The 72089-nt window shown below is 36.2% G+C and overlaps 4 protein-coding genes and 1 pseudogene across 4 annotated transcripts in view; 4 read left to right on the top strand and 1 right to left on the bottom strand.

The window, feature by feature from the left end:
* LOC131908243 (olfactory receptor 5T3-like) overlaps positions 1-110 on the bottom strand; it is a 955-nt gene extending 845 nt beyond the window's left edge. The window contains 1 exon segment of the mRNA XM_059259294.1: positions 1-110. This exon segment is cut by the window's left edge and continues 681 nt beyond it. Coding sequence (XP_059115277.1) covers positions 1-110 — 110 coding nt within the window.
* A 12421-nt stretch (positions 111-12531) lies between these two features.
* On the top strand, positions 12532-14289 carry LOC131907767 (olfactory receptor 5T7-like; annotated as a pseudogene).
* Positions 14290-26089: 11800 nt separating this feature from the next.
* Positions 26090-27031, top strand: LOC131908242 (olfactory receptor 8K3-like). Its single transcript, XM_059259292.1, has one exon. It carries the CDS (start codon positions 26090-26092, stop codon positions 27029-27031), a length of 942 nt encoding a protein of 313 aa, XP_059115275.1.
* A 6622-nt stretch (positions 27032-33653) lies between these two features.
* Positions 33654-34595, top strand: LOC131908241 (olfactory receptor 8K3-like). Its single transcript, XM_059259291.1, has one exon. The coding sequence runs from the start codon at positions 33654-33656 to the stop codon at positions 34593-34595; it is 942 nt and encodes a 313-aa protein (XP_059115274.1).
* Positions 34596-58598: 24003 nt separating this feature from the next.
* LOC131908240 (olfactory receptor 5T7) lies at positions 58599-59531 on the top strand. Its single transcript, XM_059259290.1, has one exon. The coding sequence runs from the start codon at positions 58599-58601 to the stop codon at positions 59529-59531; it is 933 nt and encodes a 310-aa protein (XP_059115273.1).
* Positions 59532-72089: the final 12558 nt, after the last annotated feature.

Raw genomic sequence — 72089 nt, 5'->3', positions numbered from 1 at the left:
AAGACCTGCAGTTCAAAGTCATCTGTGAAGCCCAAGAGTATAAAAACTGTAGCTTCTGTCACATTCTGTATGGAAATCTTGTGGATGTCCATAGCTGATGCTCTTTCCATTTTGGTTTTGATGTATATATTGCACATGAAAAGTCCCATATAAAAGCTGTCTCATTTTGTCTATGTTTGGCTCTTAGGGCATAGTGACCTCCTTGGTAATAATGAGGTTGGCAATGAAAAGTAATTTTTATGAAAGCAGACAAATTTCACTATATGAGTTAAAAGAAAAAGATAATTACACTTACTTGTTTAATTTGTAAAATTAAAAATCCAGCATTTAAAGTAGATTTTTATACAAATAGTTTTCCATCATTCCTTTCAAATTATATTGTTTTTAAATTTTCATTTTTATTATACATTTTTTCTTTTAAAATAGTATATGTATGTATGTATTTCGATATCTTGGAGTGAACTAGAATTGCATCACACACACATACCCTTTCTTTCTTTGCCCCTTTTAGGTATCCTACCTCTAAAATTCTCCCATGTCCTCCTACCAACACTCTCAACTTAATAGCCTACTTTTGTTTTATTGTTGTTCTTACAAATGTAAATATGTAAACACAACCTCTGGTGCCATTTTTGTTGTTTGTGTGTATATGCTTTCAGGCATGGCCATTCCACATTGGACAACCGATGAGAGGCTGGTACCTGGAAGAGGCTAATTCTCCTCCCATCATTAACTAGTTACTTGTAGAGCTGTCTAGGTATGGGATCCCATGAAAATTTCTCCTCTTCCACTTAACATGTCCACTGATGTTATCACTGACCGGGTTCTGTTTGTGCAGGTCTTTTGATTTTCAAAGATTTGTGAATAAAGGAGAAAATTCAAACTATTATAATGGGAAGTACACACCTGTGTAGTAGTCTTCTATGTGCTGTAAATACATCAAACATTATTTGTTCATATTTTGGGTTTTTAAACACGAGAAGCCAAACTCCTATCACAGGTAAATTTTAAAGTGAAATTCATACCAAAATTTTAAAGAAAAATAATTTTAAAAAATTCCTTGTATCTCTACTGAAAATATCAAGAAAACACAACTGATTGAACCTACTAAACATTCATGGGGTGATTTCTGCACAGTGATTTTTTTTTCTTCCTGCCTGTCATAGGCTAAGAGTTTATAAAATATTAAAAGCATGTACACATAGGTACAGTCATGTAAATATATACATTAACGATATAGAGTGTGCTAAAGCTTGCCAAATTAAACTGAACATTCATATCTGTATGAGAAAGAAATAGAATTTTTGTAATTTTAGAATCAGAAGGAAATCATGTAGGTACATTGTCCCAGATGGATCTTCAAAGTCTATGTGAATGTTTTGTTCTAGTATATAGATTACCTCTGTAAATGTCTGACTAAACAACAAAAAATGTTTTTTCACTTTTTAGAAGATTGTGGAATAAAATATAAAAATTTAACCAAATTTAGTTTGTGTAAACACAAAAAACTTAAATATTAAAGCCAGAATGTGTGGAGGTATTTTAATATAAAACATTGGTTTTGGTTGGTTATTTTAATAAATTAGTCTATAAAGTCACCTGATCAATTAATTACACAAATATGCAAGGTATGTATTCATGGACTTAGAAAAATACACTTAAACTATTCCTATAATCTCTCTTTTCTCCCTTTTCTTTATCTCTCAAGATTGGTAAAGGAATTTACTAAAAAATGTTTAGTAAATAGGGAAGGTGCAACTAAGTAATCAAATTAAAAGAAACATAATGGAAATAATCAATATGCAAATGAGCTTTCAAAAATTATTAATACTTTCTTAAACAAACATAACAAAATACATGCTAATTGCTATACACTAGAAGACTGTCACCTATATTGTAATTCTATGACTTTGTTGTCTCATCAAAGGTCTAAGATAAAGCACTTATAGAGGATTAAGAATTGCATTCAGAGTCTAAATCCTGATGGGAGAGTCTCACAGACAGGTTACAATGATAGACAACGTATACTCAGAAAATGCTAATTAACAGTCACACTTGACTCCTTTTGCCACATGAACATGGAAAATTTGCAGAGAAAGATTTTATGGCTCCATTATATTTTCTAGAATAAAAGATTTAATAATTTGCACTATGCGTATATATGATCTATAAATCCTACATCTTATTCATATAACAAAATGCTAAGGGCATATGAAGTGACTGTTGAAATAAAGCATTGAACAATTAGTAAAACACAAACATTAAAAACACATATATCATAATATCTTATTTTGAAATTAAATATAATGTTTATTTAAATTACCATATACGAAGATTAGTCTATCACTGTCACATTTTTGGGGGCTGGGAATATGTCAGCACAACACTATGTATTTCCTTAAATTATTACAATATTTTGACCAAAAAATTTTAGTAAATATTGTTTTGATATTGATTGGAAAACAACAGTATGGTTTCTGAATTGATGTAAATTTTATTGTCAATCGCTTTTATTAGAGCATTGAGTGGAAAACTGTAAGAACTTTAGACATGGCAGGGAAAGTACCAAAGCATGCTACTTTTTACAAGATCAAAGTTGAAAAATGTATTTCTCTTAAGCTACACTTAAAGATGGTAGAAATTTTTGTGTCATACCGTTTTAAATAGTCTTTTAATTTTATTTAATACAGATGCAACATTGAAAATTTTTGAATAAGGCACTTTAACTACAATATTCTCAATCAATAAATAAAAGTTAAAAATCAATTTCTCAATTTTCATGATCAAATCTATGGCAATAATATTGGAAATACTAAAATCAAGAGGAAAATTATACCAAAAAGTATCTACATGATGTGGAGCTACTGTAACAGGTTATAAATCATGTGTTCATTTCTCTTATTTGATTTATATAATAATTTATAAAAAATATATAGTGTGATAAAATCTTATATAAAAAAGAAACTGAGGATCATCTAGACATACAATGTACTCTTGTCAGATTATTATCTAATAGATGAAGCAGCATTCAGTGTTTCAATTCCTTGTCTGCACACTGCATCCCTTCTCCATGACCATACTATGTCTTCATTGCCTACTGTTATAACTGGAAATATCACTCCATAAAAATAAAAGAGGATAACACTTCCCTTTGACTTATTAAATGAAAGATACTACAATTTAAATAAACTGCACAGTTCAGAAATAAAGAGCTAGAATTATATCTAAATGCATTGCCAGCAAAAAAATATTTAAGATTCAAATAACTATGCCAGAAATCAAAATTAAAGAAAATAAGTGATTCAGAAAATATTCTGTACAAAAAAACATTGGAAGTTAATTTTATATTCTAATTGTTTTCTTTCATGAAAAACATTAAAACAAACTTCTACGGTATAGTAAAATATGTAAGTTATTCTTCATCTTTTCCCTTTCTCTTCTCAGAAGACATTGATTCAGTTGCAACAGAACTCTCTTTGAAAGGGTCTTCCATATCAAATTTAAGTTTTCAGACTTGTCCTAGAACTTGAAATCCATTAGAACGTTTAAAACATTTATGCATGAAAATAAAATTTGCTTACCTACAAAAAATGAGCTGCTTTGTTAGTTAGGACATGCTCTTGTTGCAGTGAATATAAATGTTTAAGCCATCTTGTCCACACTTAAAGGCTGTTGTGATGCCCCTGGGATGATCCATGTTCTTCACTGGGACAGAAACTTACCAGGTTTTGTCTTTTCAACTGCAAACAAGTGAATGATTCTAGAAAAACAGAGCAAATCCTGAAAATGATTACATGGAGGCAATTTTGTCTGTTTAAACTAAATGTCCTCTCAAATAGGAAAATGAAGTCACTCATAAAAGCTAAATTTTCAACTCTAGTTCTTATGACCTATAAACCATCAAGTTCGCAGCCATCTGGAAAATGATATAGTGACACTGCTGGAATTTAGCATGTTCTAATATAGTTGATTTGCTTCACTTTAAAGTTTCATGCTTCTAAATGGTACGTAAATTAGATGAAAAGAATAAGACAAGAGAAAAGACACGATGAGAGTGATAGGAAATGATGGCAGAAGAGATAAAACAGACGCAGTATACAGATAACACGTCCAGTACAATACATGAGTATTCGTTCTGCTGGAAAATTGAATTTCAAATTTTCTGTTCATAGAGTTAGTCATTTTAGTGTTTCAAATAGTTAAAATAGTTATAGCTCACATTTGGGTCCTATACTAGTATTAGCTTCTTTCTTTCTTTGTTTCTTTTTAGATTCACATTTTATCCCCAAGTATCTATCTGTTAACAAAGTATCTGGCGTAAAGCATAGAAATCCATGTCTTTTCCAATTGATCTCAAGATTTCCCACCTATCATTGCCAGGTATTAGTCACTAACATAGTGTATTTAATATAGTTCCCCCAAGTAATACCAGTTTCATCACTCAGATGCAAGTAAAACTTAATGAACTCAAAAAACTAAAATTAATATCTGGTTTTTGCTTCATCAGACTCACAATCAAATCATGCAAAGTAGAATAATTTGAAAGTAAAACTCATCTTACGACTTAAACATAACTTTTCCCAGTTGATACAGATTTTGATTGCATAGAAAAACATATATGAATATAAATTTTCAAAAATGTTGTATCTGCCGGTCTCCGAAATTTAATGGGCTTATTCCTTAAAATATTGTGTACACACATGCATACACACTCAAAAATGCATACACACATGTGCACACACAAAGGTTTTCTAATATTTCTATTTCTTTGGCGAGCCGTGGCTAATTCAATTTCTTCATGGCTCTGGCTTTCTTTATTCTACAATTTGATTATTTGCTTAGATTGTTAATATTTTTCCTTTCCTTTCTCTAACCACATCCACTTACATTCAAATATATAGATTCTTTTTTCTCGTGTATGCTAATGTTGAGCCTTGAAAGCAATTCTTTATCATGAACACAATAAGTGTAAGCACATATTTTTTTGCTGGTACTTTGTTAGACATTTCCTTTTAACTTTACTTCTGAAAAAAAAAAACCTCACATATCCATGTACATTGTTCATCTTGTCTATTAGAAATTTTAATCCTTTAATTGTCCATTTGTTGAGATTTGGAGAATAGTCTTACCCAGAGACAAACATAGCTGTTAGTTATCTAATACTAGGTTGTCGGCGCTGAAAACATATATATGAGTAACTTTACAGACTGATCATGTTATATTTAGAAACTATATATATATATATATATATATATATATATATATATGCATATAACAACAACTAATGAAAAAGGAATGAATTTGAAAGAAAGCAATGATGAGTATATGGTAGTGTTGGGAGGGAGAAAAGTAAAGGGACAAATGATCTAATTATATTATAATCTCAAACTAAAAGAAAAATATTTTTAAAAACCAGGAAAAATGCATAATGACACTTGTATATGAACAACTAATTTTGTTATTCATTCCTTTTTATTGAAATTATTTTTTAATGTAAAATCTTTTATCTGTTTTTAAGTATTTTATTTATTTTACATCCAGACAGCAGTTTTTCCTGCCTCCTGTCCTTCTGGTCACTCCCCTCTTCTGCCTCCCAATCCACTCCTCATCTATTTCTGTTCAGGAAAGGGCAGACCTCCCATGGATATAAACAAAACATAACATATCAAGATGCAGTAAGTCTAACCACCTCCACATATTTAAGGTTTGGCAAGGCAACCCAATGTGAGGAATAGGGTCCTGAAAGGGAGCAAAAGAGAGAAACAGCTCCTGTTCCCACAAAAGGACCAAGCTACGGAACTGTAACATACATGCAGAGTGCCTATGTCAGTACCCTGCAGGCTCCCGGGTTATTGGCTCAGTCTCTGTGAGCCCCTATGAACCCAGGTTAGTTGAGTCTGTGGATATTCTTCTGGTGTCCTTGACCCTCTTGGCTTCTACAACCCTCTCTCCCTCTCTCCCACAGGACTCCCTGAGCTCAGCCTAATGTTTGGCTGTGGGTCTCTGCATCTGTTTCCATCAGTTGCTGGATGAAGCCTCTCTGATGGCAATAAGACCAGGCAACAATCTATGAGTGTAGCAGAGCATCTTTAGGCATCATTAACTTGACATTTTTTTCTCCAGTTATGTTTGGTTCTTCCTAGGTCTCGGGGTCATCCAGCCTCTGGGTTTTGGTACTCCAAATAGTGTCAGGGATGAGCTTACTCTCCTGGCAGGGGTTTCAGGCTACACCAGTCATTGGTTGCCCACTCCCTCAATCTCTAGCCCACCCTAACTCCAGAACAACCCATAAGCAGGGCAGACTGTAGTTCAAAGATTCTTCAGCTGGGTTGGTTTCCCAATCCCTCCACTTGAAGTCTTGCCTGGTCACAGGAGATGGCAAATTGAGGCTACATATCTGCTTTGCTAGGAGTTCTAGCTGGGGTCATCCTCCAAGATTCCTGGAAGATTTCCTTGCACCAGGTTTGAACCTGACCTCCAAATTTCCAGTAGTCTATTTCTGGACTCTCCCCCTCTGTGCCCTCACAGCCCTATTGCTCTTTTTCCCAACTGTACTGCCCAAAGTCCACTCATGAAATCTCTTCCTTTTCCCCTTCTCAGAGAGATCTGAGCATCACCTCTTGAACACTCCTTGTTACCTATTCTATCTGGTTCTGTGGATTGTAGCATAGTTATCCTTTATTTTACAGATAATACCCACTTATGAGTGACTATATGCCATGTTTGTCTTTTAGAGTCTGGGTTAACTCACTCAGGATGGTTTTTTTCTAGTTCCATCCATTTGCCAGCAAATTGCATGATGTCACTGTTTTTAATAGCTGAGTAATACTCCCTTGTGTAAATGTATCACAATTTCTTTATCCATTCTTTGGTTTAGGGGCATAAAGGCTATTTCTAGGTACTGGCTATTATGAATAATTCTGCTATGAACATAGTGTCCTTGAGCATATTGAGCACCTGTCCTTGTGGTGTGATTGGGCATCCTTTGAGTATATGCCCAAGAGTAGTATATCTGGGTCTTAAGGTACAGATTGATTCCCAATTTTCTGAGAAACCACCATATTGATTTCCAAAGTGGGGGTACAAGTTTTACAAGTTGCACTCCCAGCAGCTCTGGTGGAATATTCCCCTTGCTCCTCATCCTCTCCAGCATGAGCTATCACTGTTTCTTCTTATTTTATTATTAAAAAACTTTCTATTTATTTTACATACCACCCACAGATTCCCCTCTCCTTCCTCTTCCTGCCCCCAGGTTTCCCCTCAAACCCATCCCCGTTCCCACTTCCTCAAAGGCAAGGCCTCCCATGGGGAGCCAGTAGAGCCTGGTACATTCAGTTGAGGCAAGTCCAAGCCATTTCCCCTCTACCAATATTGTTTAAGGTGTTCCACCACAGGCACTGGGCTTCAAAAAGCCAACTCATGCACCAGGGACAAATCCTGGTCCTACTGCCAAGCCCCACCACCTTAAATAGTTCAAGCTAAACAACTGCCTCGCCTATACAGAGGGCCTAGATCAAGTCCATGGGGGCTCCACAGCTATTGGTCCACAGTTCATGAGTTCCCACTAGTTTGGTTTGGTTGTCTCTGTAAATTTCCCCATAATGATCTTGATGCCCCTTGCTCATAGAATCTCTCTTCTCTCTCATCAACTGGACTCCTGGAGCTTGGCCTGGTGCTTTTTGCTTCACTCTGCAAAAGGGGAAACCCCAGGAGAAATGTAACAGTCTCCTCCTGCTCTGTAGAAAAGTGTTACTTTTTTAGCTCCCGCTTACTCAGTCCACTATGGAATATCTCAGCAAGGTTGTTCTGTTAAGCTCCCCCTTTCTCAGTCCACTGTGGGACATCTCAGCAAGGTTCTTCTCTGTGCCAGTGAATGAATATCTTCACACCTAAAACTTTTTTTAGAAAGAAATTTATTTGGGAAGGAGGAGTCCACTTAAGGGGGTTTAACAAAGCTCAACTGTAGTAGCTCTCTAAGATAGGAGCAGGATTGCTGTATCTTGCAGGGAGACCATCCCCCACCACACCAGGTATAGCCTGACTTCCCTGCTGAGCTGTCCTAGCAGCTCCAGGCTTGACTCTCCCTAGCAGTCAGAATACCTTCCCCTCCAGGGCTGAACAGTCAGAACTGTCCTAGCAGCTCAAGATGTCCCCTGCCTCCCCAAGTAGTCAGGTACCTTTTCCCAGAGTTGCAAAACTCACATTTTGGTGCCAAAACCCAGGAACAAACACACAGAGTCGCAACAGTTACTTACAAATAGTATTAGCTCTTCTTTGAAAATCTGGTAGAATTTTGTGCTGAATCCATCTAGTCCTGAGCTTTTTCGGTTGGGAGACTTTTAATGACTGTTTCTATTTCCTTAGGGATTATTGGTCTATTTAAATTGTTTATCTGGTTTTGATTTAACTTTGGTATGTGGTACCTATCCAGAAAATTATCCATTTCTTTTATATTTTCTAATTTTGTTGAGTACACGTTTTTGAAGTATGACCTGATGATTCTCTGGATTTCCTCATTGTCTGTGTTTATGTCTCCCTTTTAATTTCTGATTTTGTAAATTTGAGTGTTCTCTCTCTGCCTTTTGGTTAGTTTGGATAAGGGCTTGTGTATCTTGTTGATTTTCTCAGAACCAATTCTTTGTTTCATTGATTCTTTGTTTTGTTCTCCTTGTTTCTGTTTTATTGATTTCAGCTCTCAATTTCATTATTTCCTAATACCTATTCTTCCTGGGTGATTTTGCTTCTTTTAGTTCTAGAGCTTTCAGTTGTGCTGTTAAGTTGCTAGTGTGAGATTTCCCCATCTTCATTATATGGGTATTTAGTGCTATGAATTTTCCCTTAGCACTGCTTTCATAGTATCCCATACGTTTGGGTATATTGTACATTCATTTTCATTGAATTCTAGGAAATCTTTAATTTCTTTATTTCTTCCTTGACCCATTGGTGATTCAGTTGAGCATTACTCAGTTTCCATGAGATTGTAAGCTTTCTGTAATTTTTGTTGTTGTTGTTGAAATCTAACTTTAAACCATGGTGGTCCAATAAAATATAGGAAGTTATTCTAATTTTTTGTATTTGTTGGGATTTACATTATGATTAAGTATGTGGTCGATTTTAGAGAAGGTTCCATGGGGTGCTGAGAAGTATATTCTTTTGTGTTAGGGTGGAATGTTTTGTAGATATCTATTAAGTCCATTTGAGTCATAATATCTATTAGTTCCCTTATTTTTTCTTTAAGTTTCTGTCTGGCAGACCTGTCCATTGGTGAAAGTGAGGTGTTGAAGTCTCCCACTACTAGTGTATGGGGTTTGATGTGCGATTTGAGCTTTAGTAATGTTTCTTTTACAAATTTTGATGCTCTTGTATTGGGGGCATAAATTTTCAGGATTGAGACTTCTTCTCGGTGGATTTTTCCTGTGATAAATATGTAATGTCCTTCCTGATCTCTTTCAACTAATTTTTGTTTGAAGTCTATTCTGTTAGATATTAGGATAGCTCCACCAGCTTGATTCTTAGGTTTATTTGATTGGAAAGTTTTTTCTTAGCCTTTTACTCTGAAGTAGTGTCTGTCTTTGAAGTTGAGGTGTGTTTCTTGTATGCAGCAGAAGGATGGATACTGTTTTCATATCCATTCAGTGAGCCTGTGTCTTTTTATAGGCAAATTGTGTCCATTTATGTTAAGGGATATTAGTGTCCATTGATGTTAAGGGATATTAATGATCAGTGATTGTTAATTCCTGTTATTTTTTTGGTGGTAGCATTGTGTGTTTCCCTTCTTTCGTATTTGTTGATGTGGGATTATCTACTACCTGTGTTTTCATGGGTGTATCTAACTTTCCTAGGTTGGACTTTTTCCTTCTAGTGCTTTCTGTAGGGCTCGATTTGTGGATAGATAATTTTTAATTCTGGTTTTATTATGGAATATTTTGTTTACTCTACCTATGGCAATTGTGAGTTTTGCTGGGTATAATAGTGTGGGATGGCATCCATGTTCTCTTAGTGTCTGCATAATGTCTGTCCAGGACCTTCTGGCTCTCAGAGTCTCCACTGAAAAGTCAGGTGTTATTCGGATGGTTCTGCCTTTATATATTACTTGACTTTGTTCCTTTACAGCTCTTGATATTTTTCTTTATTCTGTATGTTTAGTGGTTTGGTTATTATATAATGATGGGACTTCTTTTTTGCATTCAGTCTACTTGGTGTTATGTAAGTTTTTGTATCTCCATCAACATTTCTTTCTTTATGTTGGGAAAGTTTTTTTCTATGATTTTGTTGAGTATATTTTCTATGACTTTGAGCTGGTATTCTTCTCCTTCTATCCCTATTATTCTTTGGCTTGGTCTTTGCATGGTGTCCCAGATTTCCTTGATGTTTTATGTTATGACTTTGTTGGCTTTAATGTTTTCTTTGACTGACAAATCTATTTCCACTATTGTATCTTCAACTCCAGAGATTCTCTCTTCTATCTCTTGCATTCTGTTGGTTATGCTTGCATCTGTAGTTCCTGTTCATTTACTCAGCTTTTCCATTTCCAATATACCCTCAATTTGTGTCTTCTTTATTGTCTCTATTTCAGTTTTCAAGTCTTGAACTGTTTCCTTCTCCTGTTTAATTGCTTTTTCTTGGTTATCTTGCCTTTCTTTAAGGGATTTATTGATTTCTTCCAATTTTTGTTTGTCTTTTCCTCTATTTCTTTAAGGGAACTTTTAATTTCCTCTTTAAAGACTTCTATCATCTTTTTTAAAGTCATTTACTTCTGCTTCTTCTGCATTGGGGTGTTCAGGTCTTGCTGATGTTAATCCACTAGATTCTGGTGGTGCTATATTGATCTTTATGTTGTTAACTATATTTTTGTCCTAGGATCTACCCATCTCTTCCTCCACTCAGTGCAAGTACTATCTATGTCTGAGGGAGTCACTCTTTGTCTGATCAATACTCTTGGTCCAATCAGAGCTTTGGGTCCAATTTGAGCTCTTGGTCCAATTGGAAAAAATGGTCTGATTGGAGCTGCTGGAGTCTGTGTCTCAGGGAGCAGCTCTTGATCCTATAGGAGCTCTTGGTCCAATAAGAGCTGGTTAAGTCTGTGTCTCAGGGAGCATCTGCAGGCTTGGAGGATAAGTGGATTTGGGAGGGTGGGGTAGGGTGTGTAGGTTACAGGGTCTAGTGGGGGATGGTGGTAGTCCAGCCTCCCTGTAAGAGCCCTGCCACTTGGCCTGCAACTAGGGCTGCAATGGGTGGGGGTATGGGGGTGTTTGTTGTGTCCCTGGTCCTAAAGCCTAGAGGCTAGGGTGATAGGCTAAGAGAATAAGACTCACCTCTTGATCCAATCAGAGCTGGCTGTATCTGTCCAGATTTTTAATTAAAAAAATTAAATGGATATTTTTCAAAGTTCTTGAAATTTCAAGTAAAACTACTTATTAACTAGCTATTTTGGTTACTGCCCACTTGAATTCTTGCTAGTTCTATGAATATGTTAAAATCAGGTATATTCAGAATTCTGCCTATACATTATTCCAAGAGATCTTGGGAAGCAGTAAAAATAAAAAAATATGTATTTATTTGTTTGGAAATATTAAATCTCAAACACAGGGCTTGATTCTATGTATGAAAGGCAATGACAGTATGACAGGCAATGATTCTAATAACCAAGTAATATCTTCAATCTCTGAGTACTCAATTCTTCTTATAAATAAACAAAAAGGTTCCTGTGTGTGTGTGTCTTTATTCTACTAATATTCATAGTGAGTTCAAAAGAAGTATAATAATGCATGTATCAATAGAGAGTAAGGAAGTATTTGTCATAGTCACCGATCCATGTTCTTAAATTTTGATGTAATAACCACAGAACATCAACTATGCCCGAGTTAACATAGCAATTATTTCAACTTAATTCCTATTTTATTATATTTGTACATTTCAATGGGCTATAAATATTCAGATGCATCTGAGACTCGTGCTTTTATTTATTTTCTGAAGTATGGGCAAATGAAAAATTCAATGAACTCTGGGGCAAATTGACAGCTATCAAGACTTTATCTTTGACAATTGTGAACTATGGAAGTTGCTATAAGATAAATTACTAAAACTTGCACAAAATTTTATCCCTAAAGTATTTGTTCTATAATGGCTTCTAGAATTCTTCTTATACCTGAAAGCTTATTTCACGTCAATGAATGCCAATGTACTTGGAGTTTTATTTCTTCTGTTCAAATTGGGTTTATGAAACTATATTTGTGCTAATTTTAGGACTAAACCCTGTTATTCAATTTTTCAAGATTCATGATTTTCTACAGACAATTTTAAATCCTTTAAAATTTTAGTACTATCTTCCCAACTACACTCAGTATAGCTCTTAAATTAGCAAATGAGAGAAATGTATTTCTCATGAAAATCTTAAGTCTTATGATTCATAACCCACCATATCACACTGTAGTCTTTAAAGACAGGTGTCATATTTAAAAGAGAACTGAGCTTGTGTGTGTGTGTGTGTGTGTATTTTGTGTGCACATGCATACCTATGCACATGCTTGGATGCATGAGTGTGGAGATGTTGGTGTGGGTATGCGTGTGGGTTTGTGTATTAAGGGCACCAACATAAGGGCTCATAACCATCTCTAATGTAAGTTTCAGGGTATCTGATGCCCCATTGTGGCCTCTACATGCACCCAAAATGTATATAGTATATACACACACACACACAAAGACATTTTTTCATATAAGATAAAAATAGCTTTAATTCAGGGATATAAAATACTTAAGAAACAATCATAATTTAAATATATTTCACTGAATTTAGTATATATAGATTGAGTAGAATCAATTGGTTCATCAATCCTATAATTAGCATCATTTTAAAGATTCATTTAAACATAATTTGACTTTAACATTTGTTTCAAGCTCATAAAGAAAATATTTTTTTTCTTTTCCATAGATGAACTGATGTACTGATGCTGATATTTTCCTGATCAGAAGCCACTAATACTTTTATTTTTGTGATTGATTTGGAAAGCTAACATATTTATTATGTGTATTTAAAGGTATCCTGATATTTTGAGAAATGGCATGAATTCACACTATGTAGATATCTATATATTGTGCTTGTTTCTGTATTGAGTGCTATAAACATTCAAGGTGCAATTATATTACTTTCTTGTAATTAGCCCAGAGAAATTTAGCCACCATCAAACAATATAAACACAAGTGTAGATATAGATCATGTCCTTCAGACTCACTACTTTCCTCTTCCTTTATTTACATTATTGTAGAGCTATAGTTTAGAGATACATTCAACTACTGCTAGAGTTAATTTTGCAGAATATCACCAAGATCACTGAGCTGGTGTTGAAAGGTTTCATGTGCAATGCTCAAGTGCAGGTTATCTTCTTCTTCCTGTTTCTAACAATTTACATTTTTCACTCTCATGGGGAATTAGGACTGATTGCTCTGGTCATTGGGGATTCTCTGCTGCACAAGCCCATGTATTATTTTCTCAGGGCATTGTCTTCAGGAGATGCCTGCTATTCCTCTGTTACCATTCCATAATTTTCATAAATGTCAGAGAAGAAAGTAATTTCATTCATTTGCTATGCTGCACAAATCTTTCTGGCTGTTACTTTTGGAACCACAGAATGCTTCCTGTTGGCCACCATGGTGTATGACTGCTATGTGTCCATCTACATCCCACTGTTGTATGTACTAAGCATGCCTTCAAGAGTTTATGTGCCACTTATCATCACTTGCTATGCTGATGGAGTTCTGCATGCTCTTATTCATACTGTGGCCACTTTCAGTGTGTCCATCTGTGTATCCAATAAAATTAGTCATATTTTCTATGACATCCCTCCTTTACTGGAAATTTCTTGTTCTGACGTTCAATTCAATCAGCTTCTCCTCTTCTGTGCTTTGTTTATTGAGACAGTCACCATTCTGATTGTCCTAATTTCATATAGCTTCATTCTGTTCACTCTTCTGTGTACATTCTCTGCTGAAGATAAAAGAAAAAGCTTCTCTATGTGTGGTTCTCATCTAACTGAAGTGTCCATTTGTCTCAGCACTCATGTGTTCATGTTTATGAGACCAAATTCCAACTACGTCTTTGAGCATGACATGGTAGTGTAGATATTTTATAGCATTTTGATTCCCATGCTGAATCCTCTCATTTACAGTTTGAGGAACAAAGTTGTAAAGGAGGCAATGAAAAACTGTTTGAAAAATGACTTATTTATAATTTATGTTTCCACTTTAAACCTAACAGTGGAAATTTTTGTCAATAATGAAAATATTTGCTGAAGTTCATTAATCTAACAATATTGTAGAACATTTTCAGTAAATATAATAAGTAATTATCATTTCTGCTGTTTTAATTGAAGTAGAGTCCATTTCAGCCATTAGATTTCTATAATGTCCATACAAATATGTTTATATACAAATTCTGCACATATATATGCTGATAGGAAACAACACAAAATTGCATGTGGATTTGTTCAAGCATTCTTTACTTCAAAATCCTGGAAATGATTTTCTGTAATCTTTAATATTATTGGTTTCTTTGACTGAAATTATGAATAAGTTTAATGTTCTAACTAACTGAATCTGATCATATGTGCAACCCTAAGTAAACTCAGTGCTCCAGTATCCCAGGCCATTTTCCAGCAAGTTATATTTACCTGCTTCTGTCCTATGCAATCTGTCATGTGCATAGTGTGTATTCACTGAGTTGACTAATGAGCATTATTTCATTCCCTATAGTGACAAAAGTAAACCATGTTCATAGATACCTACTATTTGTGTATATCTAAAAAATGAAAGTTATAATTGACTGTGTATATTCTTTTATACATATATATATGTGTTTACATTATTTAAAATTTTTACTTTGAGACTATAATTTGATTACATTTTATCTCCCTACTGTTCTCTTCTTTCCAAAACTTCCATATATGCCTTCTTCTTTCAAAGACATGGCCTCTTTTTCCATTAAATGTCATTATTAGAATTTATGTCTGTATATATACATATTATATACATACATATTCCTAAATATAAGTTGTTTAGTCCATATAATGATATAATGTTCCTTATATGTATGTTTTCAGGGATGCCAATTTGGCACTGGATAACAAATTAGTATGCTCTTTTCTGAGAAAGATTATTTCTCCTAACCCCAGGTTTCCTCAATTGCCTATAGTTTTTTTTTTTTTTTTTTTTTTTTTTTTTTTTTTTGGTTTTTCGAGACAGGGTTTCTCTGTGTAGCTTTGCGCCTTTCCGGGAACTCACTTGGTATCCCAGGCTGGCCTCGAACTCACAGAGATTCCCCTGCCTCTGCCTCCCGAGTGTTGGGATTAAAGGCGTGTGCCACCACCGCCCAGCGCCTATAGTTCTTAGTAAATGGTTAATGCCTCCTGAGCTTTTCTCTGTTCAGTTTGGCATGTTCACTGGTTTCATTCTTGTTCAGATCACATTTGGGCATCATGTTGCTTATTTATTAATCCTGCATAATCACTAACAACAATCTATAAACATTTGTCCTTATACCAATAGATAAGTGTAGTGTTAACCCCTTATAAAGGAAGTTTCTCTTTGAAACAGAAGGGACCATTACAGAAAACCACAGTTAATCAAAATGTAGAGTTGTGGAGCCCAGTTCCAATGCACATATCTACAATACAACTCACTCACCTCAGACTCAGGGAACATTGGTGAAGAAGGCGTGAAATGATTGTATGAGTGAGAAGATCAAAGAGTTTGGTCTGAGATTGTCTCCCAGAATTATCAGCAGAGGAAAAGATTTTCCAAGTTGCAAGTTTGAACATTATTTAGCCAGGAATTATCACACCCAGAAGAAATGGAAATCACAGTACAAGTCATAGGACACTCCTTATGAATAATTGATCAGGGAGGTCTCAGTACTCTAAAACAACAAAGGCTATTGTCCTTGGTTGCCCGCTGTGATTACATGGCAATCCTATTACCAAAAGTATCAAATGTATAAGCCCTATGCTATACGTAAATCAATCTCAAATGGACGGAAAAACTCCCTTCAAAATGGCTAATTCTACACTATCAGAAGATATTATATAGGGTGATAGGAAGAAAATGAAATCAGTGATCAAACAGAGCTGGACACTGCATGTAACAACAATGATCTGCCAGGCAAGATTTGCCCAGTGCTGCAATAGAAAAATGACTATCAGAACAAAAAAAAAACCTGTTTTCTGATTGGATATGACTCCTGATCCATGGAAGAAATTTTATGCCTGGTCCTATACTCATGTCCAAAATCCATGGCTGATGGATTCATAGACCTTAGGGTAGAACCTGTTGTCATACACTCACTAAGTCGTTATGCTTCCAGTTTGTCTTATAAAATTTTATATTTTTACCTGTACACCTTGGATGCTGTAAACCTTAGTCAGAGAAGATATTTTTGTGGTAAATAGTAGCAAATGCAGAGATACTTAACTGGTCAAAATGTTGAGACTATGATACTGAGTACTCAACAACAATGGAAAATATATATTAAGCACCCACCACCCAGACTCAGGAAACACTGAGGAAAAAGAGGCAGTAAGGAATATAAGAACAGAAGGATGAAGCAGAATGCTGACAAATGCCGTCTTCTGAAATGACACTCTTGAAGCCACAGTAGTTATAATTACCTATGTAAGATCAAACCAGACAAAGTGCTGGCAAGATGGTGTGAATGATCTGAAGCCACGCTTTCATGAGAATTTTTAGAAGTTAATAGATAATAGAAGAAAGAGAATCATTTTTTTTTTTTGAAGTGACCTCTGCTAGGTTTCCCATGCTCTAGTTGGTGACCCCACATCCATACATATATGGACAACAGTAACTGAATTTAGTAGTTTAAAGAAAAAAGAATAAAGTCACGGCATTGGAAGAGAGCATGTTGGGGTGATATGACAGTAGTTGGGGAAGAGAAATGAGATGTGGGTGTGATCATATTTCATTTCATGAACGTCTGAAGTTCATGCAAATAAAAACTTTGAAAATGTAAGATATCCACTGACAATTCAAAATTATAAAGACTAATGAAGTTTTTACATATATGATTTAAGAACCTGCATCATTAAAATGAATTAGAAATATGATGAATGACAATTAATGATTTGAGAGAATACTTATTGGTTTATACACATTGAATCAATAAATGAGAAGTTGCTAATCTATGGAACATGGAATCGCAAATACATACAACATATACAGACTTTCAGTATGATTTACCAACCACAAATATAACATGATATAAGCATTCTTATTTAGACACGAATTGATACAGATTTAAGACTGAAAGACTCTCTTGTGAGGAGCCTGTAGGAAAGTTCTTAGTTATGCCTCACTTTCTTGCTTTCTCCTAATCCCTGTGCTTAAAATAGCTATTGATGTCTTTCAATAAATCCCAACTTTGTTCAACAATATAAAGACAGACAGACAGAAAGAAAATAAAAAAGAAGCAAAGAATTAAAAGTTGATGACTACTTACTGATAAGGAGAAAATGGCAAAAAGAAAATAGTTCAACTTTTCTAGTAGGAACAGAACTGCAACAAATATTTTCAAAAAAAAGTAAGAAAATTTTATTAAATGTATGTATTTAGCAGAACTAGAAAATTGTGTCTAGAAAAAAGAATTATAACAGAGTCAAAACAAACAAAAACAAAGCAAACAAACAAATGAAAGACAGGAAATGGTATCCAGGGAAGAAAAAGACATGTATAGAGAAAGACATTAGGGAGTACATTACAAACATTATCTAAATTTCTGCTAATTATAGTATTTTTTGCTTAGTAAGTAATTAGTGTAGGACAACAGTAGCGAGTTCTTACATGTGCAGAAGAAATAATTAGAACGACAATCAGAATTCAGACAAAGAAGAAAGTGTTTATGAACAGTTCTATATTTAAAAATATGATTTTAATGTTTATGACTATTATTGTGATTTAAATAGTCATTTAAAAATAAAAACCAAGAGGACTGAGAGATAGACTAGGAGTTAAGAGCTCTTGCTTTTCTGAAGAGGATTTGTGTCTGGTTCCCAGAATCTCTGTAAGGCAGATAAACACTACCTTTTACCTTAGCTCCAAGAGGACGTGATGCCTCTGGCCTCTGAAAGTTCCTGTACTCACATCCACATATCCACATACCTATACAGAAAAAAAAAAATAAGAATTTAAAAAACATGGACTGACTAATACAAATAGAGAGCAAATTATTCTTATTCATTGTGGAAAACAAGTATATTCTACTCTAGGAGACAATACAAATGTGTTCTTAAAATTAACTTGAGAAGGTGACTCGGGGTAGATTGTTTCTTAGACAACATATTATATCATTCCTCTGACAGTGATATGGGAAGGAGAGAGAGGAGAAGACACAGGCACTTAGGGACAAACTAGTTTGGCATGCACAATGGGGAACAAATATGAAGAATGTTTCAATCAAGGAGAAATATGAGTAGCTCCATATGTGTGCCCTGACACGTGTAAACCTGTAGTCTCACACATACATAAATAAACATATGAACACATACACAAGTATACACATATGCACACATTATTATATTTCAAAAATTTATCAGAACTTTCAGTATTCATAATTTCATAAGTTTAATATATTTTTGAAAAACTTGGTTAACTTGTAAATATAAATTCTCATTACATATAAATTTGTATAAATACAAAGTTATGATAACCTATTAAATATTTTTAATTCATTTCATGTTACTTTTATTATAAACAGTAGAGATTTGCTTCACTATATAATGTATTTTAAATCAAAATTTCATTGTCATGTTATAAACTTCAACTTCAGATTATGCAAGTTTGGGCCTTTTTTTGTATTTATATATTTATTCATATATGATATATATATTCATATATTTGATTATCATAATAATCAAAGAGAGACCATGAGTCTGAGACAAAGGGAACATGGGAGGAAATGAAGGGCAGAGACAGATGATGAAAATGATTTAAATACAATAAATATATATATGAAATTAAAATTAAATGTAATAAAAATTTTGAGTATATTTATACTTCACTGCCTTGTGCCTTTGTCTACTCAAATGTCTAGAAGCTATAATACACAATAAGCTGAATGACTTTTAGATTTTGTTTGCTAACCACCCAAGGAAATAAATCAAAAATGCTTAGTCTTAAATCTTCAACCCAGGACATTTAACACAAACCAATATTATCTCACTAATCCTAAAGTGAAACACTGATTGGCCGGTGGCCAGACAGGAAGTATAGGTGGGACTAACAGAGAGAAGAATTGAGTGAACAAGTGGGCCTTTTTTTTTTTTTTTTTTTTAGCCCTCTGTTGCATAGGGTCACCCAGTACCTGACCTTTTGCACTGGTTTATTTCGCTCTGCATCATAGTGTCCAGGTTCATCCTTGTTATCACATATTGCACTTTTTAAAAGATAAGTGATATTTCTTTGTCTGTATTTACATTTAATTTATCCACTCATATGTCGATAGATAATACACTTTCCATAGTTCAGACTTTCAAAAATGTTCTACAATGAATATAACACATTAACATCTTATGACATCAATATCATTTCTTTTGGACAAAAAAATTGGATTGCTGGCATACACAGTTAGTAAATGCACAAAGTCACAGATGAAGATACCTTGTTTCTGGTAATTAGTGGCTAACTTCCTGGCATTTCATTAGGATTTCAAATGCTTTAGGGATAATCTGCAAATTGTGTGGCATCTCCTTAGGGGGAGTCACAAAAGGTGAAAAAAAAATCTTTAAATTGCGCTCAACAGTGCCCTGTTAAAGAACACACGGATGACTCAAGAGAAGTTGCATTACAAGTCACAATGACAGACAGTTTACATGTCCAGAATCTAAAGCAATCCTGAGTTCACACTGGCTTTGCCATCATATGTAAGTCACTGTTTCTGATGAAGGTTTTGTGGATTCTGTTTCCCCACGATATCTGTGGAACAACTGGACTCCTCTTCTTTTCATGTTATGCCTCCTTTTTCAGATTTTATTTGAACATATTGTAATAGGATGAGACAGTGAGAAACACGTTAACATGTAATTTGTGTTGTCTTAGAAAATATTTAAGCTCACATACATGTACATATGTGTGCTTATAAATGTAAATTATTTTATTTATCATGAAATAAAAAAAGGATTGGAAGAGATGATGCAAAAATGTCATATGTTTTTATACATATATGTATGTGTGTACACATACATATACATATGAAACCACTGTGCGTTTTTATTTTTACACACACACACACACACACACACACACACACACACACACACGTACGTGTATATGTGGCAAAATTTAAAGCTGTAAATTTCAGTCTTCCATTTTTATATTTCTCCAAATATTAAGCTACTGAATTTTCTTCCTTAGTGATCTTTTCAAAATAATTTTAAAAGTTTAGTGTTTTTATGGGATTCCTGAATATGCTACTGAATGAGTCTTTGTTTCTTATGGCTTATCTTGTGCTCCTTTTCTTTCTATTTGCTTGTTTTGTCCAGTTATGATCTATATTTTTATCCTATGATATTATATTATATTTTATTATTATCCCTTATGAACCTGTTTGTTTTCTAATGAGAGGCAGAAATGGAGTAGATCTAGATGATAGGCAAGGTAGGGAGGAACTGGAAGAAGTAGAAGGGAAATAGTAATCCGGACATATGTGTGAGTAGAAATCTATTTACAAAAAAAGGAAAAGATAAAAATAGAAATAATATTCAGGTGGGTTTTTTTTTGTCTTTGAAATGTTGCACCAATTTTTCCAAGGGGAATTTCAACGTTCTCCATTGATAATGATCTGTATTTCCCCCAGCTTCCTCTGATTCCTCTATACTCCTCAAGGTTCATATCTATAACATGCATCTGTTATCTACAGAGAAGGATAGCTCATATATAGTTAAAAATGCCTTCAGAGGAAAATTTAATATTTTAAAGTAATTTTATATTAATGTAACTTGCATTATATAATATCCAAATATTTGAGGAAAGGTAAGTGTTTTTTTTTTTTTTTTTAAAGAAACCACCCAATTCTGGTCATCCAGTATGGGAGCAAGGGTTGGTGTTTGCTGTGGGCTTAAGCTGCATGCATGTAATGGTCTGGCTTTACCTGTTTCTCACATTTGCTTTTTTGCAGCCCTGACAAGGATGTAACATCCCTCTGCAGAAGCATGTATGCATACATTTGTTAAAGAAAGTTTCCTCAGGTTTCTATCAATTAGAAAAGATATGAAACCAAGAACCATTATATGCTTGATGGTTGAGAAATATGCTTAAGGGTCACAGGTATCTGAATCATTTCATCATCTTCCTTATTTCTCTACAACTCAACAAGGAAATGTTGTCATTTTAGAATTGAATAAGGGTTCTGTCAATCCTTTGGACAAAGAAAGGTCAGTGTGTACACCTAGTTAAGGTACAGCATAGACTCTTAAGTGTACACCCTCATTTGTCACTTTACATAATAAAGACAGTTTCCATCATAATGCATTATAGATTTTTATTGATACACATTTTTTTCTTTTATTGAAAGATATTTTTTTCATACAACATATTCTGATTATGGTTTCCCCTCCTTCTGTTACTCCTAGTTCTAGATGGTGATATCTTCTCTTGTCTTTGTTAGGCAGGTGTTCCATTCCTTGGTTTCTGTTCTTAGAAATTCCAATTCCCTCTCTGATTCTTAAAAGAGTGCTGTGGCTGTGGGTTGTCTGGTAGAGAATTCTTCCGAGATCCTGCCAGGTGTGGCCACTGGGGATTCCTGTTGGAATGTGTTTCTTGGTATTGGAGCTGACAGTTAGGGATGGAGATGGGAAAGAAGTGGGAAGGGCTGAGGTGGTCTACGGGAGAAAGGAAAGCAGGATGTGCCACCAGGATCTGCTTAGTCCCCTTGGGACAGAGAGGGAGGAGAGGCCACAGCAGGTGGTAAACACAGAGTGGGAAAACTGGGAGGTTACATTTGGAGGAGAGTAGGGAGAGTGGACATCATCTACCTGTTTCCATGTTTCAGGTTCACAGAGAACACCTGTGGGAACTGGCAGCTGAGATAAAAGGATAGGTTGATAGGAAGGCTCCAAGGGAAGCTATGCATGCCCCAGTGGCAAGCAGAATGGGCACAGGAAAGGGGAAGGCCACAGTACGTGGTCTGGCACAAAGCTAGGGATGAAACTTGGAGATCTGATTCTATTATGAGTACTAAAATGTTCAGATCTACACCTATGAGTGTAAGGAATTTTGAGGACCATATTAGGAAGTAGGACGCCTGGGCCATCATGACTGTGTAGTTACCTTCACAAGCACTCCAGCAAGAACCCACCACATGCCTAAGGCAGTGGCTTACTCATATTGTCATATTCTACCCCTATCACAAAAACATCCCTTAAGATGCATTGCCTCTGGGCCACCTGGGCTTCACTAACCTCCACTTCAGCTATCCGACCACAAAAGTGGCTCCAGAACAAGGTGCCACCTGCACACTTCCAGGTACACAGTGAGAAATAGTCATGGTGTTCATGGTAGATGATTACATCCTGTGGTCAGCCAGTGTTCCATGCACCTTCTAATGCTTAGGACTTCTTCCTATACTTTTTCTCCTTCTCTAAAGGCCTCTTCTTGTCCTCCTCTAGACCTTCTCCACTTCTCCCTCTGATTCTTCATTTTTGTACCTTACCCTATAGCAGTTCCTGGGCTAGTAAGAAAAGGAGTTGACCTACCAATCTCCCCTCCTCAGACACTTTGACACATTATCTCCCTCTGAACTTTCTCTCAGTTCTCTCTCTCTCTCTCTCTCTCTCTCTCTCTCTCTCTCTCTCTCTCTCTCTCTCTTTCTCTCTCTCATACAATCACAGCAACATATGGATATTTTGTGCATACATCCATCAATTGTAGTGTTCAAGCTTCTATCCCTGCCTCCAAACCCAAGCCCTGTGTATGAGGTTGGGTTCATCCTTTGAATATAATCTCTTTATGCTTCAGCTGCCTACTCTGTAAACTGTGGATGAAAGTAATAGATACCTTATGGGATGCTGTGATTAAGTGATTTATATTCTAAACTACTACATATAGAAATTGTACTTAATGCTGTAGCCAATACTTTAACAGGGTTCCTGGAGATAAGCCATCACAGTCCCTTTAGAGTTGGCAGGGCTCCTTCTCTGCTCATAACCAGTAAACATCAGAGCTCATTTCTTTCTGTTTATTTTGAGTGGAAGAGGCCAGAGATATTCTTTAGCTATGAATGCCTCACTTATAGGAGACATCCTTAGTCTTCCCCAGAGATACTAATTAATAGAAACATGGTGGCAGTCATGTGTCCTGGTGCTATGAAGGCTTTTCTTTTGCTAGGAGTCCCAGATGGCTAAACTCTTACATCTCCTAGAGATTGTTCTGCTTAGAGCATAAGGGTTTTGGCAAGAGCCTAGACCTGGGCTGAGTCTCTCTGGGCCTCTCTGAGTCATCTTGGTCCTGTCAGTCTCCATCTTCTCTTCTTTCTGATGACTCTTCTGCATTGCAAGCTGGGCTTTCTCCAGAACAACAGGGCTGGACTTAAAGCTGCAGTTCTTGAAGAAGGCCAAATGGAGGGCAGAGTGGGCTTGATCCCAGCCTTGTGAAAATGGAACCATACCCATGACTCCCAGAATGAGCAGAAGTTGGAGCTTCTCTCAGAAGCTATTTTTGAATCTTTGTAGACTCAGCCTTTACCACTTGTTACAGTATCAGATTCCCATCATCACTTGCCCTCTCCCTGCTCTTTGATTATGTGCATAAAGTGTTTCTCCAAAGGAAGCTAAGCAGGCCTGCAGTTTATCTTGAGGTAACTTGTCATCTGTAAAAATCTGGAATGACCCAAAAGAGTACACAGGCACTTTTGTCTAAGTCAGACACTTGTCTTTAATACACACCTGGACACTGTTCAATACATACATGGACACTGATGAATTTCTAATGAATTTGTTTAAGAAAAAACAAACAGATTTCTGTCACATATCTTCTCAGATAACCTTTAAGCCCCCTTTCTACCTGCTCTTGTCTTTTAAAAATATGTAATGGCTGAAAGTATCTAAGTGGTCTAGTGCACTGCTTCTCGATCTATGGGTTGAAACCCCTTTAGGGGATCAAATGACCCCTTCACAGGGGTCTGCATATTGGACATTTATATAATGATTCATAACAGTAGCAAAATTATAGTCATGAAGTTATGACAAAATAATTCCATAGTTGGGCATCATGAGGAACTGTATTAAAGGGCCTTAGCATTAAGAAGGTTACAAGCCACTGGCCTAGTGTGACTTATTTTTCTTCATGAAGTGGCTATGGTGTTCTAGGAAATGTTATAGAAAGCGGCTGAGCCGGGCGGTGGTGGCGCACGCCTTTAATCCCAGCACTCGGGAGGCAGAGCCAGGTGGATGTCTGTGAGTTCGAGGCCAGCCTGGACTACCAAGTGAGTCCCAGGAAAGGTGCAAAGCTACACAGAGAAACCCTGTCTCAAAAAACCAAAAAAAAAAAAAGCGGCTGAAACATAGTAAGTTCTACCTAGGAGCCATTTGAAGCAGTAGGCACTCCTGAGCAGTTATAACATTCATATAATGTTATGGAGGTTGAACATAAAGTAAGTTGACTTGTAGGTGTCATTGTGGATGATGGTAATAAATATAAAGTAGAACAAGAAATAAAGTCCTAGAGATTGATGCCATTATGCATTACAGATATTCAGAATATATGCTGTACCATGTAGGAAGCTGGGGAGCTGTGTCAGGATGACAAGCCATGATGGTTGCTGGTTGCTTCTAATAAGAGAAGAATGTGAATGTCCTTGAGACTTTGGAGCTTTCAGTTTCTTGGCAATATTCTGCTCCACAGTCTGTGTCCTAGATATACCAGCATGCTTTTTTTTATATTATTCTACCCATGTTTTTGTAACTGTAGACTGCTTTTTTTTTAATAAAAAGGAAATAATTTCTCATGTACATTACTGATCCACCAGAAATTAATTTTAGAACTTTTGGAACCTTATGAATATACTTGTGTACCTATTTTATAGGTAAAATTAGCCACAGAATGGAGCTAATTGAGGCCAAGTGTTGGCTTGATAGAAATGACAGGATGGGAAGAGGCAAAGGTTTCAAAAGGAATAAGTAACTGAGCTGTAGCATTTCACAGTCCTGGTGTATTCTTTCAGTCATGAATTTTAAGGTGCTGGGAACATGACTCAGCTGATAAAGAGTCTGCTGTGCAAACACGAGGACAAGATTTCAATCCCCAGGGCCCATTAAAGCTAAGTGCAGTGTCCCATAATCCCAGCTTTGACAAGACAAAGGTAGGTAGGCCCACGGGGCTCAAGGGCAGCCAGTTTATCCAATCGAGGAGTTCAGATTCAGTGAGAGACATTGTCTCAGAAAATAAGGTGTAAGTGACTAAGAAAGGTTGACACCAACCCTTCCCTTCCAAGCACTCATCTACCCACACACCTGCAATGCATCCACAAACATATGTTCACAGACAAACACATGCACATGCACATGCAGGGAATTCCATGCACAGTAATTTATTTTTAGTTACTGTAGTAAGTGTTTAGGATGCTAAACTGGAAAATAGCAGTTATCTCTTCATTTGTGTATGAATAGATTTCATAACTGATCCCATTATCCACATTAGGGCACTCATTCACCTAACAAGGTTGTCACAACTTGTTGACTTTTTATCAATATTCTTTTGTATACAGGTGAGTGTGTATTTTTTCTTCACCTATTATCTATCCATTAGGAAACAGTAGGATTAGATTCTCACCAATTATAATCAAAACATGTACTGATATTGAAAGATTTGCTTCTGAGAGTAAAGTCACATTAGTTGCATAAAAAATCTGATGTATTTTACACTATTTCTAGATATTTTCATTTATAAAGGTATGTTTAATTTCAAATATTTTAAATTTGAAAGTTTGGTTCTGTTTTGAAAACATTACCTTGCATAACTTGTCAGGTGATACTGCTGGAATGTACTGATTTTGTTGTTGTGTCTTTGTCCAGGATCGATTTTCTAATAAAACTTGATGGAAAAACAAAATCTCACAGTGGTTACTGAATTCATCTTGATAGGTATCAGTGAGCGCCCTGAACTACAGGCCCCATTGTTTGGACTGTTCCTGGTCATCTACATGACCTCAATGGTGGGAAACTTGGGCATGATCATCCTCACTACAGTGGACTCCAGGCTACAAACACCCATGTACTTTTTTATCAGACACCTGGCTATCACAGATCTTGGTTATTCTACTGCTGTGGGACCCAAGATGTTGATAAATTTTCTTGTAGATATAAACATAATCTCCTATAATCTTTGTGCTACACAGCTAGCTTTCTTTCTTGTTTTTATAATTAGTGAACTTTTTATTCTGTCTGCAATGTCCTATGACCGTTATGTGGCCATATGTAAGCCTCTGCTCTACACTGTCATCATGTCACAAAGGGTGTGTAATGTACTGGTGGCAATCCCCTACTGCTATTGCACATTTGTTTCCCTTCTAGTCACCATAAAGATTTTCACTTTGTCTTTTTGTGGCTACAATGTCATCAGTCATTTCTACTGTGACAGTCTCCCCTTGATATCTTTGATCTGCTCAAACACTCATGAAATTGAAATGATTATTCTGGTCTTGGCAGCTTTCAATTTGATTTCCTCTCTCCTAGTTGTTCTTGTGTCCTACCTGTTCATCCTCATAGCCATTCTCAGGATGAACTCTGCTGAGGGCAGACGCAAAGCTTTCTCCACCTGTGGTTCTCACCTGACAGTGGTCACTGTCTTCTATGGGACTTTGATATTCATGTATGTGCAGCCCCAATCCAGTCACTCCTTTGACACTGACAAAGTGGCTTCGATCTTTTACACCCTGATCATCCCCATGTTGAATCCCTTGATCTACAGCTTGAGGAACAAAGATGTAAAATACGCCCTACAGAGGACATTGAGAAAGATATATGACATATTTTCTTAAATACTACATACTTGAGGAGTTCTACCAACCGCAATTGGACAAACATCTGTTGTCTTTTGTCAGAATGTTTACCATGCACAAATGAACATATTCTATATTTAAAAATTGCCTTCCTTTGTACCAACACATATCATAATGTTATAAATACATCAGTGAAATGTATTTGCCTTTTTAAAAATTATATATATATATACATATCTCAGCATGAGTAGAGAAAAAGAGGACAACTTGGAAGATTCATTTCTCTACTTCTACCATGTGGACCCACAGGGTAGGAACTCCACAACAAGGCTCTCAAACTGCTGAGCTGTCTCCTAGGCTCCCCTTCACAAGAGGGATGAACTGTAGCATAATAATAGAGAAATGTATCTCGTATAATAGCTCTATCATTATAACATGAAGAACATTGTGTGTGTATGCTATATGCATGTGAAAAGCAGTTGTGGGTGCATATGAGAAATTGATTTGCTCTTTGTGACATTTCTTTAGCAAGGGATTTCTATCATCTATGTGTATTTATGTATATATTTCTTCTTTCCAGTCAGTATAATACTTCTGTTTTTACTTCTTATGTTCCTGTGTAGATTGTTTTAAAATCACATTCTGGTATGTTGTCAGCAGACTCATGGTCACACAATGACTAGAAATACTATAGTATATACATATGTCCCTACGCTATCTGGAAATCTTCTGGAAATCTTAAAGTTGTTTTTTTTTTGTTTTTTGTTTTTTTTTTTTTTTTAGTTTGGGTTTGATTCTTTTGTTTTGTTTTGTTTTTAAAAGCATAATTGCTTTCATATACAGCTCAAGAGATTCTACTAACATAACACAAATGACTTTTGGTAACATATTGCTTCAATTTAGTATCTAACTTTGTCTAATGCAGTGTACTTGTGCATATTAGTGAATAAACTCATTATAGTACACTTCTTGAGTTCTGCCATAGAAACTTCCAGAATTATGCTTTTTTTCTTATGTACTGACTTATTTTTATGTCCTTAGTGCCTATTTTTTTTTCTAGTGGGTAATCACTACCTTTGCTATCAAAGGGAAAATAGCACCTCATTTTTGTTACACTCACTAGCAGAATATAGCTACTCTGTGTTGAATGTGTAGAGTGGGAACACATTTTGTCTACTTTCCTAATGTTTTCTCTGTATACCAATGTACAGAGGACTTTTTCTGAGTATATCATTTAGTAACAATACATGAGAAAACATAGGCTTGCTCCATGCTTCTCTTCTAGTGAGCTTGCAGTGTCAGATGCATTGATGGTCATGCTTTCTGTGTCTTTGGAACATTTGATATTCAGCAACCTATCTAAGCTCTGTCCTGTCTTCCAATGTTCATCATTATTTAACATCTTTGCTCTTTAATTTACACTACAAAGAGAATAGTGTTTATTATTAATATCATGCAATAAAATCATCAGAATATCAAATCAAATACTAATACATATACTTTATATTACTAAAGTAATACATATATTGCCTTGTACAAAACATTACTAAATCATCATGTAATTATTCTATTTAGTATCTATTTTTATTTAGAATTGCATAACACATTTTCATGTAAAAAAAGGAAATATTTTAATTTCATAGAAAATATATATATGGTGTGTGTGTGTGTGTGTGTGTGTGTGTGTTCACAAGTGCATTTCTGTGTGATATATATGTTTGGTGTATGTATTTCACAGTATGGGTATGCTCATAGGTACACCCATGCAGAGGCCAGAGCAGACTCTGGTTTTCTTCCTCTCCAAATTCACACCTACTGTCTGGGGGCAGGGTCACTCAGTGACAGAAAGCTTCTCACTTCATCATAGCTGACTGGCTGATGTTCTTTTTGGGTTTGCTTAAAAAAAACTAGAAATTCAAGGATTATAAACATGATTTACCATGCCTAGATTCTTATGTGTATCTGGAGCTGTGAACTAAGGTCCTCATGATTGTAGAGCATAGAGTACCCACTGAACCATCTCCCCAGACCACAAAAAATATATGGTTGGAAAAATGTAGAAATATTAAATTTTACTCTTAATGGATACGATATATTAAAGTCTATCTACATTCCTTCCTTCCTTCCATCCTTCCTTTCTCTCTGTATGTCTTTTTTTCTTTCTTTTTGAAAAATGCCAAAGCTCACCTTTATCTGTAATCTTCTAGCCTTAGTCAATGAAATGATGTCTCCACACACAGCCTGGAACTGTTTAAACAAATAGCATTTAAAAATGTTTTATATTTCCATAGGTCATATTTAGCCAATAACTTGCATAACTATGGAAAAAAATTGAATATCTCTATTTGAAAAATACACTGTTAATATGCATACTTAAATGTGGAACCTCTAAAATGAATGTTGATTTTACTTTTGTTTTTTCAAAGATGATTAACATGAAAAGGGCAAGAAGTTTAAATTTTTTTACTAATGATATTTTACTAATCAATTTACTAAATGATGATGTTGCATTTTATTGTGCTAACATCAAATTGGTATTCTTACTATTTCAAATACACACTAGAGTACTATGGACAAATGCTTCCTGTAAGTTTGTGGCAATACATTTTTTTGTATAACTGAGATTCCATGTTTATGTTAATGAATACTAGTTTCTTACACCTCCCTTCCTTTAAACCCAATATTTGATTCTATAAGGTTGCATTACTCTAGACTCCTCATGTACATGGCAGCCAGGAATATTTGTCCTGTAACTGATATATTTCGTTCAGGGTCCTGTTCATAAGATTATCTTTGTTGTTACAAGTGGCAGGACATCATGCTTTAAGTTGAGTAACAGTCTATTGGAAACTGCCAATATTTCTGGATAAAACTCAGAAACAAGTTTTAAGAAAGAGGGAAAGAGAGAAATAAGTTGGTTAATAATTGTCTTTGACAATTATTAGACCACAGGAAATACTCTAGGGTAATCCACAAAGTACTCAGCAATTCCTTAGGGAGAGTCTCTAAAGATTAAATAAAAAGTATAAATTATTCTAGAAATTCCATGTTAAGGAACAAATTGAAGAATTAGGAGTGGAGCCTTATTCCAGGTAACAAAGACAGAAAATTTCCTAAGGGTCTGTGTGTAGACAGTGCCAGTGGCAATGGCCATCTGCTGCTGTGGCCTCCTCGGTAGTAGGAGTGCCCATCTCTGATCCAGTCTGTGATTCTTGCTTTTCCATGATATGGAGCCACGCCCAGACCCAACTGCTCTATTCTTTATTTTTATTTGTTTATTTTTTGTATCTTCTAGTAAGTTAATAGCATGGGAAAATGACACTTGTTATTTCAGTTTGGAAAATATTTGTGTCTGAATGTAATTTTACATACAAAAATGGTAGAAATGAGGAAGAGGAACCATTGATTAAAAAGAGTAGACTGGATAGTGTGATGTTTGCTCATTTTGTTCGTGTTTTGAGAGACAAATTAGGGAAAAAGAAATCATTCACTCTCCTTCCAGACAGTTAGGTTTTTAGAGGCTGTAGATATTTTTGTCTCTCAATCATCTATAAATAAAACTTTGTGTGAGACTCACTGCTACTCTCTTTGAAATACTAACATGCTATTAGCATCAAAGGATTTTTAAATATCCAGTTCTGTGGTAATGGCACCATGCCATTTGTTTCATGGTGGGAACTGAAAAAAATTTTCTTGATCATGGTGGTATAACATAAACATAAGTACTCAATATGAACAAACAACAAAATATGAAAGAGCTATGTATTTCTTTTTATTGAACTTCATTACAGCTAAGATGATAGACCATCATCCCCTTTTACTTAGAAGACCGTACATGCTTATTAGTTGCAGCTAAGAGTGTTATACTTCACGATTATAAACCAAACAGCACAAAGAACCAGAAGCAAGACTTAAACGCTATTTAATTCTGCATTTATTTAACGTGCTTCCCCAGTGTAATGATCTGATATGATTTCATGTATAAAGAAGAGGCATAAAGGGAGAGCAGGATATAAGGTAGTAACATTCATGCAGACGGTATTCTATGAAACGTGAGATTATATTCAATCCGTTCCGTATATAATGGTGTAAAATTGTATGGTTGTATTTGCAGGGATGGCTGTCTTTCTAATTTCTGCTGTGAAGTGTGTAGTTAAAATAAAACCCTTAAGAATATTGATGGCTATAATTTTTGACATGAAATAATAGCTATTTTACTTTGGTTCGTTTTCCTGACATGATATACTTAGTAACTTCTATACTATAGCTTTATTCAGATTTTCAGAATAACATGCTACAAACATATAAATAATTTATCATGCTATAATACACATAGGATTCCAAAAATTCACTTAAACATTCATATATATATATATATATATATATATATATATGTGTGTGTGTGTGTGTGTGTGTGTGTGTTATATTAATATGAATATACGGTATATGTCACATTTTATATATACATATATAAACACATTAAGTATGTGCAATGTAGAATTATAAGATCAATTACTAAAGGTCAAATTTTTTCTGTTTTTAAAATACCATTCTTGAGAGGCTAATTTTATTAGCCTTAATTGCGTAAACACCAAAACGGGTGGTCTTTCTTTTTACTAAGATTGTACATTACACTCCCAGGATTCTGTATAAGAAAATTCATATGCTTTGCTGCAAACAAATACACACATTTCAATGAAAATAAGAATGTACGTGGACATGAATATTATTTAGGATAATTCATATAAAGATAACTCATGCTAACATGGTGATGACAGAATTCATCCTGATGGTCACCACTAACCACCTGTTCTCCATTCACTCACCATTAAAAACCTGACAAAGAATGGAAACACACACATACACACATGTGCACACATAAAACTTTTTCAATTAAATTACTCTTACCATTTAAAAATAAAAATACATACATAAATAATTGTTGATAATGACTTCTATGTACTATGGAAAATTTGAGTAATTTCATGGTACATTTTCCTTCCCAACAACACAGACAGATTTCTTTCATATGAGATTATATATTTTTAGACAAATTGCATACCCAAAGTAAACTCTGTGTAACCAAAATGAATATGGATTCAAGATCATATCTATATGATACATAGCTGGGTTATTTTTTCACAAATAACAATGTAATACGTCATATGATCTGGAATTTTAAAAGTATCATTCTAATATCTGTCTTTTTTAAAAAGACTTTTGGGATGACTAACTGTACTTATAAGGACTATATAGAATTATTATTTTCTTTATTAATATAACATTTTTAATGACCATCTTTCTTATAGCCCCAGGCTGGCCTCAAATTTACTATGGAAGCAAGTATGATTTTTAACTCCTCGTCTTCATTCTTCTAGCTCCCAAGTGCTGTGACTGTAACACACAAATCATCATCCTTGACCGTTAGATACTTAAAAATACATTACTATGTATTAATTGTAGGAAAACTAGGTCTGATGATGGCATTTTAAATGCACATATATTAAATCCTGATCACACTCTACTCCACATTACCCTATTTTGTCTCTCTCCACTACTTGCTATTCCTCTGTCTCTTCTAAAATAATGACAATGTTTTAATTTATGGAATACTATGTACTTTATAAATTCATCCATAGAAATTCTAATTCAAGTAAGTGTTTAATATTCCACATTATTAAATATGTTATTAATATCACTAAACAATTGTATTTATATAAAAGCAATAGCTAGAAAATGTGAAATTTAAAATAACAGTTTACAAATCTAACATTATTTTTAGTTTTTATATTTTTAATCAAATTATAATAATATTTTCCCCACTTTTATTTTCTAGCCACTCCCATGACCTCATCCTATAACACCTCCCATGATCCCTTGCTCTCAAATAGATAACCTGGTTTTCTGTTATTAATATTGTTATACAGACACACATATACACACACTCCCAAATACATAAATAAAACCAGTTGAGTCTTTTTTGCTGTTGTTTGTGTGTGTGTAGCTTCATAGATAACTACATTAGTTTGGACAACCAATGCAGGGACTCATTTCCCTCAGTGGTCATTAGTTGCCTGTAATTTGGTGTAGAGATAGGACACTGTAATATTTGCCCTTTTGAATTGGCATGAAGCCCATTTTTATACACAAAATTTTTAATGTTCAAATATTATTTTATTTGAAAAAAACTTATTTACATTGTCATAAATTTTTGTCTATTTTATTTATCTATCCCATCTAGTCATCATAGATCATATATCTATTATATGTATCTATGTCAATTTTTCAAACACATTATTGATAATTCAGATTGAATTTTTTGAATGCCATATGATATTCACTGTCTTATATACCCTTTAGGTACTACATGCAGTGGAAGCCTTCTTCCTAATGAGTCATATAAATATCAATATAAATATAATACTATTATCTGTTAAAATGGCCTATGTTGTTGAGAAGCACTCATCTATATGTTCATACATATGTAGTTGTGCTGTCTTCTTAACAAAATTGTAAAGTGTATATCTTCAAAAATGCACACACACACACACAATTATCATATTTCAACGGCGTTGCATAATGAATGTTTTGCATGCTAAGTATTTTTTAATTATTTACTATAATATTTTCTTTAACAAATATGTTTTTTTGATACAGGAGAATGAAGGAACAAAATCTCACAGTAATGACTGAATTCATCTTAATGGGCATCACTGACAGCTCTGAGTTGCAGGCCCCATTATTTGGGCTGTTCCTTGTCATATACATGACCACGATGGTTGGCAATTTGGGAATCATTATTCTTACCACAGTGGACTACCATCTGCAAACACCTATGTACTTCTTTCTCAGACACCTGGCTATTACAGATCTTGGATATTCTACTGCTGTGGGACCCAAAATGTTGGAAAATTTTGTTGTAGATCAAAATACAATATCATTTAAACTTTGTGCCACACAGCTAGCTTTCTTTCTTGTATTCATTGGTAGTGAGCTATTTATTCTATCAGCAATGTCCTATGACCGCTATGTGGCCATCTGTAAGCCTCTGCTTTATACTGTCCTCATGTCACAAAGGGTATGTTGGGTTCTTATGGCAATGCCCTATCTCTATTGCACATTTGTGTCTCTTCTCATCACAGTTAATATTTTCACTTCATCCTTCTGTGGCTACAATGTCATTAATCATTTCTACTGTGACTGCATCCCCTTGCTGTCTCTACTCTGTTCACATGCAGAGGAAATAGCATTTATTGTTATGATCTTTGCAGCTTTTGATTTAATCATCTCTCTCCTTGTCATCCTAGTGTCCTACATGCTTATCCTCACAGCAGTTCTCAGGATGAACTCAGCAGAGGGCAGGCGCAAGGCTTTCTCCACCTGTGGGTCCCACCTAACAGTGGTGACAGTGTTCTATGCTACTTTGATATTTATGTATGTGAAGCCTCAGTCCAGTCATTCCACTGACATTGATAAGGTGTCTTCAATCTTTTACACCCTGGTTATCCCCATGTTGAATCCCTTGATCTATAGTTTGAGGAATAAGGATGTAAACTCTGCCCTTCATAGGACTTGGAGGAATATTTGCAATGTCTTTTCTTAGAGGTTTCATGCAACATTAATCCTATGTATCTGGACAAATGTGAACCATTTATAAGAGGGTACAGAAAATACATAATGCTCAATCTATACTTAAATATTGGGACTGTCGGTTAAGATTTAAATTTATATGTGCCATAGATATTTCACTAAATATTCATGAAAAGACTTTGTATTCCTTGAGAAGAAGTGTTGTTTTATGGTATAATAATTAAGTATCTACAGTGCAAAATAGGTTTAGGGTCTCAATAACATAGAAGTAGAAAAAAGTTGTATAATGTGTTTCATTGAGGAACAACTATAGATATAATAGAGGGATAACATATTATATGTTATTTGTAAATGCTATTTCCCATCTTTACAGTTTTGGCTTTATCTACATTTGTGTTTTGAATAACTGTTTTATATAATGGTCACTCTTTTTGAACTCTCAAAATACACAAGTTATTACTTAACATACAGTCTATTGGTCAATATATGTTTCTTCACATTTGCCAATATCACACTTTTAAAACTAACATTAGGTTTTTGTGATCCACTGAAGGAAGAATTTAAGTCATTTTTTTCATTTTTTATACAATAGTGATTCAGAAAAATTAAGAAATCTTGAATGAAAACATAAATTATTTAAGGATTATGAGAATGTTTGTTGAAACACATTGTGTGATCTTAGCTTTATAACATAACTAATGAGGGCACTTTTGTTTTTCATTTAAACAGTCATTCAGATCATCGAAAAATTCTTTTTTATTATTTTATTTTATTTTACAATATAATTTAATTCTACATATCAGCCACGATTCCCTTGTTTTGTCCCCTCCCGCCCCCTTCCCCTTCTCCCCAGCCCACCCCCTATTCCCATCTCCTCCAGGGCAAAGACTCCCCTTGAGGATTGAGATCAACCTGGTAGACTCAGTCCAGGCAGGTCCAGTCCCCTCCACCCAGGCTGAGCCAAGCGTCCCTGCATAAGTCCCAGATTTCAAACAGCCAACTCATATAATGAGCACAGGACCCAGTCTCACTGCCTGGATGCCTCCCAGACAGATCAAGCCAATCAACTGTCTCACCTATTCAGAGGGCCTGATCCAGTTGGGGGCCCCTCAGCCATTGGTTCGTAGTGCATGTGTTTCCATTCGTTTGGCTATTTGTCCCTGTGGTTTATCCAAGCTTGGTCTCAACAATTCTTGCTCATATAAACCCTCCTATTTCTCACCAACTGGACTCCCGGAGCTCCACCTGGGGCCTAGCCATGGATCTCTGCATCCAGTTCCTTCAGTCATTGGATGGGGTTTCTAGCATGACAATTAGGGTGTTTGGCCATCCTATTACCAGACTAGGTCAGTTCCGGCCATATCTCGACCATTGCCAACAGTCTATTGTGGGGGCATCTTTGTGGATTTCTGTGGGCCTCTCTAGTACTTTGCTTCTTCCTATTCTCATGTGGTCTTCATTTACCATGGTCTTCTGTTCCTTGTTCTCCCTCTCTGTTGTTGATCCAGCTGGGATCTCCCACTCACCCAAGCTCTCTTTCCCTCGACACTCGCCCTTCACTACCCCCACTCATGTCCAGGCTGTTCATGTAGATCTCATTCCATTTCTCTGTCATTGGGCGATCCCTGTGTCTTTCTTGGGGTCCTGTTTTCCAGGTAGCCTCCCTGGTGTTGTGAGTAGCAGTTCAGTCATCCTTGTTCCACATCTAGTATCCTCCTATGAGTGAGTACATACCATGTTTGTCTTTCTGAGTCTGGATTACCACACTCAGGATGATTTTTTCTAGATCCATCCATTTGCCTGCAAACCTCAGGATGTCATTGTTTTTCTCTGCTGAGTAGTATTCCATTGTCTACATGTACCACATTTTATTTATCCATTCTTCAGTTGAAGGGCATCTAGGTTGTTTCCAGGTTCTGGCTATTACAAACAATGCTGATATGAACATAGCTGAACAAGTGCATTTGTGGTATGATTGAGTATTCCTTGGGTATATGCCCAAGAGTGGTATAGCTGGATCTTTGGGAAGAATAATTCCCAATTTCCTAAGAAAGCACCATATTGATTTCCAAAGTGGTTGTACAAGCTTGCGTTCCCACCAGCAGTGAAGGACAGTTCCCCTAGCTCCACAGTCTCACCAGCATAAGGTATCTTCAGTGTTTTGATCTTAGCCATTCTGACAGGCTTAAGGTGGTATCTCAAAGTTTTGTTTTGATTTGCATTTCCCTGATAACTAGAGATGTTGAGCAATTCCTTAAATGTCTTTCAGCCATTTGAGTTTCCTCTGTTGAAAATTATCTGTATAGTTCTATAGCCCATTTCTTAATTGGAATATTGGGCATTTTGATGTCTAATTTCTTGAGTTCCTTATATATTCTGGATATCAGTCCTCTGTCAGATGTGGGGTTGGTGAAGACCTTTTCCCATTCTGTAGGCTGTTGCTTTGCCTTGTTGACCATATCCTTTGCTCTACAAAAGCTTCTCAGTTTCAAGAGGTCCCATTGATTGATTGTTTCTCTCACTGTCTGAGCTACTGGTGTTATATTTAAGAAGTGATCTCCTATGCCAATGCGTTAAAGACTACTTCCTATGTTCTCTTCTGGCAGGTTCAGAGTAGCTGGATTTATGTTGAGGTCTTTGATTCACTTGGAATTAAGTTTTGTGCACAGTAATAGATATGGATCTATTTGCAGCCTTCTACATGTTGATATCCAATTAGGCCAGCACCATTTGTTGAAGATGCTTTCTTTTTTCCATTGTACACTTTTGGCTTCTTTGTCAAAAATTATATGTTGATAGGTGTGTGGATTAATGTCAGGGTCTTCAATTCGATTCCATTGGTCCACATGTCAGTTTTTATGCCAGTACCAAGCTGTTTTTATTAATGTAGCTCTATAGTAGAGCTTGAAGTCAGGGATCATGATGCCTCCAGAGGTTGTTTTATTGTACAGGATTCTTTTGGCTATCCTGGGTTTTTTGTTTTTCCATATGAAGTTGAATATTATTCTTTCCAGGTCTGTGAAGAATGGGGTCGGTATTTTGATGGGAATTGCATTGAATTTGTAGATTGCCTTTGGTAAAATTGCCATTTTTACTATGTTAGTCCTGCCTATCCATGAGCATGGGAGATCTTTCCATTTTCTGACATCTTCTTCAATTTCTTTTTTCAGGGACTTAAAGTTCTTGTTATATAGGTCCTTCACTTGCTTTTTTAGTGTTACCCCAAGGTATTTTATGTCATTTGTGGCTATTGTAAAGGGTGATGTATCTCTGATTTCCATCTCAGCCTCTTTGTCAATTGTATATAGGAGGGCTACTGATTTTTTTTTTTGAGTTGATCTTGTATCCTGCTATGTTGCTGAAGGTGTTTATAAGCTGTATCAATTCCTTGGATGAATCTTTGGGGTCACTCATGTATACTATCATGTCATCTGCAAATAGGGAAAGCTTGACTTCTTCCTTTCCAATTTGTATCCCCTTAATCTCCTTATGTTGTCTTATTGCTCTGGCTAGAACTTCAAGTACTATATTGAATAAGTTTGGGGAGAGCAGACAGCCTTGCCTCTTTCCTGATTTTAGTAGAATCACTTTGAGTTTCTCTCCACTTAATTTGATGTTGGCTGTTTGCTTGCTGTAAATTGCCTTTACTATGATTAGGTATGTTCCCTGTATTCCTGATTGCTCCAAGGCCTTTATCATGAAGGGGTGTTGGATTTTGTCAAATGCCTTTTATGCATCTAGTGAGATGATCATGTGTTTTTTTTCATTGAGTTTGTTTATATGGTGTATCACATTGACAGACTTTCGTATGTTGAACCACCCTTGCATCCCTGGAATGAAGCCTACTTGAGCATGGTGGATAATTGTTGGGATGTGTTCTTGGAGTCTGTTTGCCAGTATTTTATTGAGTATTTTTGCATCAATGTTCATGAGGGAGATCGGTCCGTAGTTCTCTTTCTTTGTTGTATCCTTTTTTGCTTTAGCAATCAGGGTAATTGTAGCCTCATAGAAGGAGTTTGGTAATGTTCCTTCTGTTTCTATTGTGTGGAACAATTTAGAGAGTATTGGTATTAACTCTTCTTTGAAGATCTGGAAGAATTCAGAGCTGAAACCATCTGGTCCTCGGTTTTTTTTTTTTTTTGCTTGCGAGACTTTTAATGACTGTTTCTGTTTCCTTAGGGGTTATTGGACTATTTAAATAGTTTATCTGGTCTTGATTTAACTTAGGTATGTGGTACCTATCTAGAAAATTATCCATTTCTTTTAGATTTTCCAGTTTTGTGGAGTAGAGGTTTTTGAAGTATGACCTGATGATTCTCTAGATTTCCTCAATGTCTGTTGTTATGTCCCCCTTTTCATTTCTGATTTTGTTAATTTGGATGCTCTCTCTCTCTCTGTCTTTTGGTTAGTTTGGATAAGGGCTTCTCTATCTTGTTGATTTTCTCAAAGAACCAACTCTTTGTTTCATTAATTTTTTGTATTGTTCTGTTTCTATTTTATTGATTTCAGCTCTCACTTTGATAATTTTCTGGCGTCTATTCTTCCTGGGAGACTTTGCTTCTTCTTGTTCTAGAGCTTTCAGATGTGCTGTTAAGTCACTAGTGTGAGATTTCTCCAACTTCTTTATGTGGTCATTTAGTGCTATGAATTTCCCTCTTAGCATTGCTTTCATAGTGTCCCATAAGTTTGGGTATGTGGTGTCCTCATTTTCGTTGATCTCTAAGAAGTCTTTAATTTCTTTCTTTATTTCTTCCTTAACCCATTTGTGATTCAGTTGAGCATTATTCAGTTTCCATGAGATTGTAAGTTTTCTGTAGTTTTTGTTGTTGTTGAAATCTAACTTTAAACCATGGTGGTCTGATAGAACACAGGAGGTTATTCTAATTGTTTTGTATCTGTTGAGATTTGCTTTGTGGCCAAGTATGTGGTCGATTTTAGAGAAGGTTCCATGGGGTGCTGAGAAGAAGGTATATTCTTTTTTGTTAGGATGGAATGTTCTGTAGATATGGATTAAGTCCATTTGAGTCATGACATCAATTAAGTCCTTTATTTCTCTGTTAAGTCTCAAGTTGGGAGATCTGTCCAGTGGTGAAAGTGGGGTGTTGAAGTCTCCCACTATTAATGTGTGGGGTTTTATATGTGGTTTAATCTTTAGCAATGTTTCTTTTACATATGTGGGTGCCCTTGTGTTTGGGGCATAAATGTTCAGAATTGAAACTTCATCTTGGTGAATCTTTCCTGTGATGAGTATATAATGCCTTTCTTGAACTCTTTTGATTGATTTTAGTTTGAAGTCTATTTTGCCAGACATCAGGATGGCTACACCCACTTGTTTCTTAAGACCGTTTGATTCGAAAGTCTTTTCCCAGCCTTTTACTCTTAGGTAGTGTCTATCTTTGAATTTGAGGTGTGTTTTTTGTATGCAGCAGAAAGATGGGTCCTTCTTTCGTATCCATTCTGTAAACCTATGTCTTTTTATAGGTGAATTAAGTCCATTGATATTAAGGGATATTAATGATGAGTTATTGTTCATTTCTGTTATTTTTTGGTGGTAGTGTGTGTGTACTTCTCTTCTTTGGGGTTTACTGTTGTTGCTTTATCTATTGCCTGGTTTTTTTGAGGGTGTATATGACTTCCTTAGGTTGGAATTTTCCTTCTAGTGCTTTCTGTAGGGCTGGGTTTGTTGATAAGTATTGTTTAAATCTTGCTTTGTCTTGGAATCTTGTTCACTCTGTCTATGATGATTGCAAGTTTTACCGAGTATATTAGTCTAGGCTGACATCCATGGTCTCTTAGTATCTACATTACATCTGTCCAGGTCCTTCTGGCTTTCAGAGTCTCCATTGAGAAATCAGGTGTTATTCTGATGGGTTAGCCTTTATAAGTCACTTGGCCTTTTTCCTTAGCTGCTCTTAATATTCTTTCTTTATTCTGTACATTTAGTTGTTTAATTATTATGTGGCGAGGGGACTTTTTTGGGGGGTCTAATCTGTTTGGTGTTCTGTAGGCTTCTTGTATCTTCATAGGCATTTCCTTCTTTAAGTTGGGAAGTTTTCTTCTATAATCTTGTTGAATATATTTTCTGTGCCTTTGAGTTGGTATTCTTCTCCTTCTTCTATCCCTATTATTCGTAGGTTTGGTCTTTTCATGGTGTCCAAATTTCTTGGACATTTTGAGTCATGAATTTGTTGGCTTTAGTGTTTTCTTTGACTGATGAATCTATTTCTTCTACCGTATCTTCAACACCAGAGATCCTCTCTTCCATCTCTTGCATTCTGTTGGTTATACTTGCATCTGAAATTCCCGATCGTTTACTCAGATTTTCTATTTCCAACATTCCCTCTGTTTGTGTTTTCTTCATTTTTTCTATTTCCCTTTTCAGGTCTTGGACTGTTTCTTTCATCTGTTTCATTGCTTTTTCATGATTTTCTTTCAGTGCTTTATTGTTTTCTTCTACTTTATTTGTCCTTTCCTCTAGTTTTTTATAGCGTTCTTCCCATTTTTTTGTCTTTTCCTCTATATAAGCCTCTACTTTCCTCATGATATTATTCATAAGGCTGTTTTCTTCTGCTTCTTCCAATTTTTGATGTTCAGGTCTAGATGTTGGAGGAGGGCTAGGTTCTGGTGATGCTATATTGCTCTTCATTTTGTTGTATGCTCTTCTGCCTTGACATCTGCTCATCTCCTTGTGGTTCTTTCTTGGTCTTATCAGCACCCTTGGTCCAGTCAGAGCTGACAGATTCAGGAAGTCTCTCTCTCTTGTCCAGATGGGAGCTCTCTTGTCCAGATGGGATGTCCAGGGCAGGATGTTAGCTCTTTCCAGATGGGATGTCCAGGGCAGGATGGAAGCTCTTGTCCAGATGGGAAGTCTGGGGCAGGATGGGAGCTCTTGTCCAGAAGGGAATTATGGGGCAGGATGGGCACTGGGGGCCAGTCTCTAAATCTCAGGAAGTGGCTGGGGTCTCAGTCGATGATGTGCGTGGGGGCAGGGCTTGGAGATTGCAGGGTCTGCCGTGGGTCTTGGAAAAGGGCAGCCTTCCAGATAGGAGTGGGGTAGAAGGGATCCTGCCCAGTGGCCAGAACCTGGGGCCAAGTTGGGCAGGTCTTCCCCTGAGTGGCTGGTGCCCAGGGATAGGATCTAGCCTGAGCCCAGGCACTCACCTCTTGTCCAGAAGGGAAGTCCAGGGCAAGATGGGAGCTGGGGGCCTGAAAAATTCTTATTAATAAGATCTTAAAGTGAAAACTTTATTTGGGAAGTAATTCTTCCCCAACTTCCCAAAACCAGACTAAGCCAGTTAGACTCCTGAATTCTACTAAAAATTTAGGGAACAAAGGAGTTTCCATTCTCCAGAAATTCTTCCAGTTTAACTTCCAGAATTACTTGTGGCTAGTTCTATAAGAAGTTCCATTTGAATATGAAACTTATGTTTTGTTTAATATTAAAATTTCCTTCTCAGCCGGGCAGTGGTGGCACATGCCTTTAATCCCAGCACTCAGGAGGCAGAGCCAGGTGGATCTCTGTGAGTTCGAGGCCAGCCTGGACTACCAAGTGAGTTCCAGGAAAAGGCACAAAGCTACACAGAGAAACCCTGTCTTGAAAAACAAACAAACAAACAAACAAAATTTTCTTCTCATTAATCACACTAAGGGATTAAGAGGAAAGCATGTTCTTGACCTCTAATTATTATTGTCATATACATAAATAAATATATAAATACAATGTGCTGAGTCCTTTCACTGTTGCTCTTATGTATTTGTGTTTAGATTGGTGTATGGAAGATTTCATCCACATAGGTCAACATGTCAAGTAGTGTTGCCACCATGCAGGTCTTGTTAATGAGATCAAATTGTTGAGAGTTTATGAGTACAACTTCTCTGTCATTTATAGAAAAAAATATCTCACAGGAGAACTCTTAGTCTTCTGATTCTTATAGTCTTTTGTCTCTTCTTCTGTAATTTTCCCTAGGTACTGGTTATAGTGTGGATGTACCAATTGTGGGGTAGGGTAGCACTCCACATTCAATTATTATCTGTAGTTTAACCAGTTGTGGATTTCTATACTGGTTTCCAGCTCTTACTGAGAGAAGCTTCTTTGATGAGGGGTAAGAGCTATGCTTATTTGCAAGTATAAGGATAAGTGTTTAGAAGGCAGTTAGAAATCATGCTAATTTAGGAAAGAAGCAGGACTAGGTTCTCCTCTAAGGCCCATGACCTCAAAAGCCATGGACATTTGACTGAGTTTCCTCCTATTGATGGTACCTTAAGTGCAACTACGTAGCTATTGGTTACCCTAAAATTAGAAGTATCACATTTATAGCATTGGGTTATATTGCCATGCGAGTCAAGTTTGTGCACCATAGGCTTTGCCACTAATGAGAATATTCATCATTTTATGCCTTGGCATTTCGGATATTAGGAAAGTCAGTCCTCACTGAGGAGGCTTCCAGTTCAGTTTCAGCTCAGTTCCTCTAACTCCTATGTTCATTACGTGTGGTAGACACATCTTGGTTTTAACATATAGAGAAATCAAACTTGAACAGAGCTGGAAGATTCTTATCGGCAGGGTAGATTTCACAAAGAGATAAAGAACTGTTTTAAGCTTCTAGGAGAGAAGTAGCATCAAAGGCTTGCCCAGCTATGACTCCTATGAAGTATAATATGAAACTTTTGGGCAAAATTTACCCACTGCTGACTACCAATGGCGTTACCATCCACTCTGATTTGATGATTTGATTCAAGACTGGCTTTATGGGAAGGAATCCATAGCAGCTACTGTAAACCTGGTTAAAGTGCATACACACACACACACACACACACACACACACACACACACACACCACAGACCCTAGGAGAGGCTTATCACTCTTGTTTAATTGAATTGATACTAAGTCAAACTGTCTGCTAAAGACTTATTTTTATATGTATTAATAAACACTACAGTTAGCCTTGATCAGAGAAGCTGAATAATTTCAAATGCAGTCTCTAATGAGATGTAAATAAGGAACTGTTGAGTGTTCAGGTATAAATGTGATATGTATTCAAATGTCTCTAAATCTCAGGGAATATTGTGGTTGAAGGGAAAGAAAAAAAATTAAGAGTCAGAACATAGGGAGAAGGGTTGTGCAATATTATCTTCTGAGTATATATAACAAAGCCATTTCAAACATGGTCTCTCCAGAACTGTATTCGTCTCCACTGGACTTGCACAAGACTAAAGTTATCCACAAGTTGTAGATGAAAAGGGACATCATGTGGCTGAAATACTGGCTAATGGTGGATTCTTGGAGAAGTAAAGAAATCAGATTCTGGGTGAGGGGAAGTCATTATCTTTAGATGTGTACCCAGTGCTGAGCTCACCAGGCCCAATAGCAAATGGGCTCTGGATAAAATAGTGTGTCATACAAATAACAGAAATACATGGACAGTGGAAAGGAACCTAGGGAGAAAAGGAGAAGATTACAGGGTTAAGTGGGAGATAAAACCATGTCATGGGTGTCAAGACTAAGAACGGATTATAAACACATATGAAATTGTCAAAGAAATTATTTAATTAAAAGAAAGAGAAAATCTTCAAATGTTTTCATAAACTTGAATATCCATATTCACAGATAAAGAAATGAGACATTCCATTTATACTATATTCATAAATTATCTCAAATTGGATTAAAATCTTATAAATATGGTTGAAATATAGAGCCTGAAGAGATTGCTCAGAGACAAACAGCACTAGATGCTCTCATAGAAAACTCAGATTTTGTTATCAGCACTGACACTAGATGGCTTACAACTACCTGTAATTCCAGTTACCGGGGGATTCAATACCCTCTTCTGAAGGCACATGTCAGTATGTAATATACTTATAGAAAAGATAGAATACACACATACATTTAAACTTAAAAACAATATTATGTTTTTGTTTTTGAGGTTATTATATAATTACATTTCCCTTCCCTTCCTTACTCTGAAACTCTTCCCTACAATCCCCTGTTCTCTTTGAAATGCATGACTTCTTTTACATAATTTCATATTTCCAAACAAAACCTTCTTAATCTGAAGGATGTTACTTGTATATATGCTTTTAAGGCTGACCATTTGGTACTGGGAAACCAATTGGTGTGCTCCTCCCTGGAAGACTATTTCTCCTACACCCAATACTCCTTAGTTTCATGTAGTTCTTTGTGCAAGTTGAGGCCTTTTGGACTTTCCCTCTTTCACTTTGGCATGTCTATTTGTGTCATCCTTCTTCAGTTCATGTTTAGGCAGTTATGTTGATGAGACTTTATGGGTAAATTAAATTAAAAAAAAAAGAAAATTGGGTAAAATACCCTAAGCAATCAAAAGTAGAAATTCCCAGGACCTTAGGTTGAGAAGGAATCCTTCAACATGTCTCCAAAACCAAATAAAATAGTTAGATATGGGGAATTTCATGAAATCAAGGAAATTTGCAATGAATGCAATCAATGAAGAAATGAAAACTTAAAAGCAGAAGACTATTTTCTAATCATTTGGCTATTACAGGATTGACAATCAAAAAGAATAAGAAACTCCTAAAACACAAAATGAGCAGCTTGTAAAATTACTTCAAAATATTTTTGCAAAGAAGAAAGTAGATACCAGTTGTGTAAGAAGATAGATACGCAAATTTAAAGAATCCTAAACAAAGGTCAATGAAGGATATCTACTCAATAAATAGTAGCAGCACATACATCTAATGCGATGTTAATATGTTCACTATATAAAGAACTTGGCAAAGAGCAAATAGAAAAAAATGTTCTTCATATTTATTTGTAATCCAAAATATTCTGCATTTACCATTTCTGTACCCCAAATCTTGTCTGATTTTAAAAATTTGATTCATTTTTAAGATTTTCATATGATAGACACTGTTGAAGAAAGTTGACTAGGGCAACTACCTATGGATGAATAAAAAATGAAAACATATGCAGAGTCAGCAATGAGGTAGAGTTGGCATGAAGGTGGTTGGTGTAGTAATGAGACTAAATACACAAGAGGCTTGATTTTGTTTGGGACTGAGTGGTTCAAAGAAAACAATAGTCAAAAACGACTGAATTTTAATCCCAATATAGAGTAATGTTGATTTAATTAAAGAAAGAAAGCTGCTGTATGGATAGAAAAGATAAGACTGATATTTCTTGAAAACAATTTCTTGAATCCTGTTTCCCAGGTTATGTATGCAAATAGTTTATATTTATTATCCAAAGATGTTATAAAATGAATTTATAATAATATAATACAACTCAATTCATCCACACATTATTTTAGTAAAATTGCCTTTACCTCAAAAAAGAAAGAATATCCAAGTTAATAAATGAGTAAATGATTCCAACAGATAGTTCTGTTTAAAAAAAGAAACACACATATTGCCAACAAATGTAAGAAGAAAAAATCGGAACATATTTACCATTCAGAAAAACATGCATATTTTAAGTACATTCGGATTCATGATCAAGAAAACAAATATCAACAAATGCTGATGATGACTGAGACAAATAAGTAGTGGGAGGCAATCTATCCGTGGCTGGTAGGGATGGAGCTAGTGGAAGGTCCATATATATATATATTTCAAAACTAAACATAGAGCTTACCATAAGATCTAGCTATACTTCTCTTGGGTATGTTCCTGAAGAAATGTGGATCAGTTGCTAGATACATTCACACCCATGCTCAGTGCTACACTACCTGCCAGAGATAAGACATGGAAATAGCCTATTAATAGGTTATTAGATAATGAAAATCTGGAGTATTATTCAGCCATAAACAATGAACCATGTGCTCTGTAGGAGAATGAACATCATTAGAGATCATTATGCTAAGCAAAACAACTTCTGTTGACAAAATTACAGATTTCTCATAGGAAAGTAGAAAGAGAAACTGAGAGGAAGAGGGAAAGTCAGCAGGAACAGGGACAAAAGAGGTCAATGGGAGATGAAAATAATTTGCATGTATATAATGAAACCTGTCATTTCATTAAGTACATATGCACAAAAGCATAGAGAAAGAAAAAACATCAACATTATTAAAGATCAATTTACTTTTTTATTATGAAGTTAATCATTATTATGGTACTTTGAACTAACAGTTAATTGGATTGCATCCTGATTTGGGATATCTCCTTGGGCTCCACCATAGTTGAATTAGTGAATATATTCAATTTCAATTATTTTTATTCACAATAAAATAATTCACTTGTTGTTTGAGTAGTGTAAGGTCAGACACTATTAGATATTGTTGGAATCTAGGTCCTAGCATTTCAAGAACAAACGCCATTTTGTCTAATGTATCATCAAATACTAGATACTTTAGATTTGTTTACTTCATGTTTTTATTAAAATATCATGTATTGAAAAATTTGCCTATAGTTTAAAAAAATCTTCATTGAAAGGAAGAAAATAACTAGAAAATGTTAAACTTATTTTGCTACACAAATTAAAAGTGTCACTTATAAAGTGTACGATTTTATTTCTCTGTTGTGTGTAGTTATCTGGAAGAAAGGACAATAGTTAATTTATCAATAGATTGTCAGAAAACAATTCATATCCAAACAGCCCTAATAAGGTATTGTGACATCAAGAAAATACTACTACTGTAAAATTTATGTCCTAACTATGAAATCTAGTAGTCAATTGAGATTATTCTTTTTTTTCTATTTTAATTATTTGAAATTATCAAAATACATCAAGACTCAGAGTTTGATTGAATTCCATGGGGCAGAGAGTGAGGGTTTTTTCCCAATTAAACATTTTATAATAGTAGACAGTTTTAACAATAAACTTGAGAAATGTATATGCTATAATCTAGACTCTAAGTTGTGGCTGTTGCAAATATTAACTGAAATTTTCTGTACAGTAAGTAATGTACATAAACTTTGTGCCTGATAAATAAAAGTATGTTAGCATTTCCTATTCTCTGGCAAACTTAATTTTTAATCATGAGACTTACACCAGTATAACTTTCTCTTCTCCAAGTAGAGGAGATGACTATCTCACAGGACATATAGCTAAAAGTCCACATTTACTGAAAGCATCAACAAATGTGGTGGTATTATGTTTCCCAAATATTGTGCACCCTAATAAACTTATCTGGGGTCAAAGAACAGAACAGCCACTAGATATAGAGGTCAGAAAATGGTGGCACTCACACCTTTAATCCTAGCATTCCAGAGGCAGAAATCCCTCTGGATCTCTGTGAGTTCAAGGCCACATTGGAAACAGCCAGGCATGGTGACACACACCTTTAATCCCAGAAAGTGAGCCTTTAATCCCAGGAAGTGATGGCAGAAAGCACAAAGGTATATAAGGCGTGAAGACCAGGAACTAGAAACATTTGGCTGGTTAAGCTTTTAGGCTTTGAGCAGTACAGTTCAGCTGAGATCCATTTGCATGAGGACTCAGAAGCTTCCAGTCTGAGGAAACAGGATCAGCTGAGGAACTGGCCAGGTGAGGTAGCTGTGGCTTGTTCTGCTTCTCTGATCTTCCAGCATTCATCCCAATAATTGGCATCAGGTTTAATTTTATTAATAAGACCTGTCAAGACTCCTGCTACAAACAAGCCTATAATAATGTAGAAAATATCACTCTTATTACTATCAGGTATTTATTTTTTAAGTATCACTTAATCCACAGATGTTTATATGTTTACTCATGTATGTTGATGCTACATGAAACGAAAGTTTACATATCTGCTGACTAAGTTTATGTCCACTTAACACAACATACAGTCGTCTGAGAAGAGGGAACCTCAACTAGCAAAATGTCTACATAAGTTTGGGCTGTAGGCAAGCTTGTGGAGAACTTTCATAGTTCATGATTGATGGAGAAGGCCATTGTGGAGGTTGCCACCCCTAGGCTGGTGGCCCTGAGTTATATAAGAAAGCTATTTGCGCAAGCTATGAGGAGTAAGCCAGTAAGCAGTACCCCTCTATGGCCCCTGTATCCAGTCTTGTGCCTCCAGGCCCATGCCATGATTGAATTCCTGCCCTGACTCTCTTCAGTGATAGACTTTCAATGATGGACTATGATGTGAAAATATAAACCAAATCAACTCTTTCTTCTCCAACATGCTTTTGGTCATTGTGTTTTATCTCAACTAAAACAAAACACACACACACACACACACACACACACACAAATACATGTGTGTTTGACATATTTAAATCTCAGTTTATAGATTTAAATATTTTCAACTATAAATTGCATAATAGTTGTATCACAATGGCTTAATAAAATGCTGCATAATCCAAAGGAAAATAAAAATAATAAATCCCTTTTTTCAGAATTCCATACAATCTGGCTTACATTTGTTGGTGCCTTATTGTTGTCCAAATCAATCAGTTCTTTTTTTAGGTCTGTGGAGCAACTTGATCATATGCTGGTTCAGTGTTCACTAATGGGAGTGCTTAGATTACTGGATGTTTTCCCTGAGCTTCACACAAGTGAACTTTTTTTTTATTATATCATCTATATTACAACAGTCTAACTCATTTTTTAAATGTTCACAGTATGTAACAACTGTGCATTCAAGTTTTCAAGATTGCATTGAAATCCAAGTATAAGAAAAGAAAAATGTGAGGTAGGAAAGTTGGCTCAGTGGTTCTGAACACTGGCTGCTCTTCTAGAGGACTTGGGTTCAATTCCCAGCACCCACAATGTGGATCACAACCTTTTTTTAACTGAAGTTCCAGAGGATCTGACATCCACTTCTGGCCTCCAAGAGCACTGCTTGCATATAAAAATGAAAAACTAAATCTCAGGTTTTTTACAATAGTTATCCAGTTATGCTTCTCTCCAGAATTATTTAAGGCTGCTTCCAGCATCATTCATGTACACTGCAAGGACTGCTTGAGCCAATAAGGTTAAGAAGTAGTTCATTCTATTTCTCCATCTTCATTTATTAATTTTCACATTTACTCCTTTTAAGTAATTATAATGTGAATTTACTGTGTCCCTAAGAAATTCTCTTTCATCATTAATTAGAGAAGACAACTTAATACACAAAATGAAAAAATTATTGAGAAGTATGGAAAGAAAGAAGACACAGAGAAAAATTACATAATTAAAAAATTTAAAATACAATAAAATAAATGCAGAAAAATAAAAAGAAAGCCTGTATTAAGATTCCAGAGAGCCTCTGAATTCAGGCAATCTATGTACGGCTTGAATTTCCCACACAGTGGGCCTTAGAAGCCATTGTGTATAGCTGTGAAACTGAAGCCTAAGAATAATGTGGACTGCAGCATGTTCTACTGCTGGTATGGTTTCCCTGTAATTTCTAGGAGACAAAAATCTTAGATGAAGCTTCCCATTACCTTGGCTTTTACAAAATCTCCACTCCTTCTTCCACTCTGCTCCCTGAGACTTAGGCATAGGAGTTGTGTTGTAAACATATCCACTGTGGTTGGCAGCCCATGATATGTTGTTCTCTGTACTTTGACCAATTTAGGTTTCCTGTGATGGTCTCTTACTGATGGATAAAGAAGCTTCTTTGATGATAGGTGAGAGTTAAGTTCATTTATAGGTATAAGAATAAGTATGTAGAAGGCAGTTATATTATGTTAGGTTACTGACCTGGTGGGAATAGGTTCTCATTTAAGATCCATGAACTCTGTAGCCCCAGGGAGTTGACTAGGTTTACAGTACTAGGCATGATTTCCTTTCTGTTGAGTGAGCCTCAGTCTGCCAAGATATGAGAGCTACTATTGCACCTGTAGAGACAGTTTATTGTGCTGGTCCCTGTGGTTTCATAGGCATCCTAGCTAGGTAGGAATATTGACTCCTTCTCCACTTTGGGAGCTTGCATTGCATCTTCAGATATTATGAAAGCTAGATATCAGGACCAACCATTCCAGCTCAAATATTTATAGTCCTATGTCCCAAGTACATAGTGTCTTTCTTCAGCAATAAGGACTTAACGTTCAGCCTCTGGAAACCAAGGACAGTACAGCAATAGCTTATATTTTTTGGGAAGTCTCTTAGAATTTCATGATCAACAGCTCAAATAGATGTTTCTCATGCCTGGTGCTAGGATTAAGTTAGATGGTCCTCAAGTAGTATTGCTTGATTTAAGTTATGCATTTAATAAAATTGGTATATATTTATTTAATATATATGTACATATGCATAGGTATGTTTGTGTCTATGTGCATGTGTTATGTAATTTTACATAAAAATAAAATAATGTTTTAAAGGCTTTTTCAGACATTCTTAGTGCTATTAATCTGTCCACTTTCCCTCCCTGCACACCACCCCCGTGTTGCTCTCTCTCTCCCCTAACCAGATTTATGCCCCTTCCCCCTTTCCCCATTTCCTCCTTCCTATCACTTGTATCCTATTATTCACCTATGCACCTCCCACTGGTCCTCCTATATTTTCCGTGTTTCTGTGATTACTATAGAATATATACTCACATATGAAGATCTGGAGCTGGGAACCATGGATATGAGAGAGCATGAAGCATTTGTCTTTTGGGATCTGGGTTGCCTCATGCAATATAATTTTTTTTTATTTTCATCCATTTACCTGCAGATTTCATTTTTACTAACAGCTGAATAGTACTCCATAGTGTATATGGACCTCTCTGTCATTATTCACTCACCAGTTGAAGGACATTTATAGATTGTTTCAATTTTCTAACTATTGTGAATAGACCTGCAATAAAGATGGATGAACAAGTATCTGTTGGGGAGAATGTCAAGTCCTTTGGAAATGTACTAAGAGGTGGTATAGCTGTGTCATAAGGTAGATATATACAAAAAGAGAAACTTCATTCAATATTGGTGGAATTGTAAATTGCTGCAGCCATCCTGGAAATAGGTATGGAGAATTCTCTAAAACCTAAATATAATCTACTATATATCCAATCTTCTTTCTTATACAGTTCAGGGCTTCCTGCCTAGGGAATGGTGCTACTCACAATAAACTGACTCAATTAACAATCAATATAATCTTCCATAGACATGTGCCCAGACCAAAATTGTGTAGATCATTCTTCATTGGGATTTCTTTTTCTGAGGAAACTATATCTGTTTGTGAAATTGACAATAAAAACTAAAAGGCACAGAAAATTATCATAAAGGAAAAAATATTTAAAAGGCATTTGGAAATTCACTTACTTGTCACTAAAGTAAAACATATAATTCATATTTAAAAATAGTTGGAAGGGATATATTCTACATGACTGTGGTAGACTGAATGTAATTGGCCCCCATAATCCTATAATCCCATAATCTGATAATCTCATATGGAGTGGCACTATTAGGAAGTGTGGCCTTTTTAGTGGGTATAGTCTTGTTGGAGGAAGTGTGTCACTGTGGGGTGAGCTTTGAGGTTCCATATACTCAGGATACCACCCAGTGTGTCAGTTGATTTCCTGCAAGATATAACAGTCTCAACTGCAACACCGTATCTGTCTGCACACTATGGTGATGATAATGGAATGAACCTCTGAAATTGTAAGTGAGCCCTCTCAATTAAATGTTTCCTTTGTAAGAATTGCAATGGTCATGATGTCTCTTCATAGTAATGAAAAACTAAGACAGAAGTTGACACCAGAGACTGAAGTATTGCTATGATAGGCCTGATCATGCTTTTGTTTGGAGTAATATAGACTTTGTTACTTTGGGTTTGGAAAGCAATGGAATTCTTTAAGCACTGCTTAATGGGACATCATAATAGGAGCATGGAAGACAATGGTGCTAATAAGAATTTGAAACGACAGGAGCTGGCTCAAGAGGTTTCAGAGAAGAATTTTAGTACGTTGCCTAGAAATCATTTTTGTTGACAAAGGAAGTGGATACCTTTTGCCCTTGTTCTGAAGGGTCTGCCTAAGGCTAAAGTGAAGAGTTTTGGATTAGTTCCTGTAATATGAATTGCTAAACTCTCTTATTAATAAAAAACCCGGAGCCAGATATTGAAGTGAAAGCTGAAAGATCAGAGGAATAGAGCAAGCCAGCCACAAGTTCTTACCACTAGGAAATCCTCAGCCCAAGAGGAAGATACTTCCTGTATACTCATGCCTCATATACCTTTCTGTGACTTGCCATCTTACTTCCTCTCTCCGCCCAGGTACATCACTTCTGCTTTCCGCCCAGCTTTATCACTTCCTGTTTGTCTGTACAGACTTCCAGGTGTCTATGGGTGACTAGTGCTGGGATTAAAGGCATGTGCCACCACACCTGGCTCTGTTCCCAGTGTGGCCTTGAACTCACAGAAATCCCGATGAATCTCTGCCTCCTAAATGCTAGGATTAAAGGCGTGTGCTACCACTGCCTGACCTCTATGTTTAATATAGTGGCTGGCTTTGTCTTCAGTTCCCCAGGAAAGCTTTATTTGTTAGAGCACAAATAAAATATCACCACAAATTCCATTGAAAAAGAAATCTCAAAACAGCCTAGTATAGTCTCTGTCATTTGGATATTAGTGGTAAATCTAATGAAGATTTATAATGAAAGGAACAAGTGGAGCAAGGCAAAATATTTGAGGAAAGAAAGTGTATCAGAAAATCAAATGGAGCTAAATTCTCTGTTCAAGGAGATAAATGGATTAAGAAATGGAATAAAGGAAGTGGTGACCTCAGGTGATGGTGACACATGCCTTTAATCCTAGCACTCCAGAGAAAGAGGCAGGTAGAGGCAGGCAGATTTCTGTGAGTTCAAGGCCAGTCTGTTCTACAGACCAAATTTCAGAATAACCAAACTTAGGCAGTGAAAGACAGAAAGCTAGTGAAGATGTAATTAAACAAGGGGGTCATGTTCCAGTCCCAGCAAGCAGCAGAACTTGGCAGCTATGGCCACATGGTTATGACTTTAGAATTAAAGCCAGGCAAAAGGAGGTAAGATCCTGTGGTTCTGGTTAGCTGGGGCTAAAGAATCAACTGTGATTAACAAAATACCAGAACTACTAAAGCAAAATTTTGCTTTGTTGGGAAACTTGACAGTAGTTGGCTGCAATTAAGAAATTAGTGGTGATTAAGAAGAGACCAGCATCACTGAGGTGTAATCTTCTGGGAAGTGTTTCCTGGGAGCACAGAGAAGCTGTGTTCCAGAGGTGACCAAGTTGTACCTTATGTTGGCAGCTGGACTTGGTAATGTGTAAGTGTCACCCAGGTGGTACTGGTTTTGAAGGCATGAGGGAGTCATGGAAAGCAGCTGAGGTTTGGAATTGTGAGAGGCCAGGAAAGGCCATTGGTGAAGGTGCAGGCTCAGTGGCAGTTAAAGGCCTAGGACTGCCAGCGTCATACAAAGAAGCTGAGGCTTGGCACCATGAGAAGAGCCTATGACAGGCTATTGGTGAAAATGCAGCCCTGTTGCAGAAGACCCCATTGTTTTGGAGATTCCAGTACCATGGGATGACCACCAAGAACAGTAGTAACAGTGGAATGGAGCCAGTGGGAGCCTAGATGATGTGCTGTGTGTCCTACAGGGGCCAGAGCCAGAGAAGTGACACAAGCCTTTTGCAGGAGTCAGAAGATTGTGATAGATCCCAGATACTGGATGATTAGAATTTTGTGATTACCCAAGATGTCAGAGATGGCAGAGTCATGGGATAACTGCTGAGGAGAGCTGATAACAGGGAGTGGAAACAACCCAAGAGAAAGAAGTGTGTTGCAGTCAACAAAGCTGAAAAGAACTGGAGATGTGAAGAGTGTTTTGACATCACACATGGAGAGGCAGTTTGGAGGTTGCCCAGCAGGTTTTTGGTTGTTCTTGTTTTGGTTCTGCATTTCCCTTCTATGTTCCCTTCTCTGCATTTTGGAATGGTAATGTATATCCTGTGCCATTATATGTTGGTGTATATAATCTGCTTTGTTATTTTGATTTTTTACAGGTGATTGCAGTTGAAAGGTTGTCACGTGTCTCAGAAGAGACTTCAGACTTGGACTTCTAAACATTGTGGAGACTGTGATAGACTATGGGGACTTTTGAAGTTGGACTAAATGCATTTGCATTATGGTATGGTTACAAGCTTATTGAGGCCAGGGAGTAGAATGTGACAGTTTGAATGTAATTGGCCCCCATATCCCATAATCCCCAAATCTCATAGGAAGTGATACTCTTAGGAAGGGTGGCTTTGTTGAAGTGGGTATGGCCTTGTTTGAGGAAGTGTGTCACTGTTGGGGCAGGCTTTGAGGTTTCATATACTCAGAATGCTGCCCAGTGTGTCAGTTGATTTCCCATTGCCTGCAAGTTGTAGCAGCCTCAGCTCCAGCACCACCTCTGCCTGCACGCCGCCACGCTCCCTGCAATGATGGACTAAACCTCTGAACTGCAAGCGAGCCACCACAATTAAAACGTTTCCTTTATAAGAGTTACCATGGCCATGGTGTCTCCTCACAGCAGTAGTAAACCCAAACTAAGACAATCGCTTAAAAACTCTGAGAAGCCATGGATATTACAAACCCAGTGCCAGGTGTGTCATACCTCCTTACAAATTATCGTCAGAGATACTCCACAGGCCCCCAAAGCAATACAGGCTCTTGCCATGCCTACATGTTGCCCAAAACAACTAGACTCTATTTTTGAAGTCATCATACACCTTGGTTGCATGACATAGATAAGTAAACCTCAAACAGTTGGAAGTTTCCTCCCTAATGGCCAGCTTTTATAGTGCCATAATGTGCTAAGCAGATTGCCTTTGGGTAAAGGCATCAATCAAATCATGTGGCCTATGATTTATTATAACAACATGCCAGGAAATATGTGGCTACTTGTAATATAGTGATAGCACTATTATGGAGCTACCACACTACTCTCTGATTGGATTTGAGGCCCATTTCACAGGAAGATTATACTTGGTACTGTAAATTGACTCAATTCCCATGACTAAGAGAATCATAGGCCCAGGAGGAAGTGTGAATAAACCTGTTGTTTAGCTAAATTAACACAAAGTTTCATTACTTTGCAAATATGCATATTAATACCCTGGATTAGAGACGTAGGATATGGCAATAGAAAAGAGAATATATGAGAGGAGGGGAATATGATTAGCAGGAGGGGTAGAAACCATGGAGATTGTTGGGAGTGAAAAATGATCAAAGTATGTGATGTATATGTATGAAAATATCAGAATGTTGTCTCCTATCTTGTACAATACAAATTATATAAATTACACCCTGAGGAAAGAAAAGGAAATGTCAGGAGGTATCTGCTAATTAAAGAAGCATTTATTCTTTTATCATTTTTTAAATGAAGTAATTCATTAACTTGCTATTTTCAACCAGGACACAACTGGAGCCTGTTCCCCTAGGGTTGCCTCCTCTGGGCTTCATCACAGTTGAATAAGCAGATATAAACAGTTTAAATTATCAGTGTCTATAGCAAACTCAAACCTTCATTTGCTGTTCTTTGGGTAAGAAGAAATTTCAAACTACTTGAGGAATTATTGAGTCTAGAACCTAACATTTCAAATACAACAATGTTATTTTATACTAAGTAATTATACTACGAAAAAGTAAAAGTAAGATACTATAGCTTTTTCTCATTTCATGTTCTCATAAAAATAATCTAGTAACAGGTCTGCATATGAATTATAAACCAAGCTACCTGGACAAATGAGAAAAACCAGAAAATACCAAAATTAAGTTTTGTATACAAAAAATGAGTGTTTGTTGTAGGTTGTGCACTATCAGTCTCTTGATAAATAAGTTACCCCAAAGGAAAAGGAATCATTAATCTGCTAATAGAGAGTGCACAAATATTGACATATTTAATATTGAGGGTCTTTTATTTTTATATCATTCAGAGAACAATGAAATTTTAAAATTGCATCTTACTATACAATCCAGCAAACAACTGAAATAACTACTTATTTAAAATTTCTTGGCTTAATTATTTGAATATATTCATACATAGTAAGACATAGGTTTTGCTTAAATTTCTTGGGGCAAGGGTTGTGGGAATCCAATTTGACAATAAAGTAGTATAACAGGAGGTAATGTTTTCCTAACAAACTTGAGAGTATATACACTGTGATGAATCTATAGTGAGTTGTGGCTATGGCAATGATAAAATACAAAACTTCCATAAGATAAGTAATGAAATATCCACAGAAGATTGATCTTCCAGCAGCTGTTCAATAAAGGCAAATTTAAATTATTGCAGTCCTACAAATGTATTATTTAAGTACTATGCTTAGAATATATGAAATTCTGTATTTTGTAACAATATGTACAAGTACATTTACATTGATTGAGGAACTGGGCATATACTGTCCAGTAAACTATTATGAAGGCTTTTAATTAATTGGGCTATTAACTTGGAATGTGTTTTCATGCTGGCTTCCTCAAACCCCCAGCTTTTCATTATGTATCTAGTACAAAAGCCTGACTCAAGAGAATTTGATTCCAATTCCTCAATTACCAAAAGAATAAACACGTATATTTTTAAATCATTACTCACCTTTATATTCTTTAAAGAATATGGAGAAGTGGACAGGGTAGTGGATACCAGAATCCAAAGCTACTGGAAAGCTGAAAAAGGGTGATTGCTATGAGGTCAAGGCCAACTTGGGCTATACAGTGAAATGGAATCTTACCTCTACCCCTGCAAAAAACAGAATAACAGAATTCTTATATATAAATTGTTAACAATTAAAAAATCATGTGTTCTAAAATGTTTCATAGAATATAATCTGTGTATATTGCATTGGACAATCAATCAATCAATCAATATATATATATATATATATATATATATATATATATTGATTCTATAATATTCTATAATTTGCTTTTTAAAGATCTGATTTTGGCATATTTTCCTCATAAAGCTTTCTCCCATATATATATTGATTCTATAATATTCTATAATTTGCTTTTTAAAGATCTGATTTTGGCATATTTTCCTCATAAAGCTTTCTCCCATCTCATTAATGGATATTAGTGTTCATTGGCCACTACTATACAGAATTTAGCAAATTATTCTATAGGATTTCTGACACATTTACAATTCTGATTCTAGTACAGTGCACTGTCATATATAACAATTCAATAGGTTCTATGTCATAGGTGGGTTTTGTACCTACACAAGTTTTTTTTTATTATAGTTTAAGACAAAACTTCTAATAGAATAAGCTGTAGGTTATGTAGTAGGCATACAGTTTAAGAAGGACTATATCTAATATATATATGTATATATACATATATATATTCAGAGAGAGATACAATTAAAATTTAAAAGGGCATGAATTTGGAAGAGGGTGCAGGAGGAAGGTATAGGTACAAAGGACATCTTGGAAGAAGAAACAGAAACAGAAAATGATGTAATTATATTATACTATCAAAAAATAGAAAATTTAAAAAAAGGAATACCATGAGTTCAGACACAGGGTAAAACAGGGAGCCTATATGGGTCAAATCTAGGAACTTTGCATATATGTTATGGTTGTGAGGCTTGGTATTCTCATGGGACTCCTAACTGTAGGTGGAGGTTGTCTCTGACTCTTCCTTGATCTTGGAACTCTTTTCCTCCTACTGGGTTGTCTCATGTGGACTTGATGTGAGAGTTTGTGCCTAGTCTTGTGTTAACTTCTTATGCCATCTTCAGTAGGTAACCCTGGGAGGCCTGCTTTTTCTTGAGAAAAATAGAGGAGAAGTGGATCTGAGGGAGGAAGGAGGTAGGGAGAGAAACTAGGAGGATTGAGGAGCGGGGAAAACTGAGGTCAGGATTTAATATATGATAGAAGATTCTTTTTAAAGTTAAAAAATAAAATTAAAAAGAAGACACTGGGTAAATATACATACGTTCCATGTATATTTCAATGAGTGCTGTATTGAAATTTAAATCATCACCATGTCCTTATCTTCTGCTGTAGCTCATAAAATCATGTGATATGTGTATCTATGTGTATGTATCTATGCCTCTTTTAGCCTGAAAGTGTGCTTCTGCATAAATACACATAAAGATACAGCTCACCTTGTTTATAGCAAAACTACTCTAGACTCTTTACAGTAATATGAACTATGATTTGTTGATTGCTTTCAATTCCTTCTATGAGATTTCAACATGGAAAACATCACCGAAGTCACTGAATTTGTACTGAAGGGCTTCACAGACAATGCTGACCTGGAGATTCTTTCCTTCTTCCTCTTTCTAGCAATTTACCTCTTCACACTTATGGGGAATTTAGGATTGATTGCTCTAGTCATTGGGGATTCCCGACTACACAACCCCATGTACTATTTTCTGAGTGTATTGTCCTCTGTGGATGCCTGCTATTCCTCTGTTATCACTCCACAAATGGTAGTTGACTTTATTTCAGAGAAGAAAGTCATTTCATTCACTGGCTGTGCTACACAGATGTTTCTGGCTGTTACTTTTGGTACAACAGAATGCTTTCTTTTGGCAGCAATGGCTTATGACCGCTATGTGGCCATTCACAACCCACTTCTATATGTAGTAATCATGTCATCCAGAGTCTATGTGCCACTCATCATTGCATCCTACGCTGGTGGAATTTTACATGCTGTTATTCACACTGTCGCCACTTTCAGACTGTCCTTTTGTGGATCCAATGAAATCAGTCATATTTTCTGTGACATCCCTCCTCTCCTGGCAATTTCTTGTTCTGACACCCACATCAACCAGCTTCTCCTCTTCTACTGTGCTGGGTCTATTGAGATAGTCACCATCCTCATCGTCCTGATCTCCTATGGCTTCATTCTGTTTGCTATTCTGAGGACTCGTTCTGCTGAAGGTAAAAGAAAAGTCTTCTCTACATGTGGCTCTCATCTAACTGGAGTGTCCATTTTTCATGGTACCGTTCTTTTCATGTATGTGAGACCAAGTTCTAGCTATGCCTTGGAGCATGACATGGTAGTGTCGATATTTTATAGCATTGTAATTCCCATGCTGAATCCTCTCATTTACAGTTTGAGGAACAAAGATGTAAAAGAGGCAATGAAAAAGGTATTTGGTAAAAGACAAATTTATGGATAAAACTATATTTTCTATAAACCTTATATGAAAAAGTAAAAGTTCTATTCTGTAAGTAAATATGAAAATTTATGTTGAAAATGTTCCTTTTCATTCATTTAAATATCTCAATCTTCAGTAAACCTGAAATTAAAGGTATTAGTTAATGCCTCTCTGGTCTGCTTTTCAAAACAGAAAGACTATATTATCCAATTTCTTTTTTAATGTTCATAATTACATACATTTATATATATTTTACATAGTGATGACACTACATGAAATGCAAAATGTGTAGAGAGCTGCGTACAGCTGTGCCTTAAAATGGCGCTGGCTTCCACCTTCCACCCTCCCAATGGTGAGTGCTCTCTGAGATAAACAACTCCTTATTTGGCTAAGGCTAGTATCTGGCTTGCTTCCGTGCACCTGGACCTATCCGCAGTACCCACGTGGCAGACTGGGGTAGGCTACCCAGAGGCTATTTTGGTTGTGGGTTGGCTCTCCCTGGGGTCAGAAGATTGTCTCAAGGTTTCTGAATAAACTGCTTGGAGAAGAGCCTGGTGTTGCGTCTTCCTTGCTGGTCGAGGCAGACGTGACAAAAATGTACAAATAAATAAATATATATATATGCTTAGATTTATTTTTATATGCATATTTAAATAATCTTTAACCCAATTTTAGGTTGTTTCATTTCTTTATAAATCGTATTTTAAATTCTCTCATATTTATAAGTTTAAATATTTTTAATGTTATATCACAATGACTAAATAAAACGTTGTTGTCTTTATTCAGTTCATAATTAGGCAGTCAAGTTGGCTAGACCTTATGAATATAGCTTCTGACATTACTATGAGACAATCACACAGCAAACTTCTTGATCCTCTGGGGTTACAATCTTTCTGTTCACTCTTCTACAATGTGCAAGTGCTGTTGGGCAGATAGAGTCACTGGAATTGGGCACTAGAATTATGCAACTTGATTGGTTGTGTTGTCTGTAATGGTCTCCTGTAGCAAAGAGTCATTTTCTTGATGAACGGTAAGGACTACATTGGAAATAGATTAAAGAAACTTTACACATAAGGAGCAGGTTCTGTTAGAATGTATGTATGTATACATATATGCTCGTAACAGAAATAATGGAAAAAAAAAAGAATTGAAAGAGAGCAAGGAATTGCTGTGGGATGTTCTGTATGGCAAATGTGTTGCTAATTAGTCAATAAATAAAACACTGATTGGCCATTGGCTAGGCAGGAAGTGTAGGCAGGACAAGGAGGAGAATAAAGCTGGGAAGTGGAAGGCTGAGTCAGAGAGACACTGCCAGCCGCCACGATGAGAAACAGCGTGTGAAGATGCCGGTAAGCCACGAGCCATGTGGCAAGGTATAGATTTATAGAAATGGATTAATTTAAGCTGTAAGAACACTTAGCAAGAAGCCTGCCATGGCCATACAGTTTGTAAGCAATATAAGTCTCTGTGTTTACTTGGTCAGGTCTGAATGGCTGTGGGACTGGCAGGTGACAGAGATTTGCCCTGACTGTGGGCCAGGCAGGAAAACTTAAGCTACAAGGAATAGTATGTGGGAAAGTTTGGGCAGGGCGCTGGGGCCAGGGAGGGGTGAGGTCAGTGAGGAAGGAGGAAATGTTAGATCACTGGGTGCTGGAGTTACAGAAAAGTTCAAGCTGACTGATAATAAATGATGGCAACCAAACTACAGCCCTTTGCAAGAGCAGCAAGTCCACCTAACCTCTGAGGGATCACTCAATCTCCAATAAATTTTATTCCTCTTAATACAAAATTATATGCAAATTTCCATTTCTTTTTTATATGTGTATGAAAGTGTTCTACTTTCCAACTAAATTTAAGTTGAAGAAAGACTTTCACTGTACCATAAATGTGTAGTCAATCTTTTCTTTCTCCCAAGTCTCCTCTACTCTCCTTCCTGGCAAATTACCACTATGTGGTATTGAATCCAGGGTTTGAAAGGCAAGCCAAGATATCACTCTACAGTGTGCCAGTTCCTCCCACATCCATTACCAATGCTTCTGCTCTTGCTCTACTTGGGCTTTATTTTAACCAGGAATACTACCCTTACCAGAGTCTCCACCCTACCTTTACCAGATTTCCTGACCTCACCAATCCTTCCACTCTTCCCTTACTAGGCATTTTGTCCTTCTCTAATCTTTGTCTTTAGCTGATTGATATTGCTGAGTCCCACCCAAGTCCAGTACCCACCACACTGACCACAAGCCCTAGTACTTTATCAGAGATTCTGGTTTTCCTCAGATTAGGTGATTCCAGAAATGCTAGGAACTCAACTTTGGTCTCCACTATGGCTTTGCCCACATTTCCAAAAGGCCTTGTTCCCTTCTCCTTGATTCACTAGAATCTGTAAGGTATGGGACTCAGTCTTACGAATCTGAAGAATAACAACTTTGTTGTTTTCTTTACAATCTTAAAATTATTAATCTTCATAAGTGATATTAGATGCAATAATAATAATAGTAGTAATTTTAATTTATAACACCATTGAGGAAAATATAAATTGAATAGCAACACATGATCTGAAAACTATACTTGTAATTTAAAAATTCTTAGAAACAGAAGCTTTTGTTTGGTATATGGTAAGTAATCTGGACTCCCTCACATTGGGTTTTCTTCTGTCTCCATAATTATCCCACTCTTTGCCAACACTGCCCCATATTCCAAACTCTGTTCCCACATCCTGCTTCATCATAGACTACTCACTATATCCAGCTTCAGTAGTCTCTCATTCTCACAGCTGTCCCAAAGCAAACCTCCCTCTTTCTCTAGTCCTGTTTCAAGACTCACTACTACCATCTTTCCTCTGGTTACTCACTCAAAAAAATCTGGTTTTCCACACACCCCCACACACATTGCTTCATAGCTGCCCATATGAGAAGATGCCAGAGCCAAGGCTATTCTCCCTGCACACATTGCTTTTCATCTCTATGACTTTACCCATGTTTTAAAGTGTCTCAATTTGTTTTCTGTGGATTCCACCAATGTACAATAAATTCCAAAAATATGCTTCCCAAATCTGACTTTCCACAATATTTATGTCATTATATCCTCTACCCACCATGACAGAGGAAATAATATATCTCTTTTGTAGATTCCCTTCAAATTCAAGATTCCCACATTACTCTGTCAGAAACACATATCAGCTCTTTTTGACCCTAAATAGAACTGACTACTTAAGTCCCCTAATCATTAACATATATTCTATCTATTAATCTACCTTATCAAAGTGATGAAAAGCCTTACCATGAGGCACTGAATTATAATAAAATCCAATAAATCACCTGAAAACCAGGCAACATTTATGAGCCACCTTACAAAGACTCACCTTAAACATATCAACCTAAATCCTAATTCTGAGTCAGGAAGATGGTACTTACATACTCACTTCATCTCCTAATCCTCCCCTCATTGGGCTGAGTTATAGACACAGGATATGAGTGTATCTATAAATATCAGAACTTTTTTATATTTGGTGGTAGTATGTGTTCCCTTTTGTAGCACGAATCTTGCCAATTCCTCAGCTGATCCTGTTTCCTCAGACTGGAAGCCTCTCAGTCCCCATCCAGAGTAAATCTCAGCTGAACTGTTGCTCAAAAGCCTAAAAGCTTAACCAGCCAAAAGCTTCTAGTTTCTGGTCTTCACGCCTTATATACCATTATGCTTTCTGCCATCACTCCCTGGGATTAAAGGCTCACTTCTTGGCATTAAAGGCACGTGTCACCATGCCTGGCTGTTTCCAATGTGGCCTTGAACACACAGAGATCCAGATGGATATCTGTCTCTGGAATGCTAGAATTAAAGGCATGTACTACCACTGCCTATCCTCTATGTTTAATATTGTGGCTGTTCTGTTCTGTGACCCCAGATAAGTTTATTATGGTGCACAATACTTTGGGGAACACAATACTACCGTACTCTTTCTCCTTCAGAGCTGAGTGGTTTGGACTGTATTTAGGCAACAACATTGGTGAGTCTTTATGATGAAACTTGGGACATTACTAGGAGACAGTCTCACAGCAAACTCTAGATGCTTTGGCTCTTAGTCTTTCTGCCCCTCCTTCTGCAATATTCCCTGACGGAGCTTTAGATGTAAGATTTGTTTGGTAGATTTATTCACTGGGACAAGGGTCCACAACTCTGTACCTTGATTGCTTATGGATTTCTCTAATGGTCTCCATCTGTTGCAAAGAGAATTTTCCTTGAGAAGTGAGGACTACAACTACCTGTGTGTATAAAGATGCATATTTAGAGTATACTTAGGGATTATGATGGCTCGGTAAACTGTTGCTTGTAGGTTTTCATTTAATATGAATGAATTCACTGGCCTTGGATAGTTGGCTAGTTTTCTAGTACCAGATATGACTTCTATCTTGGTAAGCAGGTCTTGTGTCCAATTACAAAGCTGTTGGTGACTTCCAAGTTATATGTGCCACTACTACACCCTTAAGGTTATCATGCTATGCTAATAATTTTTCTGGCTCATAGGAATAATAACTGTGTAGGACATTTGGTTGCTTCCCTCCTTTAGAAACTTACTTGGTGACTTCTGGTACCATGAAATCTGCTCAAGGAGGGAACATTCAGATGAGTTTCGTCTTGGTTGCCACTGAGAGTTGGAAGGAAAGTCCCTATTGATTAAGACACCAGGATAATTCTTTAAATGTTATTTTTGTAATCTTTTTAGAGTTATTTATATACTTTGGATATTAATCTTCTGTCAGATGTCCAGCTAGTATAAAATCTTTCCCATTTGTGGAATTCCTTTGTAGGCAGTTGGTTATTTATTTAGCTGTACAGAAGCTTATTAGTTTTATGTATTGGTACATATCATTTGTTGGTTTTAACTCTGGGACAAATGGCTTCCTATTCAGAAAATGAGTTCCTATACCTCTAACCTATAAAATATTGACCATGTTTTGTTCCAATAATTTCGGTGTTTAAAGTTTCAAACCTTTTATCCATTTGACACTAGATTTTTTTTTATAAAGTAATAGATACTGGTATAATTTCATTCTTATGAATTTGAACATCTGGTTTTCCCAGAACCATTTGCAGAAATGCTTTCTTTTCTCCATCTCATTTTTATTGTATGTTTGACTGTGGTGATATTTTTATGTGCTGAAATGTGGTGATATTTTATTTGTGCTTTAATGAATAAAGCTTGCCTGGAGATCAGAGGAAAAACCAAGCCATTATAAGTAAACACGAAAGTCATGCAATGTTAGCACACGCCTTTAATCCTATCACTTGGCAAACAGGGATCTGTCTGGATCTCTGTGAGTTCAAGATCACACAGGAAACAGAGCCAGGTGTGGTGACACACGCCTTAAATTCCAACATTAGTTAGCCATGGAGGTCTGGAGGTCTGTACAGACAAACAGGAAGTGACAGAGCTGGGCAGGAAGAAGAAGTGATGTAGCTGGACAGAGAGAGCAAATCAGATGGTAGAACAGCATATTTATATAGGCATGAGTAGAAGCTGCTGAGTTGGTGAGGTAAGGTTAGCTGTGGCTTTCCCTATTTCCCTGATCTCTCCCAGGCTTTTACTCCTATATCTGGCTCTGTGTTTTTTATTTAATAAGACCATTTAGAAATTCATCTACAGTTGATACCCAACGTGGGCACCAAATACAAATAAACTAGACATTTTATTGCCAAATGCAAATGAACTTGATATTATAACTTTAACTCTTGCTTGATAATTGTTCCACTATATGTAATTTTACTATGTTAAAGTTAAAACCTTCCTTTTTGATTAAACAGAAAAGGAGAAGTGCTGTGGAATGTCATTCTATATGCTGTGAATGTGTGTTGCTCTGATTGGTTGATAAATAAAATAAAATGCTGATTGGCCAGTAGCCAGGCAGGAAGTTTAGATGGGATAAGCAGGCAATGAGAATTCTGGTAAGAGGAAGGCTGAGTCAGGAGTCACTAGCCAGATACAGAGGAAGCAAGATGACAAGGCAGAACTGAAAAAAGGTATCAAGCCACATGGCTAAACATAGATAATAATTTAAATGTAAGAGCCAGTTAGTTATAAGCCTGAGCTAATGGCCAAGCAGTTATAATTAATATAAGCTTCTTAGTGATTATTTTGTAAGTGGCGGTGGAACGGTGGGTGGGAGAGATTTGTCCTGACTGTAGGGCCAGGTAGGACAGAGGAAAATCTTCAACTACATGTGACCTGGACTAGACCTGATGGATTGGGGAAGGTGACTCTATGTGTAGAATCAAGGATACATACTGGATAGACCCTGGATGGATATTGTACATATGGCTGGATGGAGAAGTTAGAGGTAGTACAGAAGAGACCTGTGTGTGTGTCACATGGGGCAAGTCCTGTAGGAAGCCTAGAAGTAGTGTGCAGCAGGGGCAGTGGTTTGTCAGACTAGGCAAGGACACTGGATGAAGGACCCATAATAGATCTTGTGGATTGGAGAGACAGCCTGGGTGAGGAGGTTCAGGGAGATTCTTTGGGCTAGACTTTGCACAGGAGGTTGGAGGAGTGGCGGGGTGCAGAGGTTTGATACTCAAACTCTTATTGAAAGAATAGCTGTATGAGTTCATTTCCTTTGGAACCCTATCATCTGGCATTGATAGCTCTATATGAACAGGCAGAGGCCTTCCTTCAAGTAAACTGAATTCTCTTTATGGCAACAAACTCCAGGTATTTAAAGTCTTGAATTATTAGACTTCAAAGCTGATTGTTAGTTACAGGTCTCTGCACAGACTTCACCCTATCAAAAATCAATTTACTTGTGACCTTTAAATTCTAGCATGTATCTTATGATCTATTACTTCTTTTTATTTTACTTTATGTTTTCAGTTCCAGTACATACCTCTATCTATCTAAACGACACTCTCTGTTTCATCCATCACTTGCTCAATGATTCCAACACTGCAATGATCAACAACTGCAGGCTAGGTCTGTCTTTCCTAATATACAGACATACCTATCTCCTATTTGTCCACTTGGATTAGTTCACAGGCATCACTCTGGACTCAAAAGCAAAAGGGACCTAATGATACTCTTACAGACACTGAATATATGGTATTTCCAAACTACTTCTAAACTTTCTGGGCTTTTAACCAACAGGGTTCTAAGCATACGGTATCTCACCACAAATACTTCTTTAGCAGCCAAAGGATTCCTGTACTTTTCAAGGTCACCTTTCTTTAAATAAATTGTGTTACATCAAATTACTGTCAAACCTCTGTCTGATCAAGTATCCTATGGGGTCAGTTATTCAGTCCTGAACACTGCCAATGAGAAGTTCCTTCAATCAATTTATTTATAAGGCTCTATATTCACTCTGTTATTCAGTAGCATAGATCCCACCAATTACTCAGAATATCTGAAACACCCCAATTCATGCACAGACATGTTTTTTTGTGGATATCAGTAAATCTGTAAAAAATAAAAGTAAATAAAATGTACCCCCTCTTTAAAATTTTCTCATCCTATTTTCTGGACACAAACAAATATTGCCTATTTGTTTAAAATGCTTCCAACACTAAACCTTTCAACATAATAAAACCTTTGATGGCAGCATCCTTAGCTGGCTCTCTTTGGTCATAAAAAAATGAATCCAGCACCAAAAAAGTTAAATTCTAATTAATTCATGTCTTTAAATCTTCAACTCACCACTTGCCTGTTTGAAGAGGATGTCTTCTTTTTCTATTGCACTTTGACCTGTCTTTGTCTTCCCACCAACTGTACTGATAATTTTACCCTAGCAAACTTATCTTCAAATGTAGATATATTGACTAATAGGCAGAACTTTCTAGGTACCTTTACTGGCCACACGGGCAAAAGGAGAATTTTTTTTAATTTATTTTTATTTTATGTGTATTAGTATTTTTCTTGCATGCATGTCTACATGAGGATGTACAGACAGTTGTGAGCTGCCATGTGGATACTGGGGAAGTGAACCTGGGTCCTCTAGAAGAACAACCAGTTCTTAAATGCTGAGCCATTTCCAAGCCCTAAAGGGAGAATTATTAATTCCCTTATTAATTCTTGTCTCTCTTGTGGTCTTGGGAATAAGATCAGTTTGGGGCAAAGGAATGAGGGTTTAACCTTTTAGTAACATGCTATCATTATTTACCCCTAGACATACAAAAAGTTTTGGTGAAATTTCTCAAGACATTTTAAGGATTGGGTTTGACTGCTGTCACACTCCAATATAGGAGTGGTCAAGATCTCATGACAGCAAAATGTGGAAATCTTGGCTGCTTCTTGGAGGAGAAATGCAACTTTTATGCAGTTCAGTGGAGCCTTGTCAGAGAAAGAAGAAATAAAACTGGCTTATCATACTTTAAAATTCACTGGCTACCAATAGACATGTTAACATGTGAACATGGAAGGGAGAAAGCTTACAAAACCTTAAACCCAACAAAAGAAAAAAGAAAGAAAGAAAGAAAGGGCTCAACCAAAGAAAATAAAATAAAACAACAACAAAAAAAATTTAAAAAAATATACTAAGGAATGGTGAAGTGGGAAACCAGAGTCATGTTCTCCAAGGAATAGACCCTCAGTTGGTTATATAATACCAAAGGGCTGGTCCTGAAATCATATGTCTACAAATAATAATTTATGAACTGAGCTGATTGAATTTATATAAATTAAACAAAAACAAGTCATGATTATTAGAGAGAACAAGGTGGGGTACATGAGAGGGAGGAGATGGAAGGAGAAAAAATTATATAATTACAATTTTAAAATAATTAAATGTATATTAAAATCAGAGATCATCAGAATAATGAGACAAATGATTTAACAACTCATCCTGGCCCTCTGGTTCAAACCTGCTGTCAGCCTCCTAAAACTACTTCAAATCTTACATTAATCGACACTCTCTAATCTCTCTGTTGAAAGTGATTTATCCAGACTCATGGAAATAATCCCCTTCAGATATAGAAAGACAGGAAAGACAGACCCAAATGGCAGCCCCTGAAGACACTGCTTGACTACTTTAAGATTGTGTTGAGGCAGAAGGTCCTGACCAGCAATGGCCTGATTGGGCAAAAAGAAGCTGGATTGGGCTTGGTGACTAGACAATCTCCTAGGCTACTTCCCCATATCCTTTTCTATGTAATCATTCTTCTATTCATCTTTTATTTTCAAAAATAATGTGTTGCAAATTTATAAAATTGTCTGTGATTTCTCCATTAATCTTTAATTTAAAAAAAAATGGCTCCCAACTAAAGATCACTGAAAAAAGATTTTCTCTGAAAATATATGTACATAGATAGCCATTCTTTTTTTTTTTTTACAAATCCATATTCCTGGTTTTCAAAATTAAAATAAACAAAGGGAGAGTAATAAATATATTCATTAGGCACAAAAGGCTTCATACACTGGGTTTAAGATAGAAATCTTAGAATACCCTTTCCCCTTCAAATCCTAAGCAGAGGGTACTGCCAACAAGGCAAGAACAGTACCCAGCCCTGAGTCTGGGTGAGAACAGCACCCAGGCCTGAATCAACAAATACCCTGAATCAACAACAGGAGCTTGACTGAACTAACACATTACCAAGTGTCCTTTCCCTATCCAGAGTATATGAGATTCCTGTTTCATAGCCTACAGTACTACTTCCCTAACTTGTCATATAGCACCGGTTACTTACTAAGGAAGGCAGGTGCGAGAACTGCCCCTAAATCAGAAACATTAAAGTTAGAGCCCTTTTCTTCCTGGGACCCTAAAACTCTGCTTTAGAACTGTACTAGACCATGTACCCAAAAGACAGACCTACCTTCATTTCTCTCTTGAATGTCATCTCCTCTCCCTCCTGGAATAAAATGCTATTAGTATTTTTGTAAATTTATTTTATTATATTTAATATTATCACTTCATATTCACTATTAAAAACATGAAGTACAAGTACCCAGATTTTCAGCAGAACTTTGTCATTATTTTTCTTTTACCTGAGTGAGGTATTGTCTTTTTATTAGTCACTTCTTATTTTCCTACCCCCACTTTTGACAAAGGCCATTCTAATAACTGATGGTATAAGTCTAAATATTTCAAACATATTTGTACTTGTGTAGTATTTGTCCTGTGGCTGGTTCATGTAACTTAGCACCATGCTTTTCAGTTTCATGGTGCCATTGCATATACTGCACATAATACATGCTGTGTGTCCACTCATATGCTAAAATTTTTTATTTCCACTTTCAGGTATTTAGAATCCTGCTGCAGGGAAGATCAGAGTGGTCTAATATGTCTTTCACAGCACAACAGTAATATTTTAAATTCCAACCCAGAAATAATTTCACTAATCCCAATACTTAATACATAATTTAAAGATATATGCTTATTCTCCCTGATAATTACTGAACAGCCTCCAAGCAAATCAGTGTGCATCCCAGTGCTTTAGGGAGAGTGAACAAATAACTTACAACTCCACAGGGACAATTTCTGAAATTAAAACATAACTCATAAATCATCATAGGAAATGAAATACTAAGAAGCACACGAGAGAATGAAAGGCAATGTTTTATTACAGGTAAGGAAGGTAGAAGGCTATGCAAGTTGTTCCCTGCCATCAGAATCCACATGAACCGGCGCACTGCTCTCTGGTTTTGTCATCTAATAGAAGAGACCATTTCTGGTCTATTTTCTATGACTCCTCTACCATCATGTTTGAATGACAAAAGCAATAGGCTCTCTCCTTCCCTCATATTTCCCCTGGAATATTTTCTACCTAGGTTAAAGATTATATGATCATGTGTATATTTGCAACACTAAATCAATTGGAAAAATTTACTTAGAAAATATATTTTATGAACATTAAGCTGTACAGTTAAGACATTCTAAAATAAGAAGTGACACAAAACATAAGTAAAGGGAGTCCACAATTTTAATTCAGAAATGAAAATATAAATGAATCATTTCATATGCACCCAAATATTTAGATGTTTGGAGTATCTAATCTCTTTTTTGATGCTCTAACTTAGTATGTTATAATGTGAGTGAGATTATTTTTTCTTAATCTTTTATTAAGGCAAAAGTGAGTTTTTATATCATTGATTTACTGCACGTGTGTGTGTGTGTGTGTGTGTGTGTGTGTGTGTGTGTGCTGTGTGAAATGACATTAATGACCACATTTTTGGTTATATTAAAACTGCCATTTCATAGTGAAATCTGAGGAAAATATTCCATAGTAAGTATTAAATATAACAAATCTTCATTAATCATACTTCAGGATGACAAAGCAATGTGCTTTGTCACATTGAACTGAAAAATATGAGAAAACAACTGTTCGTGATTGCAATTACTAAATATATAATCTAATGTATTAACCTCATGTATTTTATATTCACTACTAGAAGTATGTCTCACTGGAACAGCACCTGAGTAATCACTATAATCATGCAACATTGACCTGAAGTAAGTGTAATTTGCATATGACAAGTTTTGTATCTATATAAAGTGTGTGTGTGTATGTATATATAATATATACTTATAAATGTGTGTATGCTTAAAATTATGTGATTCAATTAGACAATAAATTGTCTTGTTTAATTTTAGTCAAGGCATGTCAGTAGGATGAGCTACAGATGGAAAGAATTTGCATGTGATATGATCTATTGAATCCATTCTTCATTTAACTATCATTGTATTACTTTCAAAGAACATATATTTGCAGTGATAGTTCATTTGTGCTGAAATGTGGTGATATTTTATTTGTGCTTTGATAAAGTTTGCCTGGAGATCAGAGGAAATAGCAAGCCATTTTAAGTAAACATAGTCAGACAGTGGTAGACCACACCCTTAATCCCGATCACTTAGCAGACTGGGTCTCTGTGTGTTCAAGGCCATACTAGGGAATAGAGCCAAGTGTGGTGACACACATCATTAATCCCAGTACCAACCATAGAGACCGGGAGGTCTGTACAGATAGGCAGTGCCAAGGAAGTGAGGTAGCTAAGCTGGCCAATGAGAGGGCAGAACAGCAAGGCAATAAAGGTATAGGTAAAACAGGAAGTAGCTCACATTTGGAAGCTGCAGAGTTGGTGAGGTAAGGTTGGCTGGTGGCTATTCCTATTTTCCTGATCTCTAAGGCTTTCATCCCTATATTTGGCTCCATTTTTTTAATTTAATAAGACTGTTTAGAAACTCATCTGCATATATTCTGGCAAAGCAAACTTATTTTATGTAAGTACTGTGATGATTAAACAATAAAAATTTTAGCAGTCTACAAATGGAGGAAAGAAAATCTATTAGTTCTGGGTCATTTTGACCTGTACAGGAAGACTCTATACAAAATATTTCCAAGGTCTAGTGCTGCAATGCAGTAGTAGAACTCTTGACATCATGGACAAAACCCAAAGTGCTATTCACAGCAGCTCTCTCACTCTCTCTCTTTCTCCCCTTCGGAACTTTTACATACCTGGGAAACATCATATCACTCAAGAATCTTTCATCTTTCCAAATAATACTGCTAAAGACATCATTGTTTTAAATTAGAGTACAGGGTTTTAGATTACTACATGTCAAATGCATTCTTTGCATAAATTAAGTAACATATTAGATATCA

The sequence above is a fragment of the Peromyscus eremicus genome, chromosome 4 (assembly GCF_949786415.1).
Source record: "Peromyscus eremicus chromosome 4, PerEre_H2_v1, whole genome shotgun sequence".
NCBI lineage: Eukaryota > Metazoa > Chordata > Mammalia > Rodentia > Cricetidae > Peromyscus > Peromyscus eremicus.
This window is presented reverse-complemented; position numbering and strand designations above follow the sequence as displayed.

What these genes read in the sequence shown, in the direction of transcription:
- LOC131908242 (XM_059259292.1), top strand. Translation starts at nt 26,090, where the DNA reads ATGGAAAAACAAAATCTCACAGTGGTTACTGAATTCATCTTGATAGGT.
- LOC131908240 (XM_059259290.1), top strand. Translation starts at nt 58,599, where the DNA reads ATGGAAAACATCACCGAAGTCACTGAATTTGTACTGAAGGGCTTCACA.
- LOC131908241 (XM_059259291.1), top strand. Translation starts at nt 33,654, where the DNA reads ATGAAGGAACAAAATCTCACAGTAATGACTGAATTCATCTTAATGGGC.